Source organism: Aulonocara stuartgranti, assembly GCF_965226115.1.
Source record: "Aulonocara stuartgranti genome assembly, chromosome: 3".
Lineage (NCBI taxonomy): Eukaryota > Metazoa > Chordata > Actinopteri > Cichliformes > Cichlidae > Aulonocara > Aulonocara stuartgranti.
In genome coordinates, this window is record NC_138941.1 from 14,170,040 (window position 1) to 14,229,865 (window position 59,826).

The following is a 59,826-nucleotide window of genomic DNA, read 5'->3' on the forward strand; positions in this document are numbered from 1 at the left end:
CTTGATTTCCATTTGTGGAGATAATCTTGGTTCACACTGCTTAGGTGGTTTCACTGAAAACTTCAGTTGTAGTACGCATTTTTGTAGATACTGCTTGATTGAAAGGACAAACTTTGAAAAGACACCACTAAAGCTTGGTCCAAAAAGAACCATCACTGGTCACAAGGAGAGTGTACAACAGCTATCCACCACTGACCAAGACATGGTACAGGGGGTAAAGTTTGACTCACCTTTCAATTCTCTGAAATGTTTTCATGTCTGTACTGGGCTTCCCCCATGTTTGGGTCATGATTTATTTGAAGGTGTAGTCTCTAATGACATTTCAGCACAGGCCAAAATGCAAAGACATAAGGCAGTTTTTTCCTGTAATTGATCATAATTTTCATTAGATAATAAATAATAAGAGAAATAGCAGCAAACCGTGTGGATTCTATTTTTGTACAGTGTGAGGCCTGTTATCCAGCATTCTTGTGGAAACCTTATTTGTAAGGGTGAGCACATTGTCTTATTGGACTCTTGTCTGTTTTTAGGGAATAATTTCATGTCTGCAAGCCGCTGGATGATCAGTTTGGAGGGCAAGGTATTTTATGAGCCTGAGCAGATGCATGACTTTGCCAGCACCCTTGCTGTCTTCTTTGCGTCATACTACGTTTTCAACCTTGAGTATCAGGAGTCAGCGTCCATCACACTGGAGATGATACAGAGGTAAATACTTTACACCATTTAAGAATGAAATATATGTGATAGCTTGACTACAGTTGCAGAAACATATAGGTGATTGCTGTAACGTATGTTTTAATTTTGAAATTAAAGCAGCCTTTTTTCCGTTAAAAGGTTCTTTGTGAGGATCAATCCAGACATGGGAACAAAATGCCCTGCAAAACTTGGTACAAGCCGCAAGACAGGTCGTGTCGTAAAGAGGAAGGTTACAAGCATCAGCCCTCGGATCACCACCTTCCTCCAGCGGCTCTCTGAGTTTGAATGGAGGACTTCCAACTAGGTAAGAACAGAGATGATAATATCTTTTACATAGCTGATAATTATATACATACTGTACACACATCCATACAACAGTATGAATGATCTCAGACAGATGTGAACAAGTGAATAACCTGAGCAAACATGAATATTGATGATGTGTCTTTGACAGGTGGTGATGAAGACTACGCTGAACCCGACCATCCTGGTAATGGAAATCTAAATCCCATGTCACATTCTATTTCCTGGGACCCACTGATAATTATTACATTTTGTAAATGAGTGTTTTACAATTGTAATAGTTTATTTAATGTTCATGCTGGTGGGTTTGTCCTGTTTTTAGTGGAATGAAAAACTGTTTTCCTTAAAAAAATCAGACAGAAAGGTGAAGGACTGTGTAGTTTTCATGTACGCTTCTATTTATTTTGGTTATTGGCATTGTTTTTATTCAGTTGAAAAATGTTTTTCTTGTTAAAAAAATATCAACAATAAATGTTGGTTTAATTCACTATTCTGAGACTACTTTATTGAATTATATTGTTTTTTGTAAATGTTCTAATATTGAATATGAATGTTAATATTATTTTATATGCTGTAAAACACAATTACAGTCTAAACAAATTATACTGTACACAATTACAGTGTTATACCATAAACCACATTTGCAGTACAGTGATACTATAAAACTTAATCACGGTAAGTCTTTCTAACTGTAAACCACGTTTACAGTAAAGCTGTTATACTGTAATATATGTTTACAGTAAAGTGGTTGAAATGTAAAACATCACAACAGTAAAGATACTGTAGATCAGTAATTACAGTAACTTACTGGCAATAGTGTTGCCAGTAAGTTAATGTAAAAATACAATAAAATGTCTAACAGTGTATGTGCGTTTGTAGATGGGCTAATTTAACGTTTTTTCTTAAACGAGGCATTTCTCTAACATGTGCCTCTCTCACATTTCTCTGCTTGTGTGTTTTGTTTCACCTTTTGTTGTGATGCTCCGGACGCCTTCCCAACCTCCACAAGTCTGTTGGCCCCAATTTTATGTGTTAAAACTTCTCTTAATTTCTCCTTTAAAACTTCTCATAATTTGTCCTTTAATTCTCCGCTAGCTGCTGTCTTTTCCACAGCTGCTGATTCTTGCTGAGTTTGGTTTCCATTACTATAATTTGCTTCGGCCGCTGTGCTTGTGGGGGCAGTTGGTCCAGGCCCGTAGCCACCTGTATCAACACACTGAGAGATTTATTTAATATCATTTTCATCACTGTTAAATAGACCAGCAGGCAAGACGCCCACCTTTGCACTGCAGACTACATGCCAGTCTCCCAACACACTCCTCTCTGAGTTTCAGTTTTAAAACCCAACATCATTCACACCCTAGTCATTCAAAACCTTATTTGTAATATTATAATCAGCAAAATCAGAGTTTTAATTACAGGCATGTATCATTGTTTGCAACTCATAATTATAAAGCTCAAAAACACGCTAAACAGCAACAAAAGTCCTCTGTGCGCGTCACAGCTCATTTGCATGTTCACACACAATCTAAAAATAGCTCGCAGCGCTGCTTTGTGTGAGACTGTGGGTGAGGTGCAGCACCTCACCCACAGTCTCACACAAAGCTCAGACAAAACTCTTTTATTTTATATTACAAAGACGTCTTATATTTACAATCACTGCAAGGCCAGACAGATTCAGCACCTAACAAATTTCGACAAATTTAACCATAACGGGTCCAACCGAAGAAAGGTAACTTTTTTGTAATCAATCAAACAGTATCTGTTACTTCTGGAACAGTTTCTGACCTAATTTCTAAAGAGCACCTAACTCAATTTAACTTTGTCCAAAAAAGCACATAACACCGTTTCTGACGGTGAAGTGGTGAAACCACTTAGTTGTTCTGGAGTGCCCCAGGCTCCACAGTGACCAACTGACTATCCCTCAAAGAGGACGGGCATTGAGCGTCCCCAACCCCGGCAAGCGTTACCTCTGAGCAATGCGCTTCTTAGCGGTCCAACCGCCGTTCTATAATAATTTATAACAATTTGAAACAACAGCCAACGCCCTAAAACAAGAGTCTGACTAAGGCAAGTGCAACCTAGAGGTCAATGGAGCCTACCCTCACTTATAATCACACAGGTCCACACTTATAACCAATTTGGACTTTAACCAACAAAATGACCAATTCCCTACCAAACTACTTGAGCCTTTATCTCAATGCCTTGGGACTCTAACCCAGCATTTCATACTTTTTCAACTTCATTATAGACTCTTAGCCGACTTTAACTGCATAACACACGCGGATCCTCATCACAATCAAAACAGACCCTCTACCATAGCTGGACTGGCCATCGGGCATACCGGGCATTTGCCCGGTGGGCCGCTGGCGATTTATTGTTTTTATGGGCTGACGGGTTTTTTTTTTTTTTTTTTTAGGAAGGGTATATATAATGAAAGGTGTTGGATTGGCCAATTGGTCATGATCGACTCTGGGCTGGACCAATTACAGCCGAGGAGGCCGGATGCACCCTCCCCCTTGTTTAGCAATCACGTGATTTTCGCGCATTGCATGCCGGGAACTCGTGGCAAAACAATCCAAGTACCACATCAAATGCAAGCATTTGCAGCACCGCAAAACGTTCATTCTCCGGTTCCAATACTTTCTTGCTTTTTCTTTGCTGCACAAAAAAGGAATGTACAAAACAAAAGGAGAACAATGCCGGTCCGTACAAAGACAGACTCGACGAAAAGACAAAGAAAAGATACGAGGAAAAAATCAAAGGAGTGAAAGGGTCAGACCCTTACGAGCACACAGAGTGGACAAAAGACGTTAGCATGCTGCCCAACTTTCACCGCGCTCAGATTTATAATTATACGGTTCTTGGAGTGAGTGCATACACTCATGAAGTTTAGTAACTTCAGGTCACTGCAACAAGCCCAGGAACAGTTTACCGACGGATGGGTGCAGGACCTTGAAATGCACCGTGTAGAACAAAAGACCATCGTACGAACAAAGGTAAGTTTACCAGTCTCACAAATCGTCGTCATAAATACACACTTGTTAACCGTTTATTAATATAACCGTTTATTAATATAACCGTTTATTAATATAACCTTTGAGCTCAACGGTAATTAATTAGTAGTGGAAATAATTTCTGGTAGCATTACAGAAATGTAGCAGTGACAATAATATTGTATGCTGTAATCGCACTGGACAATTAGTGATACAAAACAACTGTTTTACCCTGTGAATAAAAGTATATGTTTTTGTCAATGTACCATGGTAATAACAGAAGCGAAACGCAATATTGTGTCAGGACAATTCACTATTTATGCACAATAAACACAGGAGCATAGCGCGACAATTTCTGTTCACCGCCAGACTTGCTTGTAACCTATATCACTAATTATGTTAAGAAAAATGACGCATTAACTACTAAAAAACTCTGACCTTTGCGGGAATGCTTGGAGCAGACTAACATGTGAGCTGGAGTGTTCTGAGACGTTTTGGTATATCCAGACCATCCATCGGCTCTTACTTCGGAAACATGGCTTAAAAGTTTCTCTTCAACGACGTAATCCGATAAAAAAAACAACGATCTCTTTACCCTTCGGCTGTCATGCGACCGGCTATTGCAGTTAATAATACAACAGCTTCTTGCCATTTTTTGGGTTTCTTTTTATCGCTGTGTAACTGAGTTCAATTGAAAGCCTGCGTGCGCTAGTACCTCTTGCCACAAGTTCCCAGAATCCTTTGTGGTTTTACCCCTGAATGACGTCACATTTTCAATCTTTATCCTGGTGGGCCGGTCTCTAGTCAAAATGCCCAGGCCGATTTTTTGTCCCAGTCCAGCCTTGCCCTCTACCAGTAATTTCAGTGAGTAGACTTTAATTTAGTCATATCCAATTTGGCACACTTTGGAAATATTTCAACAGGTAGTGCCTTACCTTTAGATAAGCCGGCTTATGCCCACTCACGTCAGACCACTGGCTCGTGCCTGTCCATTCAACAACCTCAGACCATCCAAACCTTTAAATTCCACCCCAATACCACAGGACGAGCCCCCAAAATGTTATGGTTCAAAAATATTGGGGATGGAGACAAGAGAAAAACCACAATAACAACACTGGTCCGGTCGGGTTGAGTCAAACGATGATTTTAATGATCACACACGTGGGAGATGGAAACTGTATGCAGACAGCATCAGATCTCAAAATGGTGGAGCATTGCTCAAACTTTTATAGCCTCTGGTGTCTCCACCTTATCATAAAAGCCTAAACATTCACATGCTTTCTCTCACACAGTGCCTAAGCTACGACCTTGGCTCCCTGTTTATCTGCTCCTGCTGAGATGGGGCAGAAAACTCCAGTATGTTCTGTTCTCTTCTAATCAGACAAATAAGGCGATGACTTTCTGCAAACAGTATTTCTTATAACTCAGCAGTATAATGCATCATAAAACAATATCATTCATTCACAATAAATCAGCAGTCTACTTTAATGCAAATCAGTTTAACTAATGCAATAGTTGTGGGCTTCTTCTAATTCAGGAGAATAATGCAAAGTAAAACTACATAATAATTCACAATCTTTAATTAGGGGTCTAACATGGCATAAAATAATATTATAATCTAACAGTGAGGATATAAAGCAGCAGTTTTTGATGCAGTATGCTGTGTCAGACTTTGGAAATGAGTGATTTATCCAGAAAGTAGCTGGAAAAGTGATTTGGAGATTGTAGCTAAGCATGTAATGTATTCATTAGCGTGTCATGTGTCAGTGAATTTTGTGGTTTGCTGTCATTTGTAGTTGCGTACATCACTCACCTGGAAGTTGGCAGAGGTTTTTTCTTGGATCCCACCAAATAAAATGCACAATCTATCACTAGACAGCACCTTAGATGGCTGCTGGAATGGCCAGTATGGGGATTGAACCCATGACTTTGGCATTATTAGCACCACGCGCTGACCAGCTGAGCTAACCGGCCCACAACTTGTGCCTAAACTGACACCTTTTTTTTGTCTAATATACCAAAAAAGAGGGTGGAAGACCTGTTAAGAACACAAGAGAAATGTGTGTTTACAAGAAATTACTTCAACATAGTGGAAAAAAAACTTGAACCCATGACTTTGGCATTATTAGCACCACGCTCTGACCAGCTCAGCTAACCGTTGATGGAGGAATTAACAGTGAAGTGAGGAAGTAATTATTGAAGTTAACTCAGAAAGATCAATTAGAGAAAAAGAGTCTAACTTATCATCAATGGTACTAAGATTAGCTGTAGATAATATTGCATCTGTGGGATGATTATTGGTAATTTTTTCTCTAATGATAAAAATTTTATTTGTGAAGAAGTTCATGAAGTCATTACTAGTTAACGTTAAAGGGATGGTTGGCTCAAAAGAGCTCTGACTTTTTGTCAGCCTGGTTACAGTGCTGATGAGAAACCTGGGGTTGTTCTTATTTTCTTCAATCATTGATGAATAGTAAGATGTTCTGGCTTTGCGGAGGGCTTTCTTATAAAGCAGCAAACTATTTCTCCAGGCTAAATGATGATCCTCTAAATTTTCCTCTCCAGCTTACGAGTCATCTGCTTTAGGGTACGTGTTTCAGAATTATACCACGGAGTCAGGTACTTCTGATTTGAGGCCTTAGTTTTCACAGGAGCTACAGTATCCAGAGTCGTACGTAGTGAGGAGGTAAAATTATTAACAAGATAATCGACCTCTGTTGGGGTAGCGTTCAGATAGCTGCTCTGCTCTATGTTGGTACAGGGCATTGAAGATGATAACAGTGGGTGCATTATATTCTTAAACTTAGTTACAGCACTTTCAGAAAGACATCTACTGTGATGACATCTACTCCCCACTGCTGTGTAATCAATCATTGCAAATGTAAATGTAAATTTTCAGCTCAGGAGGGTAACTCCTAAATTCCAGCTGCATTGTGCTCCTCAAAGAAGCAGAAATCCTTGTTTTTTTTTTTTGTTTTTTTTTTTTTTTTTTTTTTTTTTCTTTTTTTTTTTTAAATGACATCAGAAACAGCAGTATGCGACATTACGTGATGGCAGAGCTTCAGTTCATCCTTTGTCATTTTTTTTTTTTTTTTTTTTTTTTTTTTTTTAATAAATAGGACAGGGGGAATGAATGAGAGAGAGAGGGGGAGAGAAAGAAAGAAAACCCAAGGGGAGAAGAGACGGTGAGAAGGGGGGGGAAGAGAGACAAAAAAAAAAAAAAAAACTCCTGGGTCACCTGTATGGAGAAAAAACAAACAAACAAACAAACAAACAGAGGAGACAGCAAACAACAAAGAGCAACATAATAATAGAGAAAACAAAGCACCATCACAATAAACTAGCTAGTCATAGATATCAGTATTTACTAAGTAATAAACGATATTGTGCAGCACGCAAGATAGACAGCGCACAGTGTGCTTTGAGGCAGCAGCCAAGAAAGCTTTAGTCCGCGTCTGTGAATACCCATGTGTGCATACCTGTGTGGATCAGCATGCTTGCATTCCAAAGGTTTCTCCATGTAATGATCTGCTAGGGAGTGTGGGGGGGCCACAGCCCCGTCCTCCAGGGTGTGAAGCGGGTATGGAGGAGATCAAAACTCCAGACATCCAGAGGCCCCCAGAACACAAGAGACCATGGAAGACCAACAGAGGGGCAGCCGCGCCACTGTTCCAGTAAGAGCTGAGGAGAGTCCCAGATGAGGGCTCACTCAGCAGCCGCGGAGCAGAAGCCAGGGGGGGTTGCAGTGACGCGCCCGTGAGCTCCGCCGGCCCCCAGCTGCGCCTGAGTGACCGAGCCCTAGGCCGAGAGGCCGGGGGCACCCCACCTCCAAAGGGGCCCGAGCGAGCCCCAGGCCCCAGGCCCCGACAAGCGGCCGCCAAGGAGTGAGCCGGTGTGTACCCGGACGCCCACCCCCAGACACAAAGAACCACCAACACACCGACACCTGAGGGAGTCCGCCACCGGCAGGGGAAGTGGTGGTGGGTGGAGATAGGCCTCCAAACCTTGGAGGGCCTGAGGTGTCCCCAGAGAGGTGGCGTCTGATACCCAACCTGACATATAGACACAGACATACAGGCACACACAGACACAAACATCCATTCCCACCCTCATGCTCTCATATGCACTCACTCCACACTCAACCAACGTGGAGACAGACATAAAGAGACGCTGTACACACAATCACACTCCCCAAGCGTACTCTACAAACCGGGTCTAGGTACCCTTGCCCCTGGAGGGGGGATTTGCACCCAGACCCAGGTGGTGTTACCCTTTTCCCTGCGGTGGGGAGAGGCAGATCACCCCGACTCCGCAGTAGCAGGGAGGCCCCACACCCCAGACCGCAGTCGGACGGCCAACTCCTCCTACTAGCCCCCCCGCTCCAGCAGGCCGCAGAGAATGGGGGTGGGAGAAGACTCCAAACCTCCCTCCACCCGCTCATTGTAGTGTTGATGCATATGTGTTCTAAGGTGCAATTAAAACCCAGGAGGGCATGGAGCTACCTGCCAAGGAGCAGCAGGTAAGCGCATGGTCCCTCCTGCTAGCCCTCAATGACTAAGTGTATTTAAAATTGAGAGGTGGGCAACGACGTCAGGGGTGAGGTATACACCCTGATGGTGATTTGGACTCCGTGATTGTGCCCACCCCCAAGATCCTATATGTATGTGTAATGAGAGTGTGAATAATGTGAATGTCTAAGTTGTGGGATAAAATTGAGGCAGAGGCAGCCAGAAGGGGACAGGGGGGGGGGTAGCCTCCTCTGCACCCTGGTGACATACCCCCACTCCAAGGCCCTGCATGTGTGGGTGGTTGTGGAGGAGCGGGAAGAGGGAGGCAGCTGGAGATGGGGAGGGAAGGAAGGGAGGGGCAGGTAACCCCTCCCTGGGGCCAGCTCCCCCGCTGACCCCAGTAGGCACTCCCACCCTCCGCGACCCGCCAGGGAAGGGGGGCCCAGGCCCATCAGACCGGGGCCCAGTGCAGTAGCGCCCCCCGGCTCCACAGAGCCCTGGACAGTCCACCCAACCCCACCACAGAGAAAACTGCACCCACCCCACCAACCACACATCTTCCAGACTACATAAGACGGTAAACGCCCAGGCTGAGATCTTCCTCCACCTCTCCTGTATCTCCCCCTCCTGCAGAGAGTTCCTGAGAGAAGAAAGCTCCTGCCAGATGTGACCATCCCCCCCACCAGTTGAAGAGCCCCCCAGGCGGCTCGATGCACCGGCGGCACCCTGCTCCAGGGCCGGGCCCCCATGCACCCACCCGCCCACAACCCCGGCAACACACCAACCAGGACCCGAGCCCCCGAGGCCCGGCCCGGGCCCCCGCCCAGAGACGGAGCACCCCCAGAACCTCACGCCCATCCCGGACCCACCCAGGGGCAGCCAGGTTGCCAGGTCAGTAACCCACGTCCGTCAGCACAGACCCTCCCCTAGCCCCGCTGCACGCAGCCGCGAGGAAACAGTCACCTGAGAGCCAACAGAGCCCTCAACCGGACGTGACCGCTACCCCGGGTTGAGCCCCCCAAGGAAGATGCCTCCGGGGAACCCCCCGACGCCCTAAGCCTGTCCCTACCCCCTCACCAATCACAACAGTGAAGGCGGGACCAAACTATGACCCCCCACCCCCACTAGGTGATGGAGCTGATAAAAGGGGCCCAGAGCAATTGATCTGATGTGGTGGCAGAGGCTGTGTCAAGACTAATGTAATCTAATAGATAATTTCTATATTGGTTAGAATTAAGATTATTTTTATTTTTCCAGTTCATGAGGACTGTTTTCTTGGCTATGCATAGGGCAGTGAAGATCATATGGGCTATATTCTTTTCTGAAGTGACATTATCTAAGCTGCCCAACAAACACACTAAGGGGGAAGTTGGAATGTTACATTTCAGACATTTTGATAAGTCTTCACATATCTCGCGCCAAAACTTTTGCACTGGTGGACAGAACCAAAGAGCGTGGATGTAATTGTCTGGTGTATTGCCTTGACAGTGTGAGCAGTTGTTGGAAGATGTAAAGCCCATCTTAAACATCCGATGACCTGTATAGTGCACTCTATGAAGTATTTTGTATTGTATTAATTGCAGACTGGGATTTTTAATTAATTTAAAAGTTTTTAAGCAAATCTGAGACCAGAAGTTTTGGTCTAGGTTGACTGATAAATCTGCTTCCCACTTTGCAGTAGGAAGGGATATTGATTCATCTAATTTAGAAAGTGTTCTGTATATTTTAGATAATAATTTGGGGGATTTAAGAGTAAGAAAATGTGCCGCACTTAGTGGTGTTTGTAATTCAACTTGACTGAGGTTAAATTTCTTTTTTACTATGGATTTAATTTGTTGATATTCTAAAAACCTTGTCTTGTTGATCCCATATTGTTCAACTAGTCTGTCAAATGGAATAAATTCTGTTCCCTCTAATATATGTTCTAAGTATTTAATTCCTTTACAACTCCATTCTGGGAAATTAATCATATTATTGTTTTGTAATATGTCAGGGTTATTCCAGATAGGTGTACGTTTGCATGGGATTAATGAAGACTCCGTTATTTTTAGAAACTCCCACCATGCTGTTAGAGAAAAGCTGATGTTGATACTTTTAAAGCATTCATGTCTTTTGATGTTTGAGCTAATAAATGGTAGGTCTGAAATCTCTAGATCCTTGCATAGTGCCTGTTCAACATCTAGCCAGGGCTCAACTAAGAAGGTATGTTTTAACCATTCTGAGATGAACTGAAGCCTGTTGGCTAAGAAGTATTGGTGAAAATTAGGCAGATCTAATCCTCCTCTATCCTTGTTGCACAAACAACAAAAACAAAGTTCTGGTTGTGTAGGGGGGGCTTCCAGATGTTGAGCAGCTGCACTGTTTCCCTGTCTTTTGTTCCTTCTTCCCACTAAAGAAATATTCTTTAATAATATATTAATGTTCAAAGGCAAAGTGGAAACACACACTGCATACTAAAGTGTGTGTGGAACATGAGGACACATCACCATGGCAGAGCACCCGGTATGGATTGCAAACCATGATAAAAAACACTGACATGGAGTGCACATTATCTGCAGGTTTCCACAGGGGGAAATTAGACTTATGTGGCTGCAGCTCACAAGTTCTTGTTTTTATAGTTCTGTGTAACAAAAATAAAAGTAATGTTAACATTGCTGTTCACAAAATTTATAGCTGTAATAAAATTCTACTTTATTTCTTCACCTGCAGGAAGTGTAGTCAGCTGATTTTAATGCCATTTTTAACATATGATGATTGATATTTTGGTTTAAAATGATCAAATGTGTCCTGAAGCTGGGAGGTTAAATAAATCCAGTCTGGTGTGTGTAAAATAATCAGCTGTAGTTTGTTTCATAGGTTCATTTTCTGCAGAGACAATGTAGACTGACAGTCTCACAACTCTGTCTCAAGCCAGGCTGTGAAGTAATCATGACCTTTAATCTATAGATTCATAATCCACGACACAAAGTTTGTATTCATGGAATTGAAATTGAGGTTTTACACTTTTAAGTCATTAAAAAAGCACACACTTGGATAATGGAGGGGTATCAGCAGAATAAACCAAATTGTTTTCTCACACAGGGCACTCACATATTTTGTTTTTCTACTTGTTAACTACATTATTAATTTTACCAGCAGGGAATACATGCTCGATTAGATTAGAAAACATCTATGGAATGATACTGGAATAAGCAAACATTTAGGCCTGAGACGGCATGTAAATGAGAGCAAACAGCCAGATCATTTAATGGGGTTGAGATGTAGAAAGAATGGGTTGGTTTGAAATACAGCGGTTAACCTTTTTTTTCTTGACTGCCATGGTCATGCCTTTGTGCTCACATGCTCTCTTTCGTGCCCTTTTAACACTTTGAAGCATTTATTTATTATTTTTTTCTGGAGTCAATGTGACATCTATAGAATAATTATGAATTTATTCTAAACAAATTAAAACCTACTGACTGCAGTAACAAGAATATTTAAAACTATTTTTAAATGAAATAATTTGTGTATTATTCTCAGTTTCCTGTTTTCTTCTTTCAGGATAGAATCTCACACCAACACATTCAAAGAGATATAAAAAATAAATGTAAACTTTTTTCTCACTCTGTGCTGTTTTTTGTTTGTTTGTTTGTTTGTTTTTTATGTGACTTATTTGTGCCTTTATGGTATTTTATATTCCCAATGCACCCTTAATCAAATGGGTGGAGAAAAAAATACAAACAAGAAAAACAGGCAAAGCTGATGAACATTTGGAGCCAGACAACACGAGTTGAGACAAGAACACAGTGACAAACCTTGGGTGTATAGTAGAGATTCTTCAGCTTCTGCTCTGTTTGAACAACCTGTAAGTCTCTCTTCTTTTTACCATAAACTTATATATTTATTATATTATAGATCACTTTTTTGTGATTTGACATGTGAAATTCTAGTGTGGCTGGAATCAAATAGTTTGATGAACAGATGACATTTGATATCTGGAGTTCAGATAAATATTAAATATGTAAGTATCTGATTCAAAACACTGCTTCAGAAACTAATGGATTTTCTACAACAGGAAGTAAATATTTGTTATCCTGATGGGATTAGATTGACAAAATTTATCATGTTAACATATCATAAATCAGTCTGTCAATCACTCAGAAAATTGAAAGATAAATACACAGTCGTCTTAACATCATATTTACACACATTTATGAATTACCAAAAAATGAACTGCTGCCTAAAAACAATCATAATTTTATTCAAAGTGGAGATGTTACAGAAGGTATTCAGTCGCTGGATTTCAGTACAAAATGGGCAAATTTAGCACAATTTAGAAAAAACACGTACATTTAGATATTGTACAAACACAACCCCCTTTTTTCTTAGTTTTAAAAAAACAAAGTATATTGACTCTTTTTCATAAGAAAGTGTATGACAACAGCAGGTAAACAAGAATTACTGAAACAGAAAAATGTATCTGTCATGATCCACTGTTTGCTCTGATAATCATAACCAACAGAATAGATAAATTGAGCTTGTATTAATTTTTACTTTTATGTGGTCTGTTTTGGTGTTTGGTTTTAGAGACAGTTACAAACACTGGATTTACAATGAACTCTCTTAATGGAAGACTTGGGTAATGATGGTCTCCCTCCTTGAGAGCTGATGTTGTGATGAAGGCTTTTTTTCTTTACCGTGATAGGATCTGGATCATCCACACGTGTCTTCTGTGGACGTCCAGGCCTTTCTCTGGTCTTTTCTTCTGTGAATGGACTAAACTGTCGATGTGTCCTCTGCCGATTGACTATTTCTTTCAGAGCTGCTCCACAGGAGGTCAGGGTGTCACATAAACAGCTTTAACTGCACAACGACACATTTAAATCATTTCCACACTTCTTAGTGTGGTTAATTAAAAAAAAAAAAAAGATAAAAAAAATCCCTAAAACCAATCTAACGCCATTAAAGGTTTAAGGGACTTATTAAAGACAACTCTTTTTTTTTTACTTTAGTCTTTTTTTTTTTTTTTTTTTACAAATAATCAATAAAACCTGTAAAAAAAATATCCACTCTTAAATCTGCACTTTAGAATGTTCCACTAGAGTCCTAAAGTTTTTACTCCTCGTAGCTGTGGGTATATGAGAACCAAAATGTGAACTCACAGGCAGAAAGGATTAAAAAACTAACCCAAAAATCCAGAGAAGTCAAAAGCCAAAATCCAAATTTCAGGAAAACACACAAGAGAACAACTATAACATCCAGCTTCAATGGCATTTATTGCCAATTTCAACAAACAGAAATTTTGGTTGAGTAAATATATTATTGAATGAATCCTTGAATACAACAGTTCACATGGGGTGCACATGGTCTTGGTTTTCAATTACTCTGAAACGGAAACATTTCCAGTATCATGTCATGGTTCCATCTTCTTGTATTGTGATAGTATAAGCTGTTAATGAGTCACGGAGGCATGTTGGTCTAATGAAAGCTGTGATCTTTGCAGGTTGTTCACATGAAGAGTAAACTGGAAACATTTTACAATAATGGATTTGAGTTTTGTTCATTATGTAGTCATAATCAGCTGATCAGGCCTGAGGTAAAAAGTTGTTGTTTTTTTTTTTTTTTCTCTCTAAATAAAAATTCAGGTATCAACACAAACTGTGGCCCAATAATGGAGGCGTTAACTTGAATGTGGTTTTGGAGAACTGTTACAGTCTTGATATCTCATGCAGCTCTGTACAAATTATTGCAACAGATTTAATGTTCAAAGGCAAAGAATGCATTTGAACTACAAATTAAAGTGTGTGTGGAAGTGAATCAATACACTTGAGTTTCACACGGAAAATAACCACAGTGAACTAGACCAGTTCAAACTTGTATAATTACCCAGGTTTGACTAACAGTCAGTTTCTACTGGGCGTTGCTCAGACAAGTACAACACTCACAACCAGGCTCACGTGCACATTACTATCATCTGCTGGTTTACTCAGGGAAAAACAAATAGTCTGTGTTATATAGCTTGAAAACACGCATCACAGCAACTACAGGGTGGGGTTTGTTGGACTGACAAGCTTTTGTTTGTAATAAGGCAGGTCTTTATTTTTGAGTGAGAAGCAACGAAAAGTTTAAAAGTTACTAATTTTTTTTTTACAACATTACTTGTTGCACTTTTGGGTCTGATAAAATGTTACTATTGACTGCCACTGGCTGGTAGCCTGTAAGAACTTTGGCTTTATTAAGCCTTAACACATTTGAACAGGTCAGTTAGCTACAGAAACCAAACTGAAGAGCCACTCCCATGATTGATCTGAATCTGGAAACAAAAGGAAATCAAAGTGAATTGAGCTGCGAGTGATAGTGAAAATGCTTCCTCAAAATTAATGTGTTAAACATTATTTGTTGCATAACATGAATCATTTGAATCTGAAAGAAAGAATTTTGTTCCACTTATCACTGCATCATTTTTTTTGTTAATATACAAGATGACCTGAGATGTTTTGTCAACTTATTACAAGTATGTAGAATATAGAAAAGTATAGAAATGTAAGGCTCAGGCTGCAGTCACACACACTGACACTAAATCCTAGCGTAATGAGGACACACAGGAAATTTGTTTCATTGTTTCAGTTTGAACACAAAGTGACAGCAGAGCTGCTGAAAAGCAGCTCAACGAGTTTAAGAAGCTTGGGGAAAAAAGCATCTGGACTTCTTTAAGTTTCTTGAAGATGTTTCACTTCTCTTCCAAGAAGCTTCTTCAGTTCTAGGGTCAAATGGTTGAGAGTCCCAGATGTAAGCCCTATGGGAGTGTCCCCAAAATGGGACATGGACCCCCTATTGATCCTCTAGCAATTCACACGAGCCAAGGTGTGAAAAAGGGTGTAGGTCACAATCAGCCAAGGTTTCAGATGAGCTCATAATTGTAAAACCAAGCCCCACCCTATCATGTGATTTCCTGAGGTGGCCCAGGGTGTGAGTGGGCATTAAGGCGTCTGGGAAGGGATCTCAAAACTGGAGTATAGATGGCAGACAGTTGGCGGCTTTTGAAAAATGGTCATTTACATTGTACTTTGTTTATTAATTCTTTAATTTATCTTTAATTCTTGCTTTAGTCTTTACTTCTTAGGTTAAATCCTTAATTTATTCTTTACATCTCTTAGACGTTTTATTTTATCTATTATGCAACTCCTATTACCTCTTTCTCTGTAACTGTTTCTAACTGTAAATATTCACTATTCACTACACGATGTACTGCGTATGATTGTATGACGAATACAATTTAAATTTGAATTGAATTTTAAAACTTCAAATTCAAGCAAATGAACTCTGCTCAGAACCAAATCAACATTTATTTGATAAATAAATAAGGGATAAAATAAAGCAAGTGATCTGGAAAATAATAAATAAAAGGAAACAAGCAGACAATGAAAAATAAAAGTACAGCAAGATATAGAAAAACTATAGAAAAATTGTTTGGGCAATACACTTATATACACTTCATCAGAGTAGATGTCTTCTTGAAAGTGCTGTAAGTAAAACTAATAACTAGATTAAGAATATAATTCCTCCACTGTTATCTTCAATGCCATATGCCAACACAGTGCAGTGGCTACCTAAACGTTGCTCCCACAGCAGTCAATTATCTTGTTAGTGAAAAAGAAAGCCTAAAATGAGAAGTATTTTGCTCCGTGGTATAATTGTCAAACACACACCTTAAAGCAAATAACGCGTAATTTGGAGAGGACAATGCTTCTCAGTAATTGTAAGATCATCTAAGCCTGGAAAAATAATTTGTTCGTCACAGCAGGACACGCTGGTGTGTTTATGAAGCAGACCCAATATGCAGACACAGGAGAAAAACAAAGTATAACAAAAAGCGAACCTTTGTTGTGGCTGATAGTAAACACAGAAAAGGCGACAAAATGAGGGAAAAACTAAACTAGACCTATACTGGGAGCAGCTAAACAACTATGACAATCAGAACATGAAATGACAAAATGAAACTGATCAGGAATATGTGAAATATGAACGTGAAGAAAACTAAACCTGACACGAACATGAACCTGAACAACAGAAAAAATAAGACCCTGTGACCAGGGCCCTGTTTCAGGAAGCCGGTTTAGAAAACTCAGAGTGAAAAACGATACTCAGGGTTGAGTAACCCCGAACTGTCCAACTCGGAATATTCGGTTTCAGAAAGGCTGATAACAAGTAGTTCAATCAACGCGGACTTGCTTTAACCCCAAGTTAAGCACGCGCACGAGGATACATAAAGCCCTGATTAGTGGAGCACAGATTAAGCGAGTCACCATGGAGACGGAGGGAAAGAAGGCGCGGTCAATGTATTTCACAGCGCTTGAGGCCGAAATTCTGATGGCAGCATATGCCGATAACACGCAAATTCCGCGGAAAAAAGTAACACAGCCACAGCTGCGAAAGAAAGGGAGCATGCATGGCAAAACAAAGCCGACAGAGTCAATGCGTGAGTGTTAATATAAACATTGATCTAGGGATTTCCACCCATTTAACACGATATTTATTATATGTTATTTTATTTGTTATTTTATACATTTTATTTTGTGATGTGATGTGAGCGCAGGTGCAACCCAACAGGCCCCAAACGTTCCTGGCAGCAAGTAAAAATGAAATATAAAAATATAGTCCAAACAGGTAAGGTGTAATTGTATTATGAGCCATGGTGCTTGGTCTGTTTGTCCCATGTAAATCAATTGCAGTTAGAGGCTACATTAATTTTCTTTCTGTAAGCACTTATTGAAATTATCTGAGCACATTACAAGTACATATTTGCGTACTCTGTGTGCTCAAATGTGACCCGTTATAGCCAACAGAAAAAAAGTGGAGGCCCGAAAAACAGGTGGGGGTCCTCCACCACCACCACTCACAGAGGCTGAGCAGTTGGCCCTCAGCCAAAACAGTGGGCGCCCTGTGGCCGAAGGCATCTCTGCGGGGACATCCTGTGAGTCAATAACCCCGCAAGACACAAGTGCCTACATAGGGGGTAAATTCAAAATAATACATGATGTGCATACATCCTTTCTTCACAGTCACCTTCGCAGTGCTACTCATTCATTTGATAAACTCTTTACCATAATGGATTATTTTGTAGTGAAGTTATTTTCCTACTGATTTTGCCTTCCCTCAGTCTTGGTTGTCTTTGAGAGCATAATGACAATGAAGTGTAAGGTGATTGGTATGTTTGTTAATTGCCATTTGGTCCCTTGTAAGTTATAAGTGACCTGTATAAACCTCATATTCTATCAGTTGATGGTGGTGGTGTACTGCATCTGGTGCAGCCTCCTGTTGAGCCAGACCAACATGCAGTTGTGAGTAATACTCCACAGATTATATGAGTTTACAGTAGAACAGCAATGTTGTTTATTTCTTTACTACAGGAAAATAATGAAGAAACATTGACAGCTGTTACAGAGGAGGAAGCAACAGAGACACTTTATGAGGTTTACATCTTTTAATACTTTGTGTACAGGAAATACAGGCGACCAATAAAGCCAGTTGAACAAAAAATCAGTTTATTCTTCTTTCAACATGTTGAGGTGATGGGTCAAAAGAAATTGTGACATATGGTGTCTCTGACTGCGCTTCCATCTTGTATGTCCGTGGGAGGGTCAGGATGTTCATGGTTTGGATCACTGCTGATGTTTGGTTCAGAAGGACAGTGTTCTCCTCTAATTGTGGCAATGTTGTGAAGAATCACACATGCCACAATAATGTCACATGCCCTTTCTGGGGTGACCCTGAGTCTTTGCAGGCACTGGAACCGGGCCTTAAGCATTCCGATAGTCATTTCAATTCTGGCTCTTGTCCTGCAATCAGCCAGATTATATCGCTGCTGTGGGCCCGGTTCAGGGTCAGGGTAAGGGGTAAGCAAATAGGGTAAACATGGATACCCCCTATCACCAAGCAAGTAGCCAGTGAACTCTCCTAAGACAGAAGGATACACTTCAGTTCAAATGTCCCTGAAGCAATTGGTCTTTATATATTTTAAAGTATTTTCAACTCACCATGTCCAAATTTTGTGCTCAGTGTACATTCACGGAATATTTGTGAGTCATGGACAGAGCCTGGCCACTTGGCTTCCACATTTGTGATAATGTTGGCAGCATCACATATGATCTTCACAGTGCAGAGAACACAAATTAGCATCCATTACTATAATGAAATAATTTGTTAGTTTGAAATGCTACAGGGAACTATGTACCTGTACATTAATGCTGTGGAAAGACTTCCTGTTCACATAGTCTCCTTCATTTACTGAAGGAGCAATGATTGGAATGTGAGTGTCATCTGTACAGCCAATCACGCCTGGGAACCCTGAAAATAAATGTGAAATTTAAGTAGTAGTCCAAGTATCACCACATCATAAATTAAGTTTTGTTCATCCTGATACCTGCAATTTTGTGGCATCCCTCTTTGATAAATCTTGTGGGTCTGTGACCGGGGAACACCACAAACGAGTACAGGAGACGTTTCAGTGCAACTGTAACATTCCTGACTGCCCGACAGACGGTAGCCTTGGAAACGTGCTCAGCGTCACCAATATTATACAGAAAGCTCCCGTTTGCAAAAAACCGAAGTGCAATACAAATAATATGTACAGAACTGAGAACATGTCCGCAATGTGTCACATGCGTAATATATGGCCTGAGGATGTTATCCAAATAACTTATAGATTGTGCTGAGAAACGGTAACGTTCGCACAGAAAATCATCAGGAAATGATAAAATGTCCAAACGCGCTCTGATCACTCTCTCCCGGCGGAGAGCTCTGCGGAGAATTTGGGCTTCACGATCTACTGGCTCTTCAAGGAAGGTGCACGCCATGTCTGACACTTCCTACTGTCAGGTTTCCGACAAAGGGGCGGAGACAGTCAGGGTTAGTTGTAGTAAACCTGCTAGGGGGCAGGTTAGCTTCACGGAGTGTGTCGTCATAGTGACTCACTGAGGCTTCATCTGAACTCGCTTTGTGAAACCGAAAACCCAGAGTTTTCGTTAACTCAGGGTATACTTACTCAGTTTTTCCACTAAACCGGCTTCCTGAAACAGGGCCCTGACTTGACATGACATAAACAAACGACCTGACAAAGAACAGAAGGAGACACGAGGACTTAAATGCACAGAAGGGTAATGAGGGAAGTGGAAACACCTGGGGAGACACCACTGACACAAATAAACATTACGCCACAGGATGAAGGAAAACAAAACATGTTGAACATGGAAACAATAGACTCTTCAAAATAAACCAGAAACATGGAGAGACATAGATATGACACACAACCTTGACAACATGGACACAGACATGAAAACATGACAGACTGGACCAGAAACATGACACATAAACCAGGGGACATGGATGATAATTTTTGCTAAACTAAAACTCAACTAGACACTAAGTAAATAATGACAAAAAAAAACTTATCACAAACTTAACATAAGACAATCAAAAATACAAAATAAACTCAAAACGTTGGGTCACAGACCCAGGCCCTGACATCGTTTCCCTTATTATAAAACACATCTGTAAAGCTAGACCCTTTTTAATGCTTTAGCCATGCTGACAGAGCCAGAGCTCTGTTGAGCAATCATTCCTTTAACATTTACCCGTAATGAATGCATGAATTTGTTCACAATTAAATGTTAACCATTAGAGAAAAAATTATTTATAACTACTTTGAATACTGTAGATTCAAGATTCGTCACATGCATAGTTATACAAGTATAACACGCAGTGAAATGTAAGCTGACACGCTCCTTGACTTGTGCAAAAGGGGGGAGAGAAGAAGAACATTATATATTATATACTGTACATTAGGTAAATGTGCATTGTATGCAGCAAGCAGGTGAATTCTGTACATTAAGTGAATTAAATAAGAAAAAACAATATGAACATATTTAAAATTAAGAAAAAATTTGAAATGTACATTGTGCCAGTGGGTTTAGAGTGTTTAGAAGAGAGTCCCATCTCAGTCACTTATGTATGCTGTGAGAGGGTGGGTGTGTGTGTGTGTGTGTGTGAGTGAGTGTGTGTGCGTGTGTGTGAGTGAGTGTGTGTGTGTGTGAGTGAGTGTGTATGTGTGTGTGTGTTTGTCTTCTACCATATAAACATATTTAAAATTAAAGGAATTTGGAATGTACATTGTGCCTTGGTTTAGTGTCTGGAAGAGAGTCCTGTCTCAGTCAGTTATAGATGATGTGAGAGGGCGAGTGTGTGTGTTTAGGGCACGGATGGCTTGGGGATAGAAGCTCCTCTTGAGTCTCTCTGTCCTTGCCCGGATGATGCGGAACCTTCTACCAGATTGCAGAAGTTGGAACAGTTTGTTGCCAGGACGGGACGGGTCCTTCAGTATCTGCGCTGCTCTAGTCCGGCATCTCCTGGTGTAGGTGTCCTGAAGCGGGGGGAGAGCAATCCTGCAGCAGCGTTCTGCTGTACGGATCACTCTCTGGAGAGCTTTTTGGTCCTTCACACAGCTGTTCCCGAACCACGATGTCATGTTCTGTGTGAGGATGCTCTCCACAGCGCCTGTATAGAAAATCCTGAGGATCACAAGAGAGACCCTGAACTTCCTCAGTTGTCGTAGGTGATACAGGCGCTGCCTAGCCTTTTTGGCTCTTCACCTGAATGTGGGAAGATCATGCCAGGTCTGAGGAGATGTGGACACCAAAATACTTGAAGGACTGCACCCTCTCCACTGGAGCTCCATTGATGATAATGGGCTTGTAGTCTCTGTGCTGACCCCTTCTGAAGTCCACCACCAACTCCTTCTGAACCACCAGCTCCTTGGTCTTGCCAACGTTCAGCTGGAGATGGTTATCCTGGCACCATGATGCCACATCCTTTACTTCATCCATGTAGGCTCCCTCATTGTTGTTGGAGATGGCACCCAACACCACTGTGTCGTCAGCAAACTTCACAATGGTGTTGGAGCCATGGGTGGCCACACAGTCTGAAGTGTAGAGGGAGTAGAGCAGTGGTGAGAGGACACATCCCTGTGGTGCTCCTGTGTTCTGCCAGTGAAGAAGTCCAACATCCATGCACACAGACAGCTGTTGAGTCCTAGATCCCTGAGCTTTGTGAACAGTCTGCTGGGCACTATTGTGTTAAACGCTGAACTGTAATTAACAAATAGCATTCTCACATAGTTACCCTGTTTCTTGTCCATGTGGCAAGAAACACATTGACAAGGGTGTGACATGGGCGACGGTGTCCTCTGTGGATCTGTTGGGTCGGTAGGCAAACTGGAGTGGATCTGTGGTGTCTGGGATGGAAGAGGAGACGATGCTCTTCAGCAGCCTCTCAAACACGTTCATTACTACCGAGGTCAGTGAAACTGGCTGGTAATCGTTCAGGGATGAGGGTTTGCTGTTCTTGGGCACAGGGATGATGGTAGATCTTTTGAGCGCTCTGTAGGCATTGTAGGTGGCGGTCCTGGTGTTCACTGCAGCGCGGATCGATCTGTCCACCCACGGTTTCTGGTTCGGGAATGGGGTGACTCTCGCAGTGGGGATAATCTCCTCCGCTATCATGTTGACGAAGCATACTGCTTCTTCCATAAACTCGTTGCTGTCAACTGTGCATGCTCTGAACATGTCCCAGTCTACATCTCTTAGGTCATTGAGCTTGTTCTCCAGCGATTGTACGTTGGCCAGCGTGTCCAAGATTAAATGTGCAACCTTGTCACCGATGTTTATAAGTGATCTGCTGTCGTAGACTATAAAACTAGAGGATTTTGGGATGTAAACCAGAGCAAAAAATAAGTAAACACCTAAAAAGGTGCATAGTCTGAGCGGAGCAGTCAGGAAGGTGTCTGGATGTGGCCGCGCCATCTTTAAAGCCGACAGACAGTTTAGATAATTGTTTAGACTCTGTCTGATGGATCTTTCTGAGTTAACTTCAATAATTGCTTCCTCCAAACCATCAATGTGTCTTTGATCTTTAATGAGTAATGATGAAGCAGTCTTCCTACAAGACTGCTCAAAGAAGTCCTGGCATTAATTAATGCTTCAATCTTAAATATTATCAATTATCTCTAATAATTGGCTATGTACCACAGCCCTTCAAGCTAGCTGTAGTTAAACCTTTACTTAAAAACGTGTCTCTAGTTTCCAAAACAGTAAATCAGTGTGTGTGCAGTTCTCTGCAAACTCAGCAGGAATAATAAACGTGAAGTTTTTAACTCTGCTGATCCTCTTTGAAACATTGATCAGCTGAAATGTTTGAAAATGTTGTTCACACGTGTTGAATTGACTGAAGCTTCCAGTCACAGTGAATCAGTGTGTGTCAGTGAATGCATCGTGTGTACTTCATACCTCCATCTAGTGGACTCATAGTAGAAGTAGAGCAGCTGATGGCAGCTTCCTCTGCCTCACACTGCTGTCTGACTGCATCCAGCTGACACTGAGATGAAGCAGGAAAGAAGCAGCTGATATTTGGACAGCACACATGATGGAAAGGAGGATTTCAGTTGATGTGCACATGAATGATTTGTGTTTCCTCTGCAGGTGAAGGTAGAAAGTGTGTGTGAGCTGATGTGAATTGAGCAGCATGGATCAGTGTGAGGACAGAGAGGAGGGAGTCCCTCCCTCTAAAAGCACTCTGTGTGGGGAACATGAGAGCCAGACCAAAGCTCAGAGGTGAGATGACCATCTCTAACTGTCCATGACTCTTCTCCATGTCACAGCTCAGCACTCACATCACTGCTCCATCATTATTCACAGGGACCAACCTGCACCTCCACCCAGGTCTAAATCAAATTCAAATTCAAATTCAAATTTAAAGGTCAGCCCATTGGTTTTAAAGCCCAGCCACTGTCGGCTGCAGAGAGGTGAGCTGTTAGTATTTCTTTAGATTTAAACAGTCTTACCGTTGCTCTGTCATATTAGCAGTTTTTCTGTCTTTCTCCTCTCATGTTTTTAACCCTTTAAAGCCGGTCGGATCGGACATGCTCCGTTTTGCGTAACTATTTTTAAATCCCGGTAGCTCTGCAACCACGTAAGCTATCGCACTAGTTTTTTTTGCATATGAAAGGAGGAGTTGTACTTACATCTTATGCCATCAGCTTGTCCTCGGTCACAGTTTCCTTCCACATATAGCTTTGCAAAAACTGGATAAAAAGCACTTGCAGCAACAAAAACACAATATTCCAGAAATACGCTTTGCCGATCCGATCAGCTGTTTGTAACACTTCCTACGTCCACCAGCGTGAACTATCGCATGTCCGCCATGTCCTGCCCGAAACCGAAAGTGACGTCATTTTGCGGAAATGTAGTTTTTTTTTTTAACATCAAGGCCTTATGAGCCCATACTGGTGTTTTTAAAAGTTATGTTTGACTTTATGACTTTCTGTGTCGTTTCTGAGATGCTTAGGACTCATATTGCACTGCTGGAAATAGTTTATTTTGATGCATATGCTGTTGTCTTGCAAATTTGCATTATAATATTTATTTTCATTTTTCCTGCAGTATATAAAAATTGGTGTATTTCAAAAATAAAACTATGAAGACACTTAAAATAAATTTCCTGTCATGGGAAACTATTTTGTGCAACTTTTTTGTATTTACAGTTTTGAGGGATAAGCCTCTTAAATTTCTCTAACTAGAAATATATGTTAAAAAAACAAAAACGTTTTTTGCAATTTATGTAATTACTATGCACTTAATGAAGACATATTATTAAAATTTGGACTATAATGGTTGTATTGATGTATACCAAGTTGAAATGCTCCCAAAAATGGCTCCACAGCATGTAAAAATATAATATAAGCTCAGGCGGACTTGGTTCTATGGTAGGTCTTAAAGGGTTAAAGATCAAAGATGGATAAGTCTGTTCAGGAGCAGCTGCAGGAAATGTTGGAAAATTTGGAAAAGGAGGAGTTGCAACTTTTCCACTGGCACCTGCAGGATGTTCCTGTTGGTGTTCCTGTTGGTGATTTCATAACCCTGGAAAAGTGCCATTTGGAGAACCTAGACATACTGGAAACTATATATTTGATGATGCAGACATATACTAATGACCATGTGATGGAAGTGGCAACATCAGTTTCAAAGAAGATGAAAGAAGGTGACCGAGAGGAAAATGACATGAAACCCCCCATATGGAAAAGATATATATAAATCTTATAAAGTTTGTATCTGTCTTGTGTGAAACTTGTATGAAAAGCATATAAGAGTAAAAACAGATATAAGATCCCTTGAAAAATTATATAATGAAACTTGTATGTTTTGGGTACTTACTAAAACAATGTATGAAAGCAATGAGAAAGTGAAAGATAGTAAATCATATAAGGTCTACATGGTCAAAGGAGCTTGCAAAGAAAGGCGTCTGGACTTCTTTAAGTTACTTGAAGACGTTTCACCTCTCATCCGAGAAGCTTCTTCAGTTCTAAGGTCAAATGGTGGAGAGTCCCAGTCCAGACGCCTTTCTTTGCAAGCTCCTTTGACAACGATGACCTGGATGACTGAGAACCTTCACAGACATAAGGTCTACATGATTTACTCATGAAAGTGGCCACTTTCATGAGTAATCACATATAAATTTTTACTATTTGTTTTCCATATGGGCCTCAGTGCAGAATGAACACACATCATTGTCAAATTCATTTCATAAAATGTATTAAAAATTCAGGCTGTATTAGCCTGACTGTAGTTCAGTTTTGTGACTTCTTTTTGTGTTTCATGACAGATATGGAGCGGATGAGATGAGTATTCAATGCGACACCATTTTTCTAAGTAAATATATTTCTTAAAAAGTTATTGACATTAATTAAGTTATTTGTAAGAATGAGAAATGACACAGGGAAAACATATTGAACTTACATACTGAAATTTGTTTAATACTTTATACAAAAGCCTTTGTTGGTGCCTGCTTCAAGGTTCAAGCTTCAAGGTCCCTGCTCTATGGAGAAACTAGTCACATGCAAAGCTCAGTTAGGATTTTGGGTTACACTCAAACAGTCTTAAAATCCTAAAGGTTCCGTGGGCCTCTTCTATGAACTCTGAACTTTAGTTCTTTCCATAGATTTTCTGTTGATTTGGTTGGATTCAGTCAGGCTGGCAGCTTTATTTTCTCTCTGGGAAACAAATTGAGAAATCATTGTCTTGCTGAAACATTCGCTCTCATTTAATCTTATTCATTCTGATAGGTACGGAGCCCCGCAGGGGACATGGGAGAAAAAAAATTAGGGAGGAAAAAAAAAAATTAGGGAGAAAAAAAAAAATTAAGACGGACTTTTGCGAGATCTCGCAAAACAAACTCTGGATCTCGCAAAAGTATTACGAGATATCGCAAAAGTTTTAGCCGCATTCTTTGGAGGCCGCCAACTCAAAGCCGACCGGGAGGTCGAGGCACGATGTGCCGGGAAAGCGGTGTTCCTCCCGGCTGTAGTAGGTCTCGACCTCCCGTTAGCTTCGAGCTAGTGGCCGCCAGCTCGAAGCCGACCGGGAGGTCGAGGCACGATGTGCCGGGAAAGCGGTGTTCCTCACGGCTGTAGTAGGTCTCGACCTCCCGTTAGCTTCGAGCTAGTGGGTGTCAGATCTCCAAAAACGTCGGAGCACTTTTGCAAATATGTGATGTCTTGTAAACCGAGCAGGTATCTGACGTTTACACAACTACATTCACGCCTCAAAATATCTTAAAAGTGTATTTTGTGACCCAGAAAGAGTAATATTACAACTAAGTAGCTGCCGCCATTGTTGGAATTCAACTTTCGCGAGAAAGTTTTGCGAGATCTGCAATACTTTTGCGAGATCCCGAGTTTGTTTTGCGAGATCTCGCCAAAGTCCGTCTTAATTTTTTTTTTCTCCCTAAATTTTTTTTTCCTCCCTAATTTTTTTTTCTCCCATGTCCTCTGCGGGACTCCGTAGATAGGTAGCACCAGATTTCTATCACAAATGTTTTGGTACATATTTTCTATTCATTCTCCCTTCTTGCTTTGGCTCTGATGGGGGCAGATGCATCTCTCTCCCTCCTTTATCTTTACTGCTTGGCTTCGTATGTCTTATGTCTAGTCGTGTCTATCTCTAGCCCCAGAAGAGCCTCTCAGTCCTGTTCTCTAAAACCTAAACAAGAATCATGGATTTCATCAACTGTTCTCTAAATGCAATTGACGCTCTCCTCTCAACGAGAAGCCTGAGTTCAGGAGAGTCCAACTATCCTGGAGCGACTTTCCCTGCCGGATAAACAATGGATGGATGGTAGAACTGGCTCGTCGTGTGCCTGGTGGGACTGTCAATTGATGACATTGAAGACATCTACCTATTTGGAACCACGATAACAGGGTTCTTGGTGATCGGAGCTGACTTGGCCCTGGCTTACTGAAGAAATTGACTACAGCTGTTCAAATCCCCACAAGGCTGGCCCCTATGATCGAAGCAATGGTGAGAGCCATGAGTACTCAGCCTGTTCTTATTAAACGCAATATGGGGAAGATCTTGGAGAATCTTATTGCTCTTCAACGGGAAATTGATACACCTGGTGACCAGTGATGGTCATTAAGAACAACTGTAAATTTCAGATGCAGTCTGTTCGTGCTAACCCAAATAGCCATTATCATCATCTCATTTGGCTCAAAGGCCAAGGCTGATGGGAACATCAAAAATTCTCCTTGACAACGGGACTGTTTGACACTTTTGCCCATATCCTTTCAAGCCCACCTCCGTAGGCTGCAGACTGTTGACTTCCGCTTAACTGGGTGAAAGGTGAAAACAGGACACACACACACACACACAAGCAAGTACACAAGTGTCACAGATATGCATTCACTCACCCTCACCCATCCGAAATGCATGTCACAGGCTTACATAGTGTAGATGCGAATATTCATGTGCTTTTTTGTGCTGAGGTGTTTTTTTACTGTCGTCAAACTGGTCTCTCATTTAGGTGCCCAGTTTGAGTAGAGTTCTTTTTTCTCCTCTTGTCCCTGTACTTTCACTGATTTCCCTTATGGCACGGCTATATCTGCAGCCTCAGTTGGTGCCATGACTTTCCATGCCTTTTTGCACCACCCTTTCTTCATGTGTTTAACACTTTTTCCCATTATTATTTCTCAGTATTACACATAACTTAATTCATAGACATCTATGCTTCTTTGCATGTGTGGATTGGAAGGGTTACTGATATCTGCTGGGAATTTGATGTCAGTGGCACCTTTATAAATATATTTACTAAGAAAATTGATGATGAATTCAATACTTTTTTTCCCACTGCATATGGCTTTGAAGCCTAAAATATTTTCACTCTCAAATGGCAGTTTTGTAATTCAAGATGTGCCTTCCTCCAGCAGGAAATCTCTCATCCCAAGGAGCTTTATCAGTTTCATCAGAAGGTAAGAGTCAACATCTGCTACAACTACACTGTTAAACATTATCATGACCAACAAAGGACAAATCCTTTACTGCTCAGCAGTGTTGGGTAAGTTACTTTAAAACATTACAAGTTACTTCTCTCAAAAGTAACTCAGTTACTTCAAGTTACTCGTTACTTTCAAAGTAACTAGTTACTAGGGAAAGTAACTTTGGTTTTACTCAGAATTCTCTTGTTAATGTGTTGCTTCCATAACTTTGGCAGTCTTCTAGCTTGTTTACTTGCCACAAGTGCACTGTGCCACCTACCAATAGACAGGAAAAGATAATGTGCATATTTCCACGAGAGAAATCCCACGCCTGGACCGTCATTGACTGCTGCCATGATTCTAGCCTACGTCACGCCTTTTACATCCAACACAAAAACTGCAGTCGTGGTGCTTTCGATTGTACTCATACCTCGGAAATTCTGCCTTCTGAATAGGAAGATGTTGGTAACACCAGACTGCAGATTAGCTGCATACATGGCTGGACTGGGACAGAAAATTGGCCCCGACACTTTGACTAGAGTGTCAATTATAGGAAAAATGATAAAGCCTTTGAATGAAAACAAACGCTGTTGTGACAGTGATGTACACTGTTTTGATGGTATATATGCATCAATCTATCAATCGTTTGTTGTAAGATTCAGATAATTATTTTTTAAAAGCTAGACATTTTAAATGAGAATAAGATAGAAAAGTATTTCTTTGTGCCCACCTCTCCCTGTTAAAGCCCTATCTGGCCCCCCTGGCAAAACTTTGCTAGATCCGCACCTGCACAGTTACCAGCTGTCAGCTACCTAAAAAAGGATCCTGGTGTTATTTGTCTCTCAGAAACAGTTCATAACTTCCCTTCAACTCATTCATGTCACCTAAAAGGTAAACCTGTTTCTCCATCACCTGTTCAGCTCTGATGATTCAGTAAGGACATCTCCTGGTTTCATCTTCATGTTTCCCTCTCACCAGATATACAAACCGATATCATGACCAGCAGCTTTTCTGCAGCTGTGGCTCCAGCAAACATCAGCTGATACTAGAAATTAATATTAAATAAATTCTAACAACAGCTGATCAAGCTTAAACGTGCTGCTGTTGTTTAGCGCGACATCCGCTGGTTTCCTCTTTCGGCGCAAAGTGGGCGATAAACAAACAAGAGAGCCGATCAGCTGATCATTGATCAGTTTTCATGATTGAAGTAGAAACGGGAGAGGGAGGGGGGAGAATTAGAGGAGAAGAGGCAGCTGTGCAGCAAAGACATAGAATAACTCCAGCTTAGTGTCTTTTTCATTGTAGCTGAATTACGGGACAAACTGTTCCTTTTCACCTCAATAAGAAACGCGTAATATTTTCTCTGAATACCAGACGGGACGGTTGACAACTCTAATAACTTATGAACAAAATAAAGTTCAACATCATTAACTTCATAGCACCCACCCAGCTGTATAGAAACTCCGTCATGCTAGCTAGCACGCAGTACGTAAAAAGTCAGAATAACGAAAATAAAGTCCACCTAAACTTGGTTTATATCTGACCCAGATAGACTGCAGGTCATAACTTCTTACCTGAAGTTCAGTTCACACTTGGACCGGCGGCCGCCTCGGGTCTCTTTTCCTTCTGCGTCCCCTTTCTCCAGCCTGAGAACGTGTTGCTTTCTCTCATCCTCCTGCTGGCCTCCACCACTTGCTAATGTTACTGAATCTGTGGAAGCTCCGTGATAGCCACCACACGAAGTAACGAGTAACGACCCTATCTAAATCCCAGTTACGACTAACGCGTTCCTGATTTTGGCATAATAACTAGTTACCGTGCTCGTTACCACAATAATAACGTAGTTACTGTAACGCGTTACTTAATAACGCGTTAGTCCCAACACTGCTGCTCAGTGACTCTCTAATCCCACAAGACACAAGTTGATATGGACATTTGGATGTAGATTAAATTTGTAGATTAAAAATCAATTAAATCATTCATTCATGATTCAATATAGTGAGCAAAAGCTTGATCACTTTTTGTTATATTTATACCAGACCCGAGGACCTAAGTGCTGAGACTAAGGCTGACATATTTTATCACTAACACATGAATGACAACAGTCCGTGCTGGCCAGTGTTACGGCCTGGAGGCCAGACAAGGAGAATGAATCCAAATGCAGACACAGATGGAAGCATTGATAGATGTGATACTGAGTTTTATTTACAGGCTGTGATTTAACAAACATAAACTATGAATTATGGCACAAGTGTGAGCTGTGAACAAACAACCATAAACTGTGAACTTTGGCACAAACATGAGCCTTGAAAAAGGCATGAAGCATAAATTGTAAGCTATGGTGCAGTTCAGATTTTATTGTCCGTGAAGTGAGAGTTCCAGTAGTTTATCGGGGAAAACAGTGTTAGGAGTTAAAATGTCTCACTCAAAGCAGGTGGAGGATGGCGGGGAAGCGGAAAGATAGTCCAAAAGGTCCGGGTGAGTCTCCAGTTGGCATTTTTCCATATGAAGTGATCCAATGAATCCCAATTGCTGTGAGAGGAAGGCAGGCAGATGGAGTGATGAGAAAAGCGGGGCATGAACTGAACTTAATTTGCCAAGAAGACCAGTGTCCTAGTAAACGTCAGTATAGTTAAGAGATGAACAAGGTGAACAGGCAGATTACTGAAAGCAGAGAAAACACAAGGTAAACAAGAATATTAACTATGACAAAAGACAAGAAAGCTTTGACAGCCTAACACTAACACAGGTTAGCTGAAGATCAAGTAGGCCGGGTGTCCAATGATAAGCTGGGGTGAAGGTGGGGCATCGGAAGGAGGGCACAGAGGGCTTGAGAGCACCAATTTAACATGAGAGACATGGAAAAAAGTGTGAACCCGTAACAATGGAGGGAGTGTTAGCTTGACCTCCGTAGGGCTAATTACTCTGTCTACCTTAAAAGGTCCATTGTAGGAAACCATGGCAACATTGCAGGTGGTGTTGGATGGACGGAATGGTGAGCTCAGTTTCTTGCTGAGGAAAAAGCAGCAGCTGATAACCTATGAATACTTTAAATGGGAACAAGCCTGTGGCATAGAAGGCAAGAGTTTTGTGAGTATATTCAACCCAGAGAGAAGCAGACCAGGTGGCAGGGTAATGGGTGGTTACACAGTGTGGTCTCAAGCTCTTAATTAAGGTGTTTAGTTTATCCATTAGTCTGTTGATGATAATCAGACCTTAGGCAGGGCTTAGCCCTCAAGGTTGTGCAAAAGGCCTTCCAAACCTGAGATGAAAATTGTGGACCCCTATCAGACACTACTTCTGCAGGGATCCCATGGAGTTGGAAGATGTGTTCCACCTGCCCCAGGAGGCTGTGGGGAATCTTTGAGAATCTATCTGCAATGGTGAGTATGACAGTTTTTCCTGCAGAAACCAGGAGTCCTGTGACAAAATCCAATGTGATATGGGATCATGGGCCATTTGGTTTGGGTAATGGCTGCAACAGTCCTGCAGGACGCTGATTCCGTGACTTGTTCCTGGCACACACAGTACAAGTGGCCACATACTCCCTGATGTACCTGTCCAATGTCTCCGAACAAAAGTGTCTTTTAATCAAAGTGAAAGTCCTACCTCTGCCTGTGTGGCAGGCGAACTTGGAGGTGTGAATCCATTCAAGGACCTTTGAACGAACCACCGCGGGTGCATAGCACCAGTCTGCCAGACCCAATATCTGTTTCCATTTGAAGTGCGCAATAAATGGATCCTCCACGTCCCATGAGACTGCCCCAATCCTGCAGCTGACCAGAAGTATAAAAGGTAACTCTGAGTGATTCAAGTCAGAGTCAAACTGGCGGGGGAGAGCATCTGGCGTTACTTTCCTAGAACCTGGACGGTAAGAAGTTGAGACGTTAAAGGACCAAAGAGTAGCAGGGCTTGCCGAGCATTTAATCTTGTAGCATGCAGTAAGTAAGTCAAGTTCTTGTGATCAGTCCAGACTATAAATGGTTGTTCTGTGTCTTCCACAAGGTGCCTAGGGTGCACGCTGAAGCTAGGCAATTGGTGTGGTGTGTGTGTGTTTGGGGGGGGGGGCTCTAATGGCATGAGGGGAATATCTAGAATATCTAATCGTTTTGGGATTTCAACATTTATTAGACTTTGCTCAGAACCCCAATTTATAAGGGCTTGACGTCACTCCCACGTAACAAGCAGGTCTGGCTCGGATCTGGTATCAAGTCCACTGCTGGCTGACTTCTGGCATGATAAGACGTATGTCGTAAAGATATGGGCCAGGCCTGGCATAGATGGCACTGTCTATGTGATGGCATGCCACATCTGGCTCAATTGTGGTCTGGTTTATGTGGCCCAGGCCTGCAGAAAACAGGTCTGGCCCAGATCTGGCAACAAGCTGGCACTTCTGACTGACTGGTGTCATGGCAGAGTGTATGTCAACCAGATGTGCACCAGATCTGGCAATGACGGCACTGTTTATGTTCCTATTTTCCTATTTTAGTTAGAAGACCCAAATGCCATGTTGCAATACTATACTGCTGTGGTAGCCAATGTTTCAAATGCAGGTTTGACAGGTTTGTGACTTTACACTTTATCCAAAGCCTACTAACGGTTTACTCATGTTTACCACCTGGTGGCTGTAGCTCAGGCAGTGGAGCAGGTCACCTACTGATCAGAAGGTTAGTGGTTCGATCCCTGGCTCCTCCAGTCTGCATGTCGAGAGTGTGAATATGTATTAATGTAGTTAGGAAGCACTCAGTTAAGAGAAAGTGTGTGATTAGGTGAATGTGGCTTGTTGTAGAGAGCACAATCAGGGAGAGTAGTAAAGTGTTATATAAGAATCAGTGTCTGAACAGTTTTGTCATGTTACTTTTGAATGTTCTGGCACATGTTGTTATTACACGACTTGATTAAGGTACACATTAGGCTGATATCTGGGGCCAGAGCTGAAACTGTTCTGGGACAGCACAGGGCCAGCAGTGTGTATGCAACTGGCCTTGTGCTGGCCCATGTGTGGGCCATCTCTGGCAAACCAGGTCTGGGCCACCAAAGGTCCGTCATTCTTTGCGGTATGTCTAAGCACATTGTGTAGGCCATACCAATTTTGTTATGTGGGCTGATTAGCTGGGTGGATGACAGATAAGATCCACAAGAAAAAAAGTTGCTCCCTCTCCTCCGGGGACAACTGGGACCAGCCAATTTGCATAGGTTCCAGTGTGGTGCTGAACTGTGTGTGGAACTAACGTGAGGAAACTTGGAAAAGTTCCCTAACCCTTTCCTTTTCCTAACCTGAAGCAGGCTCATCACGGGTGGTGAGCTGATCTGTCATAGTCTCATTCAACGGAGAAATACCCCCTGTTACGCTTGATCTGGCCAGCCCACCTCCGCTGCTATACTTCACTGACCCTGACGAAGGGTTAGCAATTTTCGAAGTGAACCATTCTCAGAAACAGGTTAAGCAAACGTTGTTTTAAACTGACCTAAAAACATGTCATAGGAGTAGAACGGCAAGGAATGGGTCAACACCCATCACTGCCCCCCTCAGGGCTCGCTCCCGCAATTTGCTGATCAGGTAAGAGACCCACGTCATGTCATCAATGAAAGTGTGCGGAGAGCGACTAAACACTAGGCTACACTGAAGCAAAAACTCACTGCAAGTGGGTCCCTAGAGGGTCCGTAAGTGCGGATACAAGTTAACAAATCTCGTAAATCAATGTAGCTGTTTCTAATTTATATGTTTAGCATTTCTACTGCAGCAGACCGAGACACAGTTACAAACCTGTGTCTGTGAGTCAGGTTCTGTCTAGATGGAAACAGCCTGCCCAACAGGATGTATATTGTGAAGTTTTATGGGCAATAAGCAGGGAGCATAAGAATAAGAGTTTTGGAAACGACCTCCCTTAGATAACAATAGATTTCAGGTACTTGAAGAAATGGCACAACACTGTGCTTATACTTTCCATCTTGGGAGTTCATGGGACTTTTAGATTCAAATATAAAGTCATTGGAATTCACTCACATGTGAAATCTATCAATCTTAATCTATTGGCACATCTTCCTAAAAGTGTTAAGTTTACTAAGATAGATGTTTGTGTTTATTTTTTCTTCATTTAGAGGAGCTTCTCATGTTGCGGAGAGAATTTGTGAGGAGGGTGTCAACAGAAATCCTTACACAGCTCCTTGAAGCCCTTGTTAGTGATGCCATTTTAGATGATTTGGAAAAAGAATCAATAATAGAAGAAAACAAATCCAGAGCAAATAAGGCTCGGTGCTTTGTTGACACAGTTAGGAAAAAAGGAAACAAAGCCTGCAGGATAATGATCAAACATCTTCGGAAACTAGATCCAGTTCTCTTCTCTGAACTGCATCGATCATCATTTGTAAAGAAAGGTGAGGCCACACATCTGTGTAACAAAGGTCTGTTTACTCACTCTCATGTTAATTTAATTTTTCTTTTATTTGTATATATTTTAAAATTTTTGAAATGTGTTTTTAGAACTGTTACCAATCAGGTGCTTTATACACTTTCCAGTGTTTTACCATTGTAAATTATTATGACGTTATGTGTTCCAGCATGATATCCCTACAGTTATAATGACTGAATTATTACTCTATTCAAATGATTATTATTCCAAAATTACTAGCTTGTTATCTAACTATGTAATCCAAAGTTGATCTAAACAATCTAGCTGAACCTAGTACAGGATTTGCCTAATACTTTTGACAATTATTATAGTTATAGAGTATCTCTATGAAACTCATCTAAAGCAACATATGATACTCATCAAGATACATTAAACTATCCATCCTTCCACTTATCCGCAACTCCTACGCCCTCCCCATGATCAGGTACCCCTGCTGGGATAATACGCTGGCTAAAAAAGGAGATAGAAGTCACCGACATCAAGATGAGGAAGCTCGTGACCATGGATGGAGGGTTTCACCCCAACTCCAGCACCCTGAGGCTATATGCCAAGCGGAAGGAAAGAGGCCGGGGACTGGTGAGCGTCAGTACCGACCGCATGCTCAGTGAATACCTCAGGCAGCAGAAACTCAAGAAAGAGGAGGATGAGGAGGAACCATCATGGAAGGACAAGCCCCTGCATAGATAGAGAAGGTGGCTGACATCCAGAAATCCTACCAGTGACTGGACAAAGCTGGACTGAAAGACAGCACAGAGGTACAAATCATGGCAGCACAGGAAAAAGCTCTGAGCACAAGATCCATAGAGGCTGGTGTCAATCACAGCAGGCAAGACCCAAGGTGCAGGCTGTGTAAAGATGCCCCTGAGACAATCCAGCACATAACAGCAGGGTGCAAGATGCTAGCAGGCAGGGCATACATGGAACGCCATAACCAAGTGGCCGGCATAGTGTACAGAAATATCTGTGACAAGTATGGCCTGGAAGTCCCGAGGTCAAAATGGGAGATGTCCCCAAGGGTGGTGGAGAATGACCGAGCTAAGATCCTGTGGGACTTCCAGATATAGATGGACAAAACTCTGGTAGAAGATGGCCATAGTGATAGATGTAGCAGTTCCGAATGACAGCAACATCAGGAAGAAGGAACACAAGAAGCTGGAGAAGTACCAATCGCTCAGAGAAGAGCTCGAGAAGATGTGGAGGGTGAATCACCCGATGGTGAACTCAAGAGATTTAAATGATTTTCAAAAGTGAAAGCAGCACTAACTTAGGACTCCGAGATGATGTCACTGAGGTCAAAGTTTTGAAAACTTGACAGAATTCCTTTTTTCCTCAAGTGCACAAGAACATTAGATAGGGTTTTGTCTAATTATTTAAAATAAAAAAGAATTTATACATCAGAAAAAGATCTGAAAGAAAAGTAATGTCAAAATGCAGGAGAGGGCGCAGTTACATTTCTTTGTTCTGTATAAACAATTCCACAACACACTAATAATGCTAATATCTCTTATCTTTTATTTTGTTGTTTTCATTTAGAGGCTCTGAAAAGGGGTCAGTCCAAACTGAAATCTCACCTGAAGAAGAAGTTCCAGTGTGTGGTTGAGGGAATTTCAGAAACATTAAACAAAACCCCTCTTAATCAGATATACACAGAGCTCTACATCACACAGGGAGAGATTGCAGAGATCAATAAAGAACACGAGGTCAGACAGATTGAAACAGCATCCAGGAAACCAGACAGACCAGAAACAACAATCAGAGAAGAAGACATCTTTAAAGACTTACCGGGAAGAGATGAACAAATCAGAACAGTGCTGACAAAGGGAGTGGCTGGCATTGGGAAAACAGTCTTAACACATAAATACAGCCTGGACTGGGCTGAAGACAAAGCCAACCAGGACATCCAGTTCATATTTCCATTCACTTTCAGAGAGCTGAATGTGCTGAAAGAGGAAAAGTTCAGCTTGGTGGGACTTGTTCATCACTTCTTTACTGAAACCAAAGAAGCAGGAATCTGCAGCTTTGAAGACTTCCAGGTTGTGTTCATCTTTGATGGTCTGGATGAGTGTCGACTTCCTCTGGACTTCCACAAAACTACAATCCTAACTGACCCTAGAAAGTCCACCTCAGTGGATGTGCTGCTGATAAATCTCATCAGGGGGAAACTGCTTCCCTCGGCTCGCCTCTGGATAACCACACGACCTGCAGCAGCCAATCAGATCCCCCGCAACTGTGTTTGCATGGTGACAGAGATCAGAGGGTTCACTGACCCACAGAAGGAGGAGTACTTCAGGAAGAGATTCAGAGATGAGGAGCAGGCCAGCAGGATCATCTCCCACATCAAGAAAGCTCGAAGCCTCCACATCATGTGCCACATCCCAGTCTTCTGCTGGATCACTGCTACAGTTCTGGAGGATGTGCTGGAAACCAGAGAGGGAGGACAGCTGCCCAACACCCTGACTGAGATGTACATCTACTTCCTGGTGGTTCAGGTTAAAGTGAAGAAGGTCAAGTATGATGAAGGAGCTGAGACAGATCCACACTGGAGTCCAGAGAGCAGGAAGATGATTGAGTCTCTAGGAAAACTGGCTTTTGATCAGCTGCAGAAAGGAAACCTGATCTTCTATGAATCAGATCTGACAGGGTGTGGCATCGATATCAGAGCAGCCTCAGTGTACTCAGGAGTGTTCACACAGATCTTTAAAGAGGAGAGAGGACTGTACCAGGACAAGGTGTTCTGCTTCATTCATCTGAGTGTTCAGGAGTTTCTGGCTGCTCTTCATGTCCATCTGACCTTCATCAACTCTGGACTCAATCTGCTGGAAGAACAAAAATCTCAGTTATTTAAAATATTTAAACGAAAAAATAAACCACATTTCTTTTATCAGAGTGCTGTGGACAAGGCCTTACAGAGTCCCAATGGACACCTGGACTTGTTCCTCCGCTTCCTCCTGGGTCTTTCACTGCAGACCAATCAGACTCTCCTACGAGGTCTGCTGACACAAACAGGAAGTAGCTCACAGACCAATCAGGAAACAGTCCAGTACATCAAGAAGAAGCTCAGTGAGAATCTGTCTGCAGAGAAAAGCATCAATCTGTTCCACTGTCTGAATGAAATGAATGATTGTTCTCTAGTGGACGAGATCCAACAGTCCCTGAGTTCAGGAAGTCTCTCCACAGATAAACTGTCTCCTGCTCAGTGGTCAGCTCTGGTCTTCATCTTACTGTCATCAGAAAAAGATCTGGATGTGTTTGACCTGAAGAAATACTCTGCTTCAGAGGAGGCTCTTCTGAGGCTGCTGCCAGTGGTCAAAGCCTCCAACAAAGCTCTGTAAGTAATTTTTTTTTTTTTAAATGGATTGACTCAGTGATTTCTTTGATTAGACGTTACACAGAATCACAGAACAAAATATTATTTCTGCTATTTGTGGTATTCTATGTGTCTTATACTAAATTGAGTGTGCTGAGTCCACATCTATAGTTAGATTCTGCCTATGACATCAGGTTCTGAAGTTATACACAGTATCATTGGCTATTCATACAGACATGAGAAACTGATTTTATATTCTTTATACAGCCACTGTACATAACTACATTTTGCTTCAAAACTGTTAGAGATTACAAAAACTTGTTCACATTAACAAAGGTGTAAATAAAAATGTTCACTTCAGTCTTTATGCAATATCAATACACTGTTCAAAGGTGCTTTAGGCACTTGCTTTTGTACTTGTGAGTGTCTGCTGCAGAAACCAGCAGTAGTCACCCATCATGTTGGGTTTGAAGTGGCCTTGATATCTTGTCTCCATGGTGACAATATACTGGTGGAATCGTTCTCCATTTTCATCACTCACATCACCCAAATTTGGAGGTAAAAAATCCAGATGAGAATGCAAGAAATACATTTTGAGTTGCATCCGGCAGCCGAGTTCTTGATATTCTGCTAACATGTTGCTTACAAGTTCAGCATCGTTTCAGCCCGATTGTTGAAAGGAAAGTTTTGCACAACTAGCACAAATGCATCCCAAGCAGGGAGTTCAAGTTTGTTCAGTTTGGATCTGAATGTGTCATAACACATAATTTGACGGATTTCAGGACGAATAAAAAATACTGCTTTCAGCTTGGCATCCATTTTGGTTTCTCCAAACCTATCCTTCAGATACTGGAAACCATTTCCTTTACTATCCATTGCCACATTCATTAGGCCCAATTTAATGTGAAGTGGTGGAAGGTACACTTTCAGTTGACCAACCAGTGATGCATATACCACATTGTATCAGCCGCCAACAGTATACTTAACTCTGGATGGCCCATGCTTCACTTTGTAATGATTGCTATCATCATACAGTGGGGCAAAAAAGTATTTAGTCAGCCACCGATTGTGCAAGTTCCCCCACTTAAAATGATGACAGAGGTCAGTAATTTGCACCAGAGGTACACTTCAACTGTGAGAGACAGAATGTGAAAAAAAAATCCATGAATTCACATGGTAGGATTTGTAAATAATTTATTTATTTATACACCTCAAACATGGAAAATCTCTGGCTCTCACAGACCTGTAACGTCTTCTGTAAGACGCTTTTCTGTCCCCCACTCGTTACCTGTATGAATGGCACCTGTTTGAAACCATCATCTGTACAAAAGACACCTGTCCACAGCCTCAAACAGTCATACTCCAAACTCCGCCATGGCCAAGACCAAGACCAAAGAGCTTTCGAAGGACACCAGGAAAAGTATTGTAGACCTGCACCAGACTGGGAAGAGTGAATCTACAATAGGCAAGCAGCTTGGTGTGAAAAAATCAACTGTGGGAGCAATCATCAGAAAATGGAAGACATACAAGACCACTGATAATCTCCCACGATCTGGGGCTCCACGCAAGATCTCATCCCGTGGGGTCAAAATGATCATGAGAACGGTGAGCAAAGATCCCAGAACCACACGGGGGGACCTGGTGAATGACCTGCAGAGAGCTGGGACCAAAGTAACAAAGGTCACCATCAGTAACACACTACAAAGGCAGGGAATCAAATCCCGCAGTGCCAGACGTGTTCCGCTGCTGAAGCCAGTGCATGTCCAGGCCCATCTGAAGTTTGCCAGAGAGCACATGGATGATACAGCAGAGGATTGGGAGAATGTCATGTGGTCAGATGAAACCAAAGTAGAACTTTTTGGTATAAACTCAACTCGTCGTGTTTGGAGGACGAAGAATACTGAGTTGCATCCCAAGAACACCATACCTACTGTGAAGCATGGGGGTGGAAACATCATGCTATGGGGCTGTTTTTCTGCCAAGGGGACAGGACGACTGATCCGTGTTAAGAACAGAATGAATGGGGCCATGTATCGTGAGATTTTGAGCCAAAACCTCCTTCCATCAGTGAGAACTTTGAAGATGAAACGAGGCTGGGTCTTCCAACATGACAATGATCCAAAACACACCGCCCGGGCAACAAAGGAGTGGCTCCGTAAGAAGCATTTGAAAGTCCTGGAGTGGCCAAGCCAGACCTCAACCCCATAGAAAATCTGTGGCGGGAGTTGAAAGTCTGTGTCGCTCGGCGACAGCCCCAAAACATCACTGCTCTCGAGAAGATCTACATGGAGGAATGGGCCAAAATACCAGCTACTGTATGTGCAAACCTGGTAAAGACCTATAGTAAACGTTTGACCTCTGTTATTGCCAACAAAGGTTATGTTACAAAGTATTGAGTTGTATTTTTTTTATATTTTTTTTATGACCAAATACTTATTTTCCACCCTGATTTACGAATAAATTCTTTACAAATCCTACCATGTGAATTCATGGATTTTTTTTTCACATTCTGTCTCTCACAGTTGAAGTGTACCTCTGCTGCAAATTAATGACCTCTGTCATCATTTTAGGTGGGGGAACTTGCAGGAGTTGCGGGAGTAAAATACAATGCTGTCAAGACATGAATATCCAGACATACAAAAACATCCAATTTTGGCACACAATTGGACACCATGCCAGTTGATTTTTTTAGGTATTTGAGAGCAGAAATAAATTAATTTTATTAACAGGCCTAAAAATGGTGTCCAAATGGTCTTACAAAAAATATATTTATTTGAAGAATTAACCACACATTTACATGGCAATGGCCCTTTTTCGCCATGCGCATGGAGCATTTAATATGGTCTCTGGCCCTTTAAAATCTGAGGGGCTGTAACTTTGGTTTCTTTTGGTCAATTTGCATGATTGACACCTCTTTTTAATCATTTGAGGCAATAGAATCACATTTGAAGGGAATCTCCGTCCGTAGATAGAGTTTTCCTCCTAAGGCATGGGCACCAATAAGCAGAGTTCATCCTTTAACATATAACAAAATTAAAATATTCTCATGCATGATCAACGGTTAATCACGGTACCGGCCAGAGTACCGGGAGTAGTTTGGAAAAACAAGAAGACGCAGAGACTGTTCTAGGTGTCATTCCAAACTGACTCAAAGTTTATTCTTTCGTGCAGCAGTTTTATAGACAGACAACAAGTTTCAGTTTCAGACCCTGCCCACTGGGTGGGGTGGCGTCCTGACAGTTAAAAATCCTTTGTTCAGCAAGGGCAATAAAAAAAGCACTCACAAGATCAATAAATCTTTACCGAGATCTTCTACATCCTGAGTTCTGACACAAAAACCAGATGGTCTTCACATAAACATTTTGAGCAAGGTAAAAAGAGTGATTTGTTGGTGTTTTTCCTTCAACCTTAGCATCAACTTTCACACCATAAATCCTTAGTTGACAAGGCAAGAGAAAATAACGGTTAACATAAAGAGCTTTGTTAAGTTACAGAATCTTCAGTCTAATCTCAACATACTTTTGACAGGTCCATTAAACACTAGACATTTAGAATCCTTTAGTGATATAAGTTTGCACATGGTAAAATACTGCATGTAGTTATTTGCATTAGAAAATGTTTAACCATATATACCTAAAGGCACATAACTAATTATGTGTGATCTTTTAGCAGACTTCACTGAGGAATGCACTCAAGGAATGCACTCTGTCCCAGTTTTAAGTGCCTTGTTTACATATAGATGAACTGTTGGATTTTCCAGACCAGCAGGCCAAAAAAAGGGTTACAGAGAAAGAAAAAGACAACTAGTATATGGGCCTTATTGAGTAACAGTTTTCCTGTATAATATCACTACAAAACAATATCCTGTAAATGCTAACCGTAGTGCTAAAATTCACAACAACATTAATGATGATACCAATCAACCAATCAAACGTTGCAATGCCAAAACCCACATGGGCCCAAATTTACTGCATGTGGCTTTTGTCCTGTCACGTGTCTGTAGTTGGGTCTAAAATGGAGGTTGTTAAAGGAAAATGGCTCTGATGCAGCTAGGTAGGCGTGGTAAATACTGAGAATCACGTGGCTACCAGCTACCAGTGTCCCGATTTGTGATTGAGACAAACCTCTGGTCCAAGTGCGTCAAAACAATGATTTTATTAAACACATGTGTGGAAAGATACACATCTTTATATCACCAACACTGATCTTCCGTCAAAACATACTTTCAGCATGGTTTTATTATGTCAGGGTTAACGCCTCTTCTCGCTTTAGACAAAACATCACATGTATAGGTTATAATTAATGACAGTTTAAGTTTCCGTGTTTAACAGCATTTTTTCCTATATGGTTGTCTGGCTCCTCCAGATCCTATAGACCCCGGATCACTAGTTGCCAAGCAGAGACAAAGCAAGATGTCTTTCACCTTTACCCTAGAAATTATACTTCATGTTTATGTGTATGTAAGCGTGTTAGGCATTCATTCACAGCATTCAAGTCACTTCATCAATATATCAGTTCAAACATAACGCTGAACGAAGCTTTCAACCTTCATTAGACTATATGCTTAACTCTATTATGAGCACAAATGCAATGTGTGTAATAACATGATTAAAACTGTATGTTTAATAAATGGAATAAATGTTTATTCAAATGCCACTGCTCAAAGCTTAATAAAAAGTTAAAAAGAATTAACATGATATAAAAAATGATATAAAATGATATGATCCCCACACCAGCAAAAAAAACGGAGGAAATCGGGACAGCAAGCCAATTTCTGTCTTAGCGCATTTGCGCCGCTATGTGTTTTTGTGGTTTTCTTTTGTGGCTCATTCAGTGAATTTTGGTCAGAGCATGGTGAAACTTGGTGCTTGGAGTCAGTAATAGTTCTGGAAGCTAACTGGGCTTTCTTTAGCCTGTTACATGAAGTTTGAAGAATTTCTTGTTCGGTTTTGTTTGTTTAGTTGTCTTCTGCACATTTACGTAACTACTCGCTTAATCATGGCTTGTTTTCGGTGTGTTTTTTTTTTTTTTAGGATGTAGAAATGGTTTATATGACATTTTAGCTTGGATTTAGAGGTTTCTGTGGATACCACACATGTCTAGACTTATATTTCTCACCCCGTGTTATAACCAATTAAACGGGATCTCCTCCTTTTTTCCCCTGGTACCAGGGGCGTGGGGCAGAAAAATAGTATTTTGAGCTGTATCTAACAACAATAATCACAGATTATAAAATCAGGAAAATTACCAACAGAGCAACAAGGAGAAAGAAGGAATTAGAACTAACTGAACATTTATTGATATACAGAATTCATTTAAGGTATTTGGAGATTTGACTCCAATAAGTTTGAAAGCATGTGACCATGGAATTTACGTAGAGTTTAGATTAGCCACCAAACACCTGGGAAGCAGACAGATGTGTGACTACTATAACGGCCCAGAGGCCACCAGAAGTATGGACTTAAGTGCAGACAACACACGGAAGCACGGAGAATTAGTGAAAGCAACAATTTATTTACAAAGAGTGAAAGAAGCCACTATGTAACTAAACCTATATGCGATGTTCTTGAAGTTTAAACTAAAACTTGACTTAACAATAACAAACGATCACTATGAACTAAGGGCTCAGACTCACTGAGTTTAACTGTGATTACCATGAACTATGACTACACCAAAATAAGCAAGAGCAGTACTTTGATTTCACAGTGATAACCTGTGACTACAAAGAACTATAACGATTTACAAGAGCTGTACTATGAGTGATGGTGAACAATAACATACAAAAACCATAAAGCATTAAACATTCCAAACTATCACTGAAGTCCGTGAGTCCCACCCGAGGCTGACGGTAAATGCCCACACAGGAACCCACAGAGTGGGGAGGTAAGGGAGAGGCTACACTGGGGGTCCGGAGCCAGGAAGTTCAGAGTCACTATAACAGAAGGAGACAGGTTTCAAAAGAAGTTTCCGACGCTGGTCCAGAGTGAAACAACAGATTACGAGCAGTCTAACTTTCCACATGTGGGGGCAAAGCGTGGAGGGGGTAATGGTCCGGGTCAGCAGAGAGAAAAGTCCAGAGACGATCCACGATGATCCAGTGAGTCGGGTGGGGAGGCAGGCAGGTGCGATGCGGTAAGGTAGTTATGGCAGATTTGGTTATGATGTCTCGGAGGATAACTGCGAGCAGAAGAGAAGCACAGGTAAGTACGAGCAAAACTAGAAAGATCACACATGTGCTATAATAGCCTACGCTAACTGTGGTTAGCAGATGTTCTAGCGAAGAGTGATTGTGAATTCTGGTCTTTAAAACGGACAGCCAAATTACATCCAGGTGCAGCCGGTCAGTGATAACTCAGCAACTCCTCCCAGAGGTCGATTCACCGGAAGTTACCCAGACCATTACAACTACAGAGCTTCCTTATCTAATTTATACATATGCTTCATTATTGAATGCTAGTGGCAGCATGTACTGAACTATTATCACTAGATGTACCAGTTCCTCAGTGTATTGCATTTAGAGGTATAATTGTGATTTACTGAGTAATTTAAAATTATTTTATGCCCAACTCATATTTCAAGTTGTGTTGTTAATCATGAAATGTAGTGCACACTGACATGTTTTGTTTGTTTGTTTTTTTATTTAGGTTGAACATCAAAAATGATTGCTTATAAACACAAACATTTCTTTCTTTTTCCAGACTGAATGGTTGTTTCCTTTCGAAGAGAAGCTGTGAAGCTCTGTGTTCGCTTCTCAGTTCCCAGTCTTCAAGTTTGACAGAGCTGGACCTGAGTAACAACAACCTACAGGATTCAGGCGTAAAGCTTCTGTCTGATGCACTGCAGAGTCCACACTGCACACTGAAAACTCTGAGGTCAGCTATAATTATATTTAATTTTTCTTAAGTAACATAGTTACCAATTAAAACGTTTAGCTAATAAAAGTATACTTAATCTAGAAAGTAGAATGGGAGGGAGAGCCTTCAGCTTTCAGGCCTTACTTCTGTGGAACCTGCTTCCAGTTTGGATTCAGGAGACACACACACTTTTTACTTTTAGGATTAGTCTTAAAACTTTTCTTGAAACTGTCTTTCACCATGAATACATTTTAACTTCTGTGTTTTAGTTTTTGTCCTTGTGTTGCTTATTTTGTAGACTGAGTGCCTGTAACCTCTTAGAGCGAAGTTGTGAAGCTCTGTCCTCAGTTCTCAGCTCTCAGTCCTCTAGTCTCAGAGACCTGGACTTAAGTGACAATGACCTACAGGATTCTGGAGTGAAGCTCCTGTCTGCTGCAGTGAAGAGTCCACACTGTACACTGGAAACTCTCAGGTCAGGATTCATTCTTTTCCATTTAGTATGATTTAGGGTCTGTATTAAATTGCTGAATAAATAGCTAAAACCTATAGAATCATCAGCTACATTTTATTTTATCTTTGGTTGGATTATAAGGTGGCTTTGAAAGTTACCTGCAGAGTGTTCAGTCGATCCAAATGCTGCAGAAAGCATTCTGTTAGGGACTAGAAAGAAAGACCATATTTCTCCTGTATTCATTGCCTCTCTGAGAATATTAACTTGAACTCTATTCTGATATACAAAGTCCAAAGTTACCAGGCCCCATTATGATTAAAGACATCATCAACAGTCTTTCATTTTCACAATATAATTTCACTTTTCTTCCACCACTGCATGTCATTAACTGTTTTCTGTGCTCTTTTATAATTTGTGTTTTTATTTGGTTCTCTGTTCTCTTGGGGTTTTTTTTTTGTCTGTTTGTTTCTTTTTTAAATCGCTTGTCTTTTCCCTCTACCTGGTTCTGCTATAGGTCTATTCTTCTTAAAAGGGAGTTCTTCCTTCTAAGGAAATATTCAGATTGTTCAGGTGTTCTCTGTAATGTTGTGGAGTCTACTGCTGGCTTCACAACTTGACACCATTGCTTTTATCAGTTGCTGCTTTAGATAGTTAATTTGAACTGAATTGATGGAATACATTAGGGTCATGGTATTTGAAGAAAATGAAAAGCAAAAGCAAATGTTCAGCAGAGTGTTTTCAGAATAACTGTTTTTTTTTTTTTTTGTCTACAGTCTGTCACACTGTCTGATCACAAAGGAAGGCTGTACTTGTCTGGCATCAGCTTTGACCTCCAACCCCTCCCATCTGAGAGAGCTTGACCTAACCTACAATCACCCAGGAGACTCAGGAATGATGCTGCTGTCGGCTGGACTGAAGGATCCACACTGGAGACTGGACACTCTCAGGTATGGAGAATGTCTGGTAGCGAAGGAAAAGCTGGAAAAATTGTCCTTCCCTTACTTCCTATTTCTTTCATGCTGATGTGACATTAACAATCACACATGCAGGAATATTTTGGGGAAGAGACAGTGGTTCAACTGACTAATAAAATGATATTAATGTAGGTGTTCTCCAAGGAAAACATTTCCAGGAACAACAATGCTAACTGCTTTTGTCCTGCTGCTTGCATTCATTTTAAGAAAAATCCTCTTCCTCCCTTTCTTCCTGATACAGGTCAGATTAAAACCTTAACAGAGAAAGACCTAGGACATGTTTCGCCTGGCTTAGTACAAGAATAGGAAGCACAGGAAACTGTGAGCCTAGCTGAAAAATAAATCATTAGTAAACAGACAGCTCTCCGGGCGTACCCTGCCTCTCAAGTTATGGTAGCTGGAACTGGCTCCAGTCTCCTGCAACCCTGAAAAGGATAAGCAGAAGAGGATGGATGGATGGGTAAACTTTCAGAATTAGAGCTGTGGTAGAACCTGACAAGCAATGGCAGATGATGTCTTGAGAGTTAAAAAGTTGTTTCTGTTCACCTGGATGTAACGTTTTCAGTGGGAGAAACATTTCGTCACTCATCCAAGTCACTTCTTCAGTCTCAGGTGACTGCAGGTTTCCCTAGTGTATAAGGTTGGGGAAACCTGCAGTATTAAACACTTTTATATAAACACACTGTCTCTTCCTCCTCAGTTCGTGGGGAACACGTGGGGTATTACAGGTACTGCGCTTCAGTGGTTTGTATCATATCTATCTAATAGACTTCAATTTGTGCATGTAAATGTAACATTATACATGCTTCCCTTAGGCAGCATCATTAGAAGACATAGCATACATTTTCACTGCTATACAGATGACACCCAGCTCTATCTGTCCATGAAGCCAGATAAAACACACTAATTAGTTAAACTGCAGGAATGTCTTAAAGACATAAAGACCTGGATGGCCGCTAACTTTCTGCTTCTTAATTCAGATCAAACTGATGTTATTGTACTTGGCCCTGAAAAGCTTAGAAATATGGTATCTAACCAGATTCTTACTCTGGATGGCATTACCTTGGCCTCCAGTAACACTGTGAGGAACCTTGGAGTCATTTTTAAACCAGGATATGTCCTTCAATACACATATTAAACAAATATGTAAGACTGCGTTCTTCCATTTGCACAACATGTCTAAAATTAGAAATATCCTGTCTCAGAGTGACGCTGAAAAACTAGTTCATGCATTTATTACTTCTAGTCTGGACGACTGTAATTCATTATTATCAGGAAGTACTAAAAACTCTCTGAAAAGCCTTCAGTTAATCCAAAATGCTGCAGCAAGAGTGCCTTCCCCACTCCCCCAAACCCCTGACAGGCCTTCACCCTCCTCCCCCTCCCTTACTCCCTCCTCCCCACACCTGAAATTCACTGAGGAGATGATGGAGTGGGTCAATGCTGGGCTAAGATCAACCCCCCGGCCCAATCCCTTTTTGTCCCCCATAAACCCCCCACCAGAGCAGCCAAAGGTTCGCCATCGAGCCCCGCCCTCAACAGAGCAATTGAGGTTACATTGCCCAGCCTCGCCCCCCTTAGTTCCTCCTTACCACCTTCATGCCCTGTCTCAGCAGTCTGATGTGTGGAGGGTCCGGGCTGCGAGGATTATGGTAGTGGTAACTTTTCCCAGGAGAAGTTGGGACCCTGTTTACTACAAGGTTTTAAAATTTCTGTTCTTTTAGGTGACAGAAGGAGACATGTGGTCTGGTCAAAACACAGAGGTGCACTCTAACAGATCTTTAAATATAGTAAACATATAATAATAATACCTCTAAAACGCTTAAGTTGGCTTTATTAAACGTTAGATCTTTAGCTGGGAAAACATTTCTAATTAATGATTTAATCACTGAGCACAGCCTTGATTTTATGTTTTTAACTGAAACTTGGTTGGACCAAAGTAACAGTGGAGCTGTTCTCATTGAGACGACCCCTCCTAACTACAGTTTTATCAGTGAGGCCAGGGTGAGCAGGAGAGGAGGAGGGGTTGCTGTCTTATTTAATGAATCATTTCAATGTAAGCAGCTATTTCCTGGAAGTTTTCAGTCTTTTGAATATGTGGCTTTACAGCTGAAGGCCCCATCCAAAGTTGTGTTTCTTAATGTTTACAGGCCTCCCAAATACTGCACAGACTTTTTTTAATGACTTCAGTGAACTGCTGTCTGTGATCTGTGTTGATTTCGACTGTGTAATTATTGTTGGGGATTTTAACATCCATGTGGACAACCCTCAGGACAAAGGGACTTAAGACCTGAGTAACACTCTGGGAAACTTTGGGCTGACTCAGGATGTAACAGAGGCCACACATAATAGAGGACACACTCTTGACCTACTGATCTCCAAGGGCCTGAGCATTTCAAACATTACTGTGTCTGATGTGGGCCTGTCTGATCATTACTGTGTTTTCTTTGAAAGTAAAATCTCAGCCCACACAAATATATCAACAGCAGTGATCACAAAACGGTGTATAACTGAAGACACTAGTGAGATCTTTAACCATCTTCCCATTAACACCTGACCTGTCCAGAGGGTCAGTCAATGAGCTCATCAATAGCTTCAATGCTAAAATGTTAAATGTTATGGACACTATTGCTCCCATTAAGATGAAGGTTATCTCTGGAAGGAAGAAGTCTCCCTGGAGAAACTCCACACTGGTGAAAAATGAAAAAAGAGAGTGTAGGAAAGCTGAGCGCAGATGGAGAAAAACAAACCTCCAGGTTCACTATGACATCTATGAAGAGAAACTTCACAATTATAATTTACAACTGAGGAGTGCAAGGAGGTCCTACTTCTCTAACATCATCAACAAAAACAGTCATAATGCTCGGGTCTTATTTTCTACAGTTGACAGGCTAACAAACCCTCCTGTGTCAGTGGCAGCTGAACTTCACTCAACCATGGCCTGCAATGACTTCGCCAAATTCTTCAAAGAAAAAATCTGACAAGCAATTGGAACATCAACAGCAGATCCAGAATATGTACTGTGTCCACCGAAAAACTGTTTAAACACCACGAAACAGTTTCACCCTATTAACAGCAAAGACCTGGAGGACATCTTAGGTCAACTGAACTCCTCCTCCTGCTGTTTAGATGTCCTGCCAACAAGTTTTTTTCAAAAAGGTCTCAAAGACTTTAGAGTCAGACCTGTTACAGATTGTCAACTTTTCTTTAATATCATGTTTTTTTTTCGGAACCACTAAAAACTGCTGTAATCAAACCTATATTGAAAAAGGACAATCTTGACAAGACACAAATGAACAACTACAGGCCGATCTCAAAACTCCCATTGAAAAAGCAGTTTCTCAACAGCTCAATTACTTCTTAAAACAGAATAACTGCTATGATGCCTTCCAGTCAGGTTTTAGACAGAACCACAGCACTGAAACTGCTCTGACCAAAGTGTTTAATGACACATGTCTGAATACAGACAGTAGAAAAATGACAGTCTTAGTTTTACTGGATCTCAGTGCAGCATTTGATACAGTTGACCACAACATATTACTCAAACAACTGGAGAACTGTGCAGGTCTTTCAGGAACTGTACTAAACTGGTTCAAAACAAACTTAGAAAACAGGAATTACTTTGTATCAATAGGTAACTTCACATCTGAGCAGACAAGTATCACATGTGGAGTTCCCCAAGGTTCCATCTTGGGACCCTTTCTGTTTAACATTTTCATGCTCCCACTGGCACAGATTACAGGGAGTGCAGAATTATTAGGCAAATGAGTATTTTGTCCACATCATCCTCTTCATGCATGTTGTCTTACTCCAAGCTCTATAGGCTCGAAAGCCTACTACCAATTAAGCATATTAGGTGATGTGCATCTCTGTAATGAGAAGGGGTGTGGTCTAATGACATCAACACCCTATATCAGGTGTGCATAATTAGTAGGCAACGTCCTTTCCTTTGGCAAAATGGGTCAAAAGAAGGACTTGACAGGCTCAGAAAAGTCAAAAATAGTGAGATATCTTGCAGAGGGATGCAGCAGTCTCAAAATTGCAAAGCTTCTGAAGCGTGATCATCGAACAATCAAGCGTTTCATTCAAAATAGTCAACAGGGTCGCAAGAAGCATGTGGAAAAACCAAGGCGCAAAATAACTACCCATGAACTGAGAAAAGTCAAGCGTGCAGCTGTCAAGATGCCACTTGCCACCAGTTTGGCCATATTTCAGAGCTGCAACATCACTGGAGTGCCCAAAAGCACAAGGTGTGCAATACTCAGAGACATGGCCAAGGTAAGAAAGGCTGAAAGACGACCACCACTGAACAAGACACACAAGCTGAAACGTCAAGACTGGGCCAAGAAATATCTCAAGACTGGTTTTTCTAAGGTTTTATGGACTGATGAAATGAGAGTGAGTCTTGATGGGCCAGATGGATGGGCCCGTGGCTGGATTGGTAATGGGCAGAGAGCTCCAGCCCGACTCAGACGCCAGCAAGGTGGAGGTGGAGTACTGGTTTGGGCTGGTATCATCAAAGATGAGCTTGTGGGGCCTTTTCGGGTTGAGGATGGAGTCAAGCTCAACTCCCAGTCCCACTGCCAGTTTCTGGAAGACACCTTCTTCAAGCAGTGGTACATGAAGAAGTCTGCATCCTTCAAGAAAAACATGATTTTCATGCAGGTCAATGCTCCATCACACGCGTCCAAGTACTCCACAGCGTGGCTGGCAAGAAAGGGTATAAAAGAAGAAAAACTAATGACATGGCCTTCTTGTTCACCTGATCTGAACCCCATTGAGAACCTGTGGTCCATCATCAAATGTGAGATTTACAAGGAGGGAAAACAGTACACCTCTTTGAACAGTGTATGGGAGGCTGTGGTTGCTGCTGCACGCAATGTTGATGGTGAACAGATCAAAACACTGACAGAATCCATGGATGGCAGGCTTTTGAGTGTCCTTGCAAAGAAAGGTGGCTATATTGGTCGCTGATTTGTTTTTGTTTTGTTTTTGAATGTCAGAAATGTATATTTGTGAATGTGGAGATGTTATATTGGTGTCACTGGTAAAAATAAATAATTGAAATGAGTATATATTTGTTTTTTGTTAAGTTGCCTAATAATTCTGCACAGTAATAGTCACCTGCACACACAGATATCCCCCTAAAATAGCTAAAACTAAAAACAAACTAAAAACTATTTCCAAAAATATTCAGCTTTGATATTAATGAGTTTTTTGGGTTCATTGAGAACATGGTTGTTGTTCAATAATAAAATTATTCCTCAAAAATACAACTTGCCTAATAATTCTGCACTCCCGGTATAAAGAACAACAAAATAAACTACCACAGCTATGCAGATGACACACAAGTATATATCACAATGTCACCAGGAGACCGAGGCCCTGTACAAACTCTTGGTAAATGCATTGAGGAAATTAATGACTGGTTGTGCCACAATTTTCTCCAACTAAACAAAAACAAAACTGAAGCAATAGTCTTTGGTGCCAAAGAAAAACGATTACAGGTCACCAGAGAACTTCAATCTATACACCTAAAAACCACAAACCAGGCGAGAAAATAAGACAATAACAAAATCAGCTTACTATCACCTCAAGAATATTTCAAGGATAAAAGATCTGATGTCTCAACAGGACCTGGAAAAACTAATCCATGCATTCATCTTTAGCAGGCATGATTACTGTAACAGTATCTTTACATGTCTACCTGAAAAATCAGTCAGACAAATACAGCTCATTCAGAACTCTGCTGCTCGAGTCCTCACTAAGACCAAAAAAGTGGACCACATCAGTCCAGCTCTGAGGTCTTTACACTGGCTGCCTGTCTGTCAGAGGATAGACTTTAATGTTCTGATGCTGGTCTATAAAGCTCTGAATGGTTTAGGACCAAAATACATCAGTGACCTCCTGACCCAGCATGAACCTTCCAGATCCCTCAGGTCATCTGGATCCGTTTTTTATCAGTTCCGAGAGTCAGAACCAGACACGGAGAAGCTGCATTCAGCTTTTATGCTCCTTATATCTGGAACAAACTCCCAGAAAGCCTCAGATCAGCTGAAGCACTCAGTTTATTTAAATCCAGGTGGAAGACTCACCTGTTCTCAGCTGCATTTAAATAAAGCACCAAATCCACACTTTTAAACTTAAATTTCAAAACTAACATTTTAACAACTGATTTTATCTACTGTTATTTTTTTTAATCAATTTTAAATCATGCTTTTTAATTGTTTTTGTGTTTTTCTCTGTAAAGCACTGTGAATCACCTTGTTGTTGAATTATGCTATATAAATAAACTTACCTTGCCTTGCCTTACTGACAGGCTTCCTGTTAAATCCAGAATTGAATTCAAAATCCTGCTCCTCACATAAAAGGTCTTAAATAATCAGGCCCCATCCTATCTTAATGACCTTGTAGTGCCATATCACCCTATTAGAGAGCTTCGCTCTCGCTCTGCAGGCCTACTTGTTGTTCCTAGAGTATTTAAAAGTAGAATGGGAGACAGAGCCTTCAGTTTTCAGGCCCCTCTTCTGTGGAACCAGCTTCCAGTTTGGATTCAGGAGACAGACACTATCTCTACTTTTAAGATTAGGCTTAAAACTTTCCTTTTTGCTAAAGCATATAGTTAGGGTGGGACCAGGTGACCCTGAATCCTCCCTTAGTTATGCTGCAATAGGCTGCCGGGGGATTCCCATGATGCATTAAGTTTTTCCTTTCCAGTCACCTTTCTTACTCACTATATGTTAACAGACCTCTCTGCATTGAACCCTATCTGTTATTAATCTCTGTCTCTCTTCCACAGCATGTCTTTATCCTGTCTTCCTAGATGGCCCCGCCCCTCCCTCCCTGAGCCTGGTTCTGCCAGAGGTTTCTTCCTGTTAAAAGGGAGTTTTTCCTTCCCACTGTCACCAAAGTGCTTGCTCATAGGGGGCCATATGATTGTTGGGTTTTTCTCTGTATCTATTATTGTGCGATCTATTGTACAATATAAAGCGCCTTTAGGCGACTGTTGTTGTGATTTGACGCTATATAAATAAAATTCAATTGAACATCGTGCACCACAGAGCTATGGAGAGCTAACAGCTGATCCCTGGTGTAAACATCAGGAACATGACCCAGTCTCCGAGCACAAGAACTGTAAAAAGAGAAAATAAAAACATAGCTGTCTAAAAAAAGTACCTCTCCATTATGTGTACAAGCAAACTGGATGTAAACAAAACCAATTAAAAAGAGAAAAACTCAGCACTGGGTAGAAGCTGCTGAAACAGCATCCCTGCTCGCACAGCAGCAGAAGATGGCATCTACATCAGTATAATTAACAAAAAGACTTCAGGAAGGTTTCTTCATCCTCTTTTAGAAACCTCTGAATCCTCTGTTTGCTTAGGTTCAAAAAAGGTATTGGTCAATGTCAAATAGACCCATTTGATTGCCTGTAAAACAAATGGTCACAACTCCTACCTTTAACAGCTCTTTTTTTTCTCTCCTTGTTTTAAACATTTTTCAAATTATGATTATTATCAGCCCTGCATAATAATAATAATAATAATAAGAAGAAGAAGAATCATAAATTGTATTTATAAAGCGCCTTTCAAGACACCCAAGGACACTGTACAATAGCTAAAAACACATAATAAAACAATGACAATGACACAATGAAGAACAATAAAACAAAAGCACAAGATAAAACTAACAAACAGTGGGTTCACAGTGAATATGCAGATTTGAACTGATGGGTTTTGAGTTGGTTCCACAGCCTGGGAGGAGAGCAGCTAAAAGCTCTGCTTCCCATGGTGGTGAGACGGATGGAAGGCACAGAGAGCTGTATAGAAGAAGATCGAAGTGAGTGGGCAGAAAAGATAGTGCTTAACAGGTCAGAAAGATAAGGAGGTGCGAGGTTATGAATGGCCTTGAAAGTGAGCAGAAGTTTGTATATTATCCGGAATTTCACTGGGAGCCAGTGAAGTTCCTGAAGAACAGATGATGTGCTGGTAGGAGGGGGTTCTGGTGATAATGCTAGCAGCAGAGTTCTGAACCAGTTGAAGCTTATGGAGGGATTTTTGGGGAGACCATGCAGAAGAGAATTGCAAGAGTCAATACGGGAGGAAACACGACTGTGGACAAGAATGGACATAGACTGGGTGGAGAGAGAAGGACGAAATCTGTTAATGTTGTGTAGATGGAAGTAGGTAGAACGGGTGAGATTATTGATGTGAAATTTATAGGAAAGTGAACTGTCTAGGATGACACCAAGGCTCTTAACCTGAGGAGAAGGGAAAACTGTGGAGTTATCGATTGTGAGTAAAAAATGGTTCGCCTTCAAAAGCTTGGATTTGGTGCCAATAAGAAGGATTTCAGTTTTATCCTCATTGATCTTGAGAAAATTAGAGCTAAACCAGGATCTTAATTCGGATAGACAATCTGTAAGGGAAGAAGGTGGCAGGGAGGAATCAGGTCTGCAAGAGAGATATAACTGGGTATCATCAATGCACCTTACAGGATAAGGTGCATTGAGGCAAATGTTGTGTATATACATAAAATTGAATTGAGCTGAATAGGAGTCATGCACATTTATCACAGCAGAAGAAATACAAGCAGCAAAGGCAGGTTGGGGTTCTTTCCAGCTAAACTGAAGAGGAATATAAAGATAATGAAGGTCCAAGTTTGAATTAGTCATATTTCATTCAATACAGTGGTGTACTGACGGGAAGCAGGATCAGTCTAAACCCTCAGCAGTTTGATCCATGTATGGTTTGAAGTGTATTTGTAAAAATGTGTGACTGTTCCTTTATCAGTGTCTAACAATATGTGTATGAGAGCCATGTAATGTCCATGTGTGCATGCTGACTGTGCTGCTCTGACCCCCCTCCTCCTTTCAGGGTGGAGCCTGCTGGAGTCCGATGGTTGAGACCAGGAGGTCTGAGGAAGTGTAAGTGTGTTTTTAATGGGATTCATGAAAACAAAGCAGCACACATTCAACCATCTTCATCATGTCAGGAGTCATCATCAAAGTGTCAATCAATGAACAGATGATGGATCAATAACTGCAGCTGGATTGTGTTTGTTCTCTCTATCAGATTCCTGTCAACTCACAATCGACACAAACACAGTGAGCAGAAAACTCAAACTGTCTGACGACAACAGGAAGGTGACACGTGAGGGGTATCAGTCATATCCTGATCATCCAGACAGATTTGATGTCTATTCTCAGCTGCTGTGTAGAAATGGTCTGACTGGTCGCTGTTACTGGGAGGTCGAGTGGAGAGGAGACATTTATATTTCAGTGAGTTACAGAAGAATCAGAAGGAAAGGAGGCAGTAAAGACTGTGAGTTTGGAGGGAATGATCAGTCCTGGAGTCTCTACTGCTCTGATGATGGTCCTCGTTCCGTCTGGTACCATAACAGAGGGACATTCCTCTCCTCCTCCTCCTCTGTCTCTAACAGAGCAGCAGTGTATGTGGACTGTCCTGCTGGCACTCTGTCCTTCTACAGAGTCTCCTCTGACACTCTGATCCACCTCCACACCTTCAACACCACATTCACTGAACCTCTTTATTGTGGGTTTAGGGTAGGATTCAGAAAGGAGATTTCTGGAATTACAGTCGGTTCTGGTGCCTCAGTGTCCCTGTGCTGAGTTGAGTGTAAAGAGTGTCCTCCTGTTAGAGAAACACTGACTCTTGAACAGATTCAAGAGTCAGTCTGTATGATATGTATATGTGATTTGTCTGTATGTATAAATTTTGTATGATAATCCCCAGGCGTCCATCTTGTGTAATGGATTGAAATCAGATAGTTTCCCATTGTATAGAGGAACGAGGCAAGGGTGCCCACTGTCACCTCTTTTGTTTGCCATGGCTATCGAACCATTAGCTGAGGCTATAAGGACGGCATCTGATGTACGGGGTTTGCAAATCGATTATGAGCATAAGATCAGTTTATATGCAGATGATGTTTTAATATTTATTTCTGATCCAGAGACATCAGTACCGGCTTTACTTAACATTATTGATACATTTAGTCAATTTTCTGGCTATAAAGTAAATTTGACTAAGTCAGAGGCTATGCCAATTGGGAGCTTTAATTCAGTGCCAACTAGACCGTTTTCTTTCCCCTTCAAATGGTCCCCCACAGGTTTTGTATACTTAGGGATATTTATAACTCCAGAATTTAAAGAAATGTATAAAGCAAATTTTCCCCCTCTGTTTGAGAAGGTAAAGCAAGATTTGGAGAGATGGAATTCCCTACCTGTTTCTTGGCTAGGACTTATAGCTTTGATTAAGATGAATATTTTACCTCGATTGTTATATCCTGTCCAAATGATTCCGGTTATATTTTCAAATAGAGTGATGAAGGATCTGAATGGTTGGCTAAGCTCTTTTATATGGAGCAAACGTAGACCAAAACTTAAGATGGCTACACTGCAGCTCCCAGGTTCAGTAGGAGGTCTAGATTTACCAAATATTAGAACATATCAATTGAGTACTCACATGAGTTATATTCATGACTGGGTCACAAATAATTCACACTCTATCTGGTTGGGGATTGAAACCTCTCTTTCAAAGTATCCATTAAGGGACCTATTGTTTTTTAAGAACTTTAAAGATATTAGATTGAGCTGTGATAATCCAGTCACACTTAATACACTTAAGGCCTGGCGGTCAGTATGTCGAATTGAGGGAATGTTGAAGCTAACATCTATGTTTACTCCTATTGTGAATAATCTTGACTTTCAACCGGGGATGTTTGATATAGGTTTTAAGGAATGGAAGAACAAAGGAATTCAGAGACTGAGGGACTTATTCTCCGATAATGTAGTTATGCCATTTGACCAATTGGTTGAGAAATATTCTCTCCCCAAACATGACTTTTTCTGTTACTTACAGATAAGGCATTATATTTTGCATAGTACTAACTTTAGTGAGAGTCATGAAGTCTCTCCTGTTGAAAAATTATTATTTTTAACAGAGAAAGAGGTACCTGTGAAGATATTTTATAAGGCTTTATATTCTGTACTCTCAGGGACGTCACAGAGGCTTAAAGGCAAATGGGAAAAGGAATTAGGTATAGTAATTGATGATGAGGAGTGGGAAGATGTCTGGAGTTATGCCAAATCAATATCAGTTTGTAATCGTACCAAAGCAATACAGTTAAAAATTATACACAGAATGCACATATCTATGTTTCGCAGACATCAATATAATCCTACCCTTTCACCCATGTGCCTCAAATGTAAGACAGTAATTGGTACCCTAACTCACAGCTTCTGGTCATGTTTGAAATTGCAAGAATATTGGTCTAATGTGCTACTTGAAATGGAGAAGATTTTCGGTTGTGAATTGGAGATGGACCCTCTGTCTCTCATACTGGGCCTCCCCAGCCGGCGATTAATATCCAAGAATAATAGGAGATTGTACTGTGTTCTCACCTATGCGGCAAGGAAGAATATACTACTCCAATGGATTTATGGAAAAGTACCAACTATTAAAGGTTGGCAAAGAGTAGTGTTGGATTTAGTGCCACTGGAATATCTTACATGTATACTGGATTCAAAAACAGATAAATTCTTTAAGGTGTGGGAACCATACTTGAACTATGTGGAACCTGATGTTTCTAATATTATGTTACAAGGATTCTCTTGAGTGTTTAAACTGTAATGGAACTGAGCTGTTTTTTATTTTTTATTTTTTTTGTGTTTAGTTATCAGTTTGTTGTTTGTTTTATGTTTGTTTGTCTGTTTGTTTATTTTTGGGTTTTGAATTGTACACTGTATTATGTTATGTAATTATGTACTATTTGTGAAAATAATAAAAAAATTAAATAAAAAAAAAAAAAAAAAAAAACAGGACAAAGCTGTCCAGTGTCTCCTCAGGTACAATCGAGCCCTCAGATGTGTTTAAAATCATATCGCGATTAGATAAAATATCAGATCTGATGGCGCTGATCTTTCCCCTGAAGTGGTCTGCAAACTGCTCACAGAGCAAGTCTGTGGGGGTTCTTTTGGAGCTTTTAAAATCAGGGTTAAATAAATGATCTATGGTGGAAAAGAGGACCTTGGGATTATTTTTGTTAATACTGATTATTTTGGCGAAGTATGAATTTCTTGACTTCCTGATCAAATATCTGCTGTCTGATCCAGTATCTATTACAGATGAACTGGATATCACAGCATGTTGTTAATCCGTCATATCAAACTAAACAGTGTTGCTGGTGTAAATATCCTCCAATAAAGTCAGATGGGCTGAGGGCGTCTGTTGCCAGGTAACGCTTGATGTCACACTGGATCTTCTGATCTTGAGCATCGTAGCGCTCGGAGTCTGATGTTGGCTCATGTGTTGTCATACACCAACATGACGTTCTACTAGTCAAGGCCTCACCTTCACCCACTGCATGCTGATCACACAGACCCACTAATAGAACTGTTTTATCAGGTTTATGCAGCGTCACCATTAATGTCACATTTAATCAGACCACATTTACATTACAAGCCCACTACAACCATTATCAACATGTTAAATTACATTATACATCTGCAGTGGTTTAAAGGACCACTATTTTAACCTGATTCATTTCTTCACCTTAACAGTTCATTCCTCAAATGAAGCAAAAAATGTACCAACAAATAATTTAATATTTATTTTCCAACTTTTACACGTGAAATCAAACAAGTGTATTTAACAATGAAAACCAGAGTGGAAGCTGCTCATATAGAGTCCAACCCAGGATAAAAGTAAGTTGAGTAGACCAGCACCATCAAAGTGTCGGCTCTCTGAACACGGTCCAAGATCGCCATCTGCAGGACAAAACTAGTTTTTCTCGCCCTCCTCGTCAACATCAAGATGATGTCATCGTACAACAAAACATGCAGATCAGGTGACATGACTGTCTGAGAGGCGGAGTTAAACTGTGGCAGGTAAGCATGTGGAGGAGGAGCAACAACATGACGCTGGAACATCATCATTGCATTATACAGTTTCCTCTCTAACTGGATGATGCTGTGAACAAGAACAGCTGTGGAACCATTGGCCATTTGCCGTAGTGTAGCTGAGTCAAAACAGCCCAAGTGCTGAGAGGGAAAACATGATGATTTATGTAAAGTCATAACTGGCTGCAGCAGCTGAGCTTTGACCTGTGAGCTGCAGCTTAAGCTTCTTTTATGGTTCAGTGTTTAATGTTTAAACTGTTTATGGCTGCGCACACGCCCGCAGTCAGGTTGTATACATATTGAAATATTATATACAGTGTGGCAGCTGACCTTTGACCTGCGAGCTTCAGACTCATTGCTGGTGTGAGGTGTTTACCGTATTTTCACGACCATAAGGCGCACTTAAAAGTCTTAGATTTTCTTCAAAAAGTACGGCGCGCCCTATAGCGCAGTGCGCCCTTTGTGTTGTAAGGAGGACGTAGTAGAGAACACCATGAGAACGTTAAAGGGTGAAGTGTGGGCGTTGATCGTATATACCGGGACAATCGCACATACCTGTATAAAAGAACAGGTATGTGCATTATGCAGGACATCGTTGTTTTAACAACCCTGAAAATGGCAAAGAGACACGCTTACGAAGCACAGTTTAAACTGAAGGCCATCAGCTACGCGGAGGAACATGGAAATCGAGCAGCGGCGAGAGAATTTAAGGTTAATGAATCGATGGTTCGCAAGTAGAGGAAGCTGGAAAACAAGCTCCGACAGGTCAAGAATACGCAGCTGAGTTTCCGCGGACATAAGGCGATTATCGAGCAAAGAACGAGCGGGAGAAGCGTTTCGACGGTCACCATTCGGCTAAAAGCAGTTTCACTTTCACTTTTTATGAAACGGTGCCATTTTTCCATCCGGACCAGGACTACGGTAGCGCAGCAACTTCCAGCGGATTATAAGGAAAAGCTGGCCATCTTCGGCTCCTACTGCAGCAAACACATCGGCGACAAACACATCCAGCGATGGATGACCGATGGAGACCACAGTTTCACCAAGAGTGGAAGGCAGCGCCGGGCGAGTT

The 59,826-nt window shown here is 41.3% G+C and overlaps 1 protein-coding gene and 1 long non-coding RNA gene across 7 annotated transcripts; both read left to right on the forward strand.

Moving 5' to 3' along the window:
* Positions 1-466: 466 nt before the first annotated feature.
* LOC309693292 lies at positions 467-1,224 on the forward strand. The gene is made up of 3 exons (XR_014272615.1): positions 467-705; positions 835-1,000; positions 1,151-1,224. It is a non-coding gene; the product is annotated as an uncharacterized lncRNA (long non-coding RNA).
* An 11,039-nt stretch (positions 1,225-12,263) lies between these two features.
* LOC309702574 (protein NLRC3-like) lies at positions 12,264-57,672 on the forward strand. 6 transcript variants are annotated; one of them, XM_082527176.1, is made up of 11 exons: positions 12,264-12,347; positions 23,014-23,145; positions 25,193-25,239; positions 27,789-27,833; positions 33,942-34,217; positions 35,786-37,580; positions 44,258-44,431; positions 44,712-44,885; positions 45,638-45,811; positions 54,712-54,761; positions 54,910-57,672. In XM_082527176.1, the coding sequence occupies exons 2-11, from the start codon at positions 23,057-23,059 to the stop codon at positions 55,464-55,466; spliced, it is 3,381 nt and encodes a 1,126-aa protein (XP_082383302.1). In that variant the 5' UTR covers positions 12,264-12,347; positions 23,014-23,056; the 3' UTR covers positions 55,467-57,672. The 6 variants fall into 6 exon arrangements, with proteins under 6 accessions (XP_082383302.1, XP_082383303.1, XP_082383304.1 ...); XM_082527177.1 differs by lacking the exons at positions 12,264-12,347; positions 23,014-23,145 and adding an exon at positions 23,292-23,336; XM_082527178.1 differs by lacking the exons at positions 12,264-12,347; positions 23,014-23,145 and adding an exon at positions 23,292-23,336 and having other exon boundaries at positions 27,792-27,833.
* Positions 57,673-59,826: the final 2,154 nt, after the last annotated feature.

Excerpts from the sequence above, each read along its gene's own strand:
- LOC309702574 (XM_082527176.1), top strand. The coding sequence starts at position 23,057 with ATGGATCAGTGTGAGGACAGAGAGGAGGGAGTCCCTCCCTCTAAAAGC. Across the intron at positions 23,146-25,192 it reads AGCCAGACCAAAGCTCAGAG|ATATGGAGCGGATGAGATGA; the intron begins GTGAGATGACCA and ends GTTTCATGACAG. Across the intron at positions 45,812-54,711 it reads TGGAGACTGGACACTCTCAG|GGTGGAGCCTGCTGGAGTCC; the intron begins GTATGGAGAATG and ends TCCTCCTTTCAG.